At 34.7% G+C, this 69,885-nt stretch overlaps 10 protein-coding genes across 17 annotated transcripts; 5 read left to right on the forward strand and 5 right to left on the reverse strand.

The window, feature by feature from the left end:
• Positions 1–2,686: 2,686 nt before the first annotated feature.
• LOC9299704 (VAN3-binding protein) lies at positions 2,687–6,156 on the forward strand. Its single transcript, XM_002863582.2, has 7 exons — positions 2,687–3,057; positions 3,261–3,356; positions 4,127–4,547; positions 4,889–5,098; positions 5,204–5,253; positions 5,376–5,433; positions 5,798–6,156. The coding sequence occupies exons 1-7, from the start codon at positions 2,737–2,739 to the stop codon at positions 6,004–6,006; spliced, it is 1,365 nt and encodes a 454-aa protein (XP_002863628.1). The 5' UTR covers positions 2,687–2,736; the 3' UTR covers positions 6,007–6,156.
• Positions 6,157–12,577: 6,421 nt separating this feature from the next.
• Positions 12,578–16,553, reverse strand: LOC9299705 (chlorophyllase-2, chloroplastic). Its single transcript, XM_021033381.1, has 2 exons — positions 16,232–16,553; positions 12,578–13,406 (listed from the first exon to the last, which is right to left on the reverse strand). The coding sequence occupies exons 1-2, from the start codon at positions 16,499–16,501 to the stop codon at positions 12,720–12,722; spliced, it is 957 nt and encodes a 318-aa protein (XP_020889040.1). The 5' UTR covers positions 16,502–16,553; the 3' UTR covers positions 12,578–12,719.
• Positions 16,554–19,977: 3,424 nt separating this feature from the next.
• LOC9301472 (1,2-dihydroxy-3-keto-5-methylthiopentene dioxygenase 4) lies at positions 19,978–21,675 on the forward strand. Of its 4 annotated transcripts, none has more exons than XM_021015964.1 (5): positions 19,978–20,249; positions 20,339–20,426; positions 20,839–20,933; positions 21,044–21,283; positions 21,404–21,657. In XM_021015964.1, exons 1-5 carry the CDS (start codon positions 20,238–20,240, stop codon positions 21,530–21,532), a joined length of 564 nt encoding a protein of 187 aa, XP_020871623.1. In that variant the 5' UTR covers positions 19,978–20,237; the 3' UTR covers positions 21,533–21,657. The 4 variants fall into 4 exon arrangements, with proteins under 4 accessions (XP_020871623.1, XP_020871620.1, XP_020871619.1 ...); XM_021015961.1 differs by having other exon boundaries at positions 20,148–20,249; positions 20,821–20,933; positions 21,404–21,675; XM_021015960.1 differs by having other exon boundaries at positions 20,183–20,255; positions 20,821–20,933; positions 21,404–21,675.
• A 613-nt stretch (positions 21,676–22,288) lies between these two features.
• On the forward strand, positions 22,289–23,759 carry LOC9299706 (heat stress transcription factor A-6a). The gene is made up of 2 exons (XM_002863584.2): positions 22,289–23,025; positions 23,105–23,759. Exons 1-2 carry the CDS (start codon positions 22,792–22,794, stop codon positions 23,735–23,737), a joined length of 867 nt encoding a protein of 288 aa, XP_002863630.1. The 5' UTR covers positions 22,289–22,791; the 3' UTR covers positions 23,738–23,759.
• Positions 23,760–27,616: 3,857 nt separating this feature from the next.
• LOC110225898 lies at positions 27,617–28,596 on the forward strand. The gene is made up of 2 exons (XM_021016220.1): positions 27,617–27,798; positions 27,881–28,596. Exon 2 carries the CDS (start codon positions 27,899–27,901, stop codon positions 28,520–28,522), a length of 624 nt encoding a protein of 207 aa, XP_020871879.1. The 5' UTR covers positions 27,617–27,798; positions 27,881–27,898; the 3' UTR covers positions 28,523–28,596.
• Positions 28,597–29,508: 912 nt separating this feature from the next.
• On the forward strand, positions 29,509–31,346 carry LOC9301473 (stem-specific protein TSJT1). The gene is made up of 4 exons (XM_021031860.1): positions 29,509–29,816; positions 30,344–30,584; positions 30,670–30,790; positions 30,900–31,346. The coding sequence occupies exons 1-4, from the start codon at positions 29,614–29,616 to the stop codon at positions 31,088–31,090; spliced, it is 756 nt and encodes a 251-aa protein (XP_020887519.1). The 5' UTR covers positions 29,509–29,613; the 3' UTR covers positions 31,091–31,346.
• Positions 31,347–37,065: 5,719 nt separating this feature from the next.
• On the reverse strand, positions 37,066–38,894 carry LOC9299709. The gene has a single exon (XM_021031870.1). It carries the CDS (start codon positions 37,573–37,575, stop codon positions 37,093–37,095), a length of 483 nt encoding a protein of 160 aa, XP_020887529.1. The 5' UTR covers positions 37,576–38,894; the 3' UTR covers positions 37,066–37,092.
• Positions 38,895–40,231: 1,337 nt separating this feature from the next.
• On the reverse strand, positions 40,232–43,617 carry LOC9301474 (uncharacterized protein At5g43822). Its single transcript, XM_021029537.1, has 7 exons — positions 43,512–43,617; positions 41,433–41,596; positions 41,241–41,359; positions 40,924–41,094; positions 40,790–40,846; positions 40,648–40,712; positions 40,232–40,513 (listed from the first exon to the last, which is right to left on the reverse strand). The coding sequence occupies exons 2-7, from the start codon at positions 41,562–41,564 to the stop codon at positions 40,470–40,472; spliced, it is 588 nt and encodes a 195-aa protein (XP_020885196.1). The 5' UTR covers positions 41,565–41,596; positions 43,512–43,617; the 3' UTR covers positions 40,232–40,469.
• Positions 41,651–43,571, reverse strand: LOC110224157 (putative pentatricopeptide repeat-containing protein At5g43820). 2 transcript variants are annotated; one of them, XM_021029532.1, is made up of 2 exons: positions 43,170–43,250; positions 41,651–43,054 (listed from the first exon to the last, which is right to left on the reverse strand). In XM_021029532.1, exon 2 carries the CDS (start codon positions 43,042–43,044, stop codon positions 41,803–41,805), a length of 1,242 nt encoding a protein of 413 aa, XP_020885191.1. In that variant the 5' UTR covers positions 43,045–43,054; positions 43,170–43,250; the 3' UTR covers positions 41,651–41,802. The 2 variants fall into 2 exon arrangements, with proteins under 2 accessions (XP_020885191.1, XP_020885185.1); XM_021029526.1 differs by having other exon boundaries at positions 41,651–43,571.
• A 367-nt stretch (positions 43,618–43,984) lies between the features above and the next one.
• Positions 43,985–50,007, reverse strand: LOC9301475 (protein argonaute 10). Of its 4 annotated transcripts, none has more exons than XM_002865355.2 (20): positions 49,752–50,007; positions 48,368–48,923; positions 47,960–48,171; positions 47,598–47,881; positions 47,404–47,513; positions 47,211–47,317; positions 46,979–47,117; positions 46,775–46,891; positions 46,585–46,692; positions 46,308–46,502; positions 46,051–46,210; positions 45,834–45,955; positions 45,615–45,752; positions 45,386–45,528; positions 45,245–45,307; positions 45,098–45,161; positions 44,868–45,003; positions 44,716–44,789; positions 44,495–44,621; positions 43,985–44,412 (listed from the first exon to the last, which is right to left on the reverse strand). In XM_002865355.2, the coding sequence occupies exons 2-20, from the start codon at positions 48,833–48,835 to the stop codon at positions 44,228–44,230; spliced, it is 2,952 nt and encodes a 983-aa protein (XP_002865401.1). In that variant the 5' UTR covers positions 48,836–48,923; positions 49,752–50,007; the 3' UTR covers positions 43,985–44,227. The 4 variants fall into 4 exon arrangements, with proteins under 4 accessions (XP_002865401.1, XP_020885172.1, XP_020885177.1 ...); XM_021029513.1 differs by having other exon boundaries at positions 49,387–49,885; XM_021029518.1 differs by lacking the exon at positions 49,752–50,007 and adding an exon at positions 49,214–49,298.
• Positions 50,008–69,885: the final 19,878 nt, after the last annotated feature.

The raw sequence follows: 69,885 nt of genomic DNA on the forward strand, positions 1-69,885 counted from the left end.
AACGTTGAGAATTCAATCTCCATTAAAGTCGTGAGTTGATGCACATTGATTTTGTTGTTACAAAATTCAATCAATTAACAAAGATATTTGTTGACTACATCAAATCATTGGGTTATAAGCCCATTTCTCAAATCTCAAAATCCCAAACCCGGTCCGGCTCGACACGATACAACACGGCTCGGCACACATGCCTGGTTAGGATTTTTCCTTTAACTTCCGAAGTGCGACATTTGATCCTTTAGTCAAATTTCAAGCTATCCAAGCTAACCACTTCGGATCTCCATTTTTCATTCAAACGAACTTCAATTTTGAAAGTTACCCGAAAAAGTAGTCCGGCGCAACTAATCAAAATAAGTTCCAACACCTATTTGTCGATGTTGGAAAATCACTTCCAACAATCTAAGTTGTTTACTTTAGAAATTTTGGTACAAAAATATATCAAAAGCCTGAGATGATTTGATCAAGTTCATATGATTTTATCTCAATATATATTTAAATTGTGATAAATAATTACTTTTATGGTTAATTAAAATGTGATATACACCTATGTGTTGAAACTTGAATGTGAACTCGCGTGCCGAAAAGGCTAAAGAGCTTTAGTTGGGTTTAGTAACCTTCGGCTGCAAACATTCTCATAGTTTGTCCACATTTAATAAACTAATCTTTTTGTCGAGTATGACATATTTTCTTACAATTGTTATATTTATTTCATCTTACTTCAAGGCCAAGACTGTGTTTGCGGTTTAGCTTCTTCAAAGAAATCAAAAGAAAGACATCATGTTATTATTATGTGAAATCCCCAAAATTTGTTGGAGTTTGTCCAATGATACAACAAACTAATTAATTTTAACAGAAAAAAACAATCTAATTAATATACAAAGATTAACTTGATCGAATAACACTAAATCAATGGAGTATAATTTATCAAATATTGAGAAGCCTACACTATGAAAATTAGTCTGAACCGTTTTAAGTGTGCGATCAAATTATGAATTTAGTAGAGTGATATTGTTTCATAAATAAAAACAATCAAAGAAAATAAAGAAGAGACAAAAAGCTGAAAGGAGAAGGTGGTGAAGAGTGGTTCTGACTTGTCACGGACACAACCTTACATACATTAGATTTGTGGTTCCATATGATGACGTGCCCCAGTCACGCCTCCACGTGCGCATTATTCCACTCCCCACTATATTTATACTTACTTTTATCTAAAGTAATTACAACAAGAAAAAAAATACTCGAGTTTTAGGACCATATATGCTCTAAATTTTGACATCGAAAAATTTAAATAAAAGAGCTTCGAAATTTCATCAGACACAATGTTTGAAGATCCAATTCCAACCAATAGCTCAGACCAATAAATCCGTGACCAGTCACTAAACTGATCCATGCATGTATCTAAAGTTCTTTAGTTGTAAAAATAATCAAACTTATAAAAATCCATTAATAACCGGTGATTCGATTTTAGTGTTTTAACTAATTAGAAATTGTTTTACAAGAACAACATTTGGCCAATCAACACTAAACATAAGCATTCATGATTAGCTAATAAACTTATATATCCTGATTTATCCATAGATTCGATTTGCAGTGAAAAATAATCTTGCATGCTTTAGATAAATAATTGATCATCATTGGGTAATTTTATTGCTAACTTAAGAAGACAAGACCTCATTTTATTTTGGATTATGATTCTTGTTAAACTTTATAGTTTAAAAACATTGGTTCATACCAAGATTAGAGATCATCACATTATTACTTTTCCCATATGCAAATACTATTATGAATCCGTACCTCTTAAAGAGTTAAATTAATTATTCGGTCATAATTTTCATATTAATGTGTGCATATATAATGATCAAAGAGAAGTTTTAATATATAAAATCTCGGTATTTGATCAATATGAGTTTTATTTTAGTTTTGTTTCTTTTTATAAATCAAAACCTCATACCTTATCATTTTTCTCAGGATGTGTAATACCACCACCATGTTGGTTGACAGAGTACTTCGATCGTAATTATTCAATATAAGTTGATTTTGCTGGAAAAAAATATCGTATCATTTTTCAATTTAAAATTTTATTTTATGTAAAACAGAGAAATATTTGTTTTATTAGAGTGCATAGTATATTTATTTTTAGGAAATAAGCTTAAACCTTTTTTTTTTTTTGAATATCTGGAAGTTCAAACCCGAAGGTTCTACATCTCCCAGAGAGGGAACCCACACCAGGTTAAATTCATCTCCTCTGAAGAAGAGATCCCTCCCAACGGCGTCGAACCCAATACCTCCACCTATGAGATTTATCACTGGGCCAATACAACGTTCTTAATAAACTTAAACTTATGGATGATTAAAACAAAGAAAGTAAAAGAAGAGAACTTTAGTTGGTAGTCTAGAATTGATTAGCCTGGTAATTCACCACGTACTAGTTAATGAATTTTAATTTCTTTTTTCTTTTTTTTTTCTTTAAGCAGAACTCGAAGTTAATCAAGAACCGCCAGAGAAAGTACAATCACTGTAGTAGTGAAAACTAAAAGAAGTTAAAATCATCCATTAAGATAAAGCCACGTGTTAATCTAAAACACAACAAAACAAATCCAACCGTACGATTAATTAGAGTAAGCTAAAACTGTACCTCAACCGCCGAATCAAAAAATCTCTCTCGTGACCGCTTTTAAATACACGAAAGCTTCACACAACTTCCACATTCTTTCACTAACACTCTCTCTCTACAAAATGGATCACAAAAGTAAAACGTTTGGAGAGCAATGGTGGAGGTCAAATCCAGCGTTTAAACCGCCTGAAACGCCATTAGATTCTATGGAGTTTTTGTCACGTACTTGGAGTACTTCCGCAACTGAAGTTTCGAGAGCCGTTGTCGCGTCTCCTCCGACTTCTCAACCGCCGCAAATGCGTTTCTCGGAGATCCAAAACGGTTCTTGTGACGTCACTTTGGTGCCGGAAGATGAAGAAAACGGCGTCGTTTCTGGAAATACTTTTTCTTTTGCTTCTTCTGAGACTTCATTGATGGTCATGGAACGTATCATGGCTCAATCTGTAAATATTCTCAATATTTTAGTACTTATTTTTCAAATGACAATTTTAGAAATCTTACTAACAAATATTGTCACGTTGAACCATAATTTTTTGTTCATGTTACTATGTTTAAGATAGTGAAAATCATAAACTTATTTTACATATTTTTTCGCCATTATCTTTTAACTTTCGGATTTTAATTTGTGTTTTTGTTTTTATGATAGCCGGAGATTTCATCGCCACGGACCTCAGGGAGACTTTCACACAGCTCATTCACCGACAGTCCTCCGATCTCTCCTTCCGACATCGATGACTTTAAGGTCAGTTAAATTCTTGAACCGGTTTTAGAAAATACTAAACCGGAATCCAAAATCCAGTTGGAAAAAGGATTTTTTTTTTTTGAGTAAAAAATTTATGTTTCTTAATTAGTATTTCATCAGTCCCTTTCTTTATCAGTGGATTATTCTGACTTCTGAACCTATGGTTTGTTAAATATTGGACTAGAGTGTCAAGGGTTAAAATTAGGTGGGTTAAATCTATGAGATGGATTTAAAAGCTGGGTCTATATTGTAAATAGATAAAAACACGTTGACAAAACAAAAAGGCTGGGCTAAGTAAGTGTAGAAGCAGTAGAGTAAGAAAAACAGAGGAACACAAAACTCAGGCTTTCTCTTCTTCCCAAGAATTTTTCTCTGTCAATCACTATAAGTTTAGCAGTATTTGTCTCTTATCCACTTATTTGTAATTTTTGTTTTTGTATTCATGTTATTAATTTCATTAAAGATACGCATTCGATTCGATTTAGTATTTATTTAGGAAAAAGAATATAGTTGTGTTAGCATTTATGGTTTTGGACCCAAATATTGGCTGGCTTATATTCACAATGGTCTATTTCCACAGCCTTTAATTATAAAATTATAAATTTTTATATAAAATATTCAATTTTTCCTAATAATTGTACATTTTATTTTAGTTTTACTCTAAAAATAAATAAGCAAAAAAAATTTAGATTTTCAACAAGAAAATTCTGCCCAATTAGAAAAATAAATTTATTTTTATTTAACCTATAATAATTATAATATTTGTCCAGCAATTCTACCGTGTGAGCCCATCCTTTAATGGGCACATACGTGGTCCATCAGCCATTCCCGGTACTGTCGGAGGGTCTAAAACTGTTGGCCGTTGGCTAAAGGACCGGCGAGAAAAGAAGAGAGAGGAGACGCGTGCACAAAACGCACAGCTCCATGCGGCTGTATCTGTAGCTTGTGTGGCTGCCGCTGTGGCTGCTATTGCTGCAGCCACTGCCTCTCAGTCGAGTTCCGGAACTGACGAGCAAGTGGCCAAAAATGACTCCGCCGTGGCTTCTGCCGCGACTTTGGTGGCCGCACAGTGTGTGGAGGCTGCAGAGATTATGGGAGCTGATCGTGAGCACTTGGCCTCCGTTGTTAGTTCTGCGGTTAATGTTCGTTCTGCCGGAGATATCATGACGTTGACCGCCGCTGCTGCCACAGGTATGTTTCTACCGTTACATGATCATGCCACTAGGGGAATGTTAAAAATTGTTACGTTCATACAAACTTTATAAGTGGTCCTTTATTTACCCAAGAAAGACTAAAAAATTGATCCCTCTATTTTTAAAACTTTCAATAATGAACCATATAAAAGTGTGGTAGTTCTTTCTAGACCTGTGGAATAGTCCCTCAATTTGAATTAACAATGGCCAAACATGATTAAACTCTTTTTTAAAAGATCAAACTTTGGCCTAGACATAAATAATCACTTGACCACCATGAATTAGTTAGAAGTCTTCGATTATGGTTAATCACTTAACCTATTTTCGTTATGTGTGTAGCTTTGAGAGGAGCTGCGACATTGAAGGCGAGAGCATTGAAGGAGGTATGGAACATTGCGGCTGTAATTCCGGTAGATAAGGGTATACCAAAAGGCGGTGGTGGTGGTGGTTATAGAGGAGGCGAATTAGCCCCCGAAGATAATTTTCTCGGGGTTTGCAGTAGAGAATTGCTAGCTAAAGGTTGCGAACTGCTTAAACGCACCCGCAAAGGTTTGTTAATGTCTTTTAATCCAATTTAGTTCATGTTAAATGTTACGTAGTTCTTGAATACACCATTATTCTTCCATTTGTTTATTTTCATTTCATATATTTCAGGTGATCTTCACTGGAAAGTTGTTTCGATCTACATAAATAGAACAAAGCAGGTAAAACAGGAATTCTACTATGTTTTAGTTACATGAATTTAATGTGTGTATCGACCTTTTTTTGTGGAAACTAACTATATATTATATATCGTTTTAATATGCATTTTATCTTTATTGCGCAGGTAATATTGAAGACTAAGAGCAAACATGTTGCTGGGACCATTACAAAGAAGAAAAAGAGTGAGTGAAATAGTTATGCTTTGCTTCTTTCTTACTCTTGCTTTGTTTTTCATTGGGAATCCAATAGATCAAAAGGTCAAAAAGGTACTAACTCTGGAATAGTTTTTGAAGTTTAAGAGACTATTGGATCGTAAAGTTAAAGACAGATCCAAACTTTCATGAAAAGATTAATTAATCAGTTTAGAATATTAGTCTCTTTCTTTTCTTTCAACAAATCACCAAAAATAAATAAAGTAATGGATTAGTCTAATGGTAATTCCATTACACATTTCTTTATCTGTTCACATTAATCTTAAGTTTTTGGTCTATAGGTATATTAGTTTGTTTCTAAGTCGCTGAATTTTTGATGTATTGATCTTTATAGATGTGGTGGTGGAATTGGTCAAGGGATTACCGGCGTGGCCTGGCCGGGATTTGCTCGAGGGCGGAGAGAATTTGAGGTATTTTGGACTAAAGACGCCGGAGAAAAGAGTGATTGAATTCGAGTGCAAAAGCCAAAGGGAATATGATCTTTGGACACAAGGTGTTTCCATGCTTCTTTCCATTGCTTCTGATAGGAAACAGAAATGTTGAATTAAGGTATAGTCTTGGGGTAAAGTCACAATGAAATGGAAACTAATGGGGCAAATTTGTATTATCGATCTTTCTTGGTGTGTCTTTTTCTTTTTCTAGCTAAAAGAGTTAATAGGTCTAAACCGTCTAATATAATATGTTTTTAAGTAAGATTTGTTATAATACATCATATTAGACTTATAACCGGGCCCAATAAGCCCATCAGGGTTATTCATTATGTACTCTAAAACCCTAGGTTTATATGTCTATATATATGTATCATTATTCATGGAATGGGATAAGAGAACAATAAGTTTCACAACACGTTATCAGCACGAGTTTGCTCTTAACAACCCTAACCCTAAAAAATCGAAAACACTGTTCACGCTGACACTGTTCATCGATACTGTTCACCGATACTGTTCACCGATACTGTTCACGCCGACACTGTTCATCGATACTGTTCATCGACACTGTTCGCCGATACTGTTCACGCCGACACTGTTCATCGATACTGTTCATCGGTACTGTTCATCGACAGCGTGAGTTACCGAGGTCTTAAACTCCCGGTTCAATCCGTTCAACCCAATTGGTGAAAGGTAAAAAACAAAACCTTAAAAGCTTAAAGATCAAAAACCTTGTATTACTTAAACCTAACACTCAAAATCGAAAACACTAAGCCATGGCCGAAATCTTAAAACCTAAATCAAATCAAATCCAAAACCGCAATTTTCGTGTATCCCCTAAACCGGAAATCATTCTCGGTTAACTCCTAAACCCGAATATCAATTCGGTTCATCGGTTAAACCGATTATCAAACCGGTTCCAAAAAATAATAACCGGATCTCAATCTGGGTAAACCGGTTCAGACTGGTTATTCTAAACCGGAAATCAATTCGGCCCAAACCGGAATCTAATATTCCGGTCCAACTTTAAACCATTAAACCGAACTTATGTTCCGTATCCTTAAAATTTACGATTCCCGAGAAAGTTTCCTAAAATAGAAACCTTCCTCAAATAACAAATGACCCAAAATAGAAACTTTCCTCATTTAGAAGGTTTCCTAAAATAGAAACTTTCCTCATTTAGAAGGTTTCCTAAAATAGAAACTTTCCTCATTTAGAAGGTTTCCTAAAATAAAAACTTTCCTCAAATAGCAAATGACCCGGAATGAAAACTTTCCTCATTTAGAAGGTTTCCTAAAATAGAAACTTTCCTCAAATAGCAAATGACCCGGAATGAAAATTTCTTCATTTAGAGAGTTTCCCAAATTAGAAACTTTCCTCAAATATAAAGTTTCCTCACATAGAAACTTTCCTCAAATAGCAAATGACCCGGAATGAAAACTTTCCTCATTTAGAAAGTTTTCCAAATTAGAAACTTTCCTCAAATATAAAGTTTCCTCAAATAGAAAATTTAATTATTTTCATATAACTATCCTTTTAACAAACCCCTAATTAAATCAATTTCATGTTTCAGATGTCAAACATTCAGAAAGTCGAGTTCGAGGCCCTCAAGGTCTCCGGTGAAAACTATCTCGAATGGGCCCTGGACACCAGGATTTTCCTCAACTCAAAGGGACTGGGTGAGTGTATCAAAGCGGATAACACCGCATCTGATAAAGACCGGTCCCAGGCGATATTTCATATCCGCCATCATTTGGCCGCAAGCCTCAAACAGCAATATCTCACTCTTGAGAACCCACTCGAACTTTGGGTGGCCCTGAAAAAATGGTATGATCACCAGAAAACGGTGCTCTTGCCACAAGCCAAGTTTGACTGGAAGGAACTCCGGTTCCAAGATTACAAATCTGTGGATGACTACAACTCCGAACTCTTTCGGATAGTTTCAATCATGAAACTATGTGGTGAAGAGGTGTCTGATAATGATCTCCTCGAGAAAACATTATCCACCTTCCATACCCAAAATATTGTGCTTCAGCAACAATATCGTGCAATGAAACATACATTGTACGAAGATTTGTTATCCTGTTTGCTCTTGGCCGAGAAAAACAATGACCTGTTAATGAGGAACAGTGCCCAGAGGCCCCCGGGATCGGCTCCAGTACCAGATTCCCGCAAAGAATCCTACAATGTCCAGCGAGACAGATCCTCAGATCGTGGCCATGGACATGGGAATGGACGTGGGAATGGACGTGGAAAGCGTGGACGCGGAAACGGACGTGGCAACCGACATAACCTCAATTATGGTTCCGGTAAAGGCCGTGGTATCTCTAAACCAAACCGCCCTGCCCACCCAACCAATCAGTCTGCCTGTACCAGATGCGGAATGTTCAATCACTGGACAAAGAACTGTCGTACTCCCAAGTTTCATTGCGATTTGTATCAGAAACATGGGAAAGCACCTGCTGAAGCTAACATGGCCCAGCAAGTTGATGCTAACGACACCACCACCGAGCCGACCGATCTCATGGACTACGAGACCTCAGATCTCCTCGATTGATTCTATCATCTGAACACTTGCTTATTTTGATTTTGTTTCTTTTCATTTTGGGGATCTGTTTTATTTTCATTTGCTATTTATTTTCAGACATTTTGATATTTTATTAATTTATGAATCTTATGATTTACTCATTTTTAAATCATACCTCTTGTTTAAATTGAAGATATGAACACTCAAAAGGATATCATAGTGGTGGATAGTGGATCCAGCCACACTATCCTCAAAGACAAGAGTTATTTCATAAATTTAATCATGCAAACCGCGAATATTAGCACAATAGCGGGTAGCTCGAACTTAATAGAAGGCCACGGCCAGGCCCATGTGTTGTTATCAAACGGCACACATCTGGACATTCCAGATGCATTATACTCACCCAGCTCAAAAAGAAACCTTTTAAGTTTTAAAGATATCAGACTTAATGGTTTCCACATAGAAACCCAGGGTGAAGGGAATAAAGAATCCTTACTGATCACTAAGATCACACTTGGCCATAAACAAGTCCTCGAGACTATACCCGCTTTATCTACTGGCCTTTACTATGCCAAGGTCAGTATGATTGAGGCTAATAATGCTCTCAAAGCCCGGTTCCAAGACTACACTATTTGGCACGACCGGCTTGGTCATCCCGGTACAACCATGATGCAGAAATTAATCCAAAGTTCTCAAGGACACACCCTTCGAGAAAACCGAGTCTTCCCTCAGCACCTCATGTGCACAGCTTGCTCCCAAGGGAAGTTGATCACTCGGCCTTCACCAGTAAAAGTGTCCAAAGAGACATTGCATTTTCTGGAAAGAATCCAAGGAGATATCTGTGGTCCCATTCACCCACCTTCTGGGACATTCCGGTACTTCATCGTACTAATAGATGCTTCGACCCGTTGGTCGTATGTATGCCTGTTGTCTTCTCGGAACCAAGCTTTTGCTAGGTTGTTGGCTCAAATCATCAGATTACGAGCCCACTTTCCAGACTTCCCACTAAAGACTATACGTCTTGATAATGCTGGTGAATTCACTTCCCAAGCGTTTAATGATTACTGTATGGCCATGGGGGTGACCGTTGAACATCCTGTGGCACATGTCCATACTCAGAATGGACTTGCTGAATCATTCATTAAACGAATCCAATGGATTGCTCGACCATTACTCATGAGGTCGAAACTCCCGGTCTCAGCTTGGGGACATGCAGTATTACATGCTGCTGAACTAATACGCATCCGACCATCTAGTGAGCATAGATATTCCCCATCCCAATTATTACAGGGTCATGAGCCAGACATCTCCCATCTCAAAACATTTGGGTGCTCAGTCTATGTACCCATTGCTCCACCACATAGAACCAAAATGGGACCTCAAAGGAGGATGGGAATATATGTTGGTTTTGATTCTCCCACCATCATTAAATATCTCGAGCCGACCACTGGAGACCTATTTAAGGCCAGATATGCGGATTGCCAATTTGATGAATCGGTATATCCAACATTGGGTGGAGAGAAACACAAGCTGGTCAAAGAGCTATCATGGAATCAAACATCCTTAAATTGGCAAGATCCTCGGACTCTAGAATGTGATTCGGAGTTCCAAAAGATTATACACTATCAAAAGCTAGCTAATCAATTGCCAGATTCCTTTGCTGACCCGAACAAAGTAACCAAATCGTACATACCAGCTTGTAATGCACCAGTACGAATCACTGTTCCAACGAGACAAGTTCAAGTTGCTACAGAGTCTGCATCACGAAATAAACGTGGCAGACCTCTAGGTTCCAAAGACAAGAATCCACGGAAATCAAAGAAAGGTGCAATAGTTGAAACCGGGATTCCCAATATAACAGACATAGCGCGCGCTGAGACTCACTCTAATGAACCACCAGAAGAGGTTCGGGACGCCGAATCTCTAGGTTCTGACGAGATCGATAACAATGAGATCTCTATCAATTACAACATGTCTGGAACCCAATGGAACAGAAAAGAAGTCGACTTAAATGCACTCTTTGCATACAAAGTAGCACTTGATATTGCGAACACGCAAGAGGATCTAGAACCCACGTCTATCACATAGTGCACTCATAGAACAGACTGGCTAAAATGGAAAGAAGCCATAAACGTGGAGTTAAAGAGTCTCAAACTCAGGAATGTGTTTGGTCCGATCATCCGGACACCATTCAATGTCAAACCAGTGGGCCATAAATGGGTCTTTGTGCGTAAAAGAAACGAACTCGGTGAAGTCGTTCGTTATAAAGCACGGCTTGTAGCACAAGGATTCTCACAGAGACCCGGAATCGATTATGAGGAGACTTATTCTCCGGTGGTGGATGCAACTACTTTTCGATTCCTCATAAGTCTGGCCATAAGAGAAAATCTAGATTTGCGGTTAATGGATGTTGTCACCGCATATCTCTATGGGCCCCTCGACAATGAAATATACATGAGATTACCAGATGGCATAGAGCTTAAAGATAAGCATGCATCTCGAGATCAATACTGCATCAGGCTGAACAAATCCTTGTATGGACTGAAACAAAGTGGACGTATGTGGTATAACCGGTTAAGCGAATATCTCATTAGAGAAGGCTACAAAAACGATCCCATCAGTCCATGCATTTTCATCAAGAAATACTCAAACAAAGGATTTGTAATCATAGCAGTTTACGTGGATGATCTAAACATCCTCGGAACATCTGGTGAAATCTCCCAAACAGTCGACTGCTTGAAAGCAGAATTCGAAATGAAAGACCTAGGTAAAACTAAATTCTGTTTGGGTTTACAACTTGAGTATGTTAAAGGAGGAATCCTTGTGCATCAAGCGGCTTACATTGAAAAAGTACTCAAGCGATTCAATATGGACCAGGCCCACCCATTGAACAGCCCAATGGTTGTCCGGAGCCTAGGATTGGACAGTGATCCATTTGGTCCCAAGAAGGACGATGAAGAAATTCTCGGTCCAGAAAAGCTATACCTCAGTGCTGTAGGAGCGTTAATGTACTTGGCTAGTCACACTAGACCAGACATTTGTTTTGCCGTGAACCTCCTAGCTCGCTTCAGCTCATGTCCAACTCAGAGGCACTGGAATGGTATCAAACACCTCCTAAGATACCTTCAAGGTACTAAAGACTTAGGACTGTTTTACACTAACCACAACAAGGATGGACTAGTTGGTTTTGCTGATGCAGGATATCAATCAGATCCGCACAATGCCAAGTCTCAAACTGGTTATGTGTTCACGCATGGAGGAACAGCTATCTCTTGGAGATCGATAAAGCAGACAATCACTACCACTTCATCAAACCATGCAGAACTTTTGGCCATTCACGAAGCCAGCAGAGAATGTGTTTGGCTACGATCCATGACTCAGCACATCCGATCAGATTGTGGTATGAAAGAAGATAAGGAGCCCACAGTTATGTTTGAAGACAACGCGGCTTGCATTGCTCAACTCAAGGAAGGTTATATCAAAGGAGATCGGACGAAGCACATCCTACCGAAATTCTTCTCAACCTCGGATTGGCAGAAGGATGGTACGATCAGCGTTCAACAGGTCCGATCATGCGATAACTCCGCCGACCTTTTCACCAAATCATTGCCCGCTTCAACACTCCGGAAGCTCATCCAACAAATAGGAATGCGTAGACTTAGAGATCTACGGTGATGCTCTAATCAGGGGGAGTAATGCGTGTTGTACTCTTTTTCCTTCACCATGGTTTTTCCCACTGGGTTTTCCTGGTAAGGTTTTAATGAGGCAACATTCCCCAGCGTATTATCGAGATCCCGATTGACCATCAGGTCCGGTTACTCCGTCCAAGGGGGAGTGTTATAATACATCATATTGGACTTATAACCGGGCCCAATAAGCCCATCAGGGTTATTCATTATGTACTCTAAAACCCTAGGTTTATATGCCTATATATATGTATCATTATTCATGGAATGGGATAAGAGAACAATAAGTTTCACAACAAGATCTTTGTATTAGAAGAATATGTAAATTACATGACATTCTCGTTTTGTAAGAAACGGTGACGGAAAAATCGGCCGAAATTGATGATTTTGTTTCTTCCGGGGTGATTGTAGTATACAAAGAATACTTTGTGGACTTCTTATAAAGTTTTTGAAAGTTTACTCTTCTAGTCTTGTGAATGTAAATAGGGTTAATTTCATAAGCAAAGGAGGTCACTCAAGTAAAGAAGTTGTACATTATAAGTTTGTAACAACATAAGCAACAAAAGCTGATAATATTGAAAATAAGAAAACCAGCCCCTAAAGAAAATCTTATGTTTACATGATAACCTCAAACTCTTGAATTTCAACGGGAACACCTTCGTGACACCCATCTTTGATCTTAACTAATTCACGATCATCTCCTTCCAAATAAGCCTTCAAAAACGACACAACAATTCCACCAACAAATCTCCTCATTGGTCTTCTCTCTTCACCATTCTTACACAAACAATAAGAACTCTTCCCTCTAATCCCTCTTGTATCATCATCAAGCATGTCTAAATGCCCGTAATCCTTCGCGACGAAATGCCAAGCTGGACCTTGACATTCCCGGAAGAACTCTCGGTGGTTCACCCCGGGAGGTGCACACGGCGGGAACAACGGGTTCCGAGCGGTTTCACCAAGCCCCGAACCAATCACAAGCATGGGAATTTTGTCTAGGTCAAATGAGTTTGGTTCATAAGTCAGGACCGGAGGAGGGGTTTGTTTCCCTTTCCCTGTTCCATCGACTGGATCTATACCGATCAATGTGGAGATCTTTAGATCCGATGAGTATCCAAATTTCTTTAAGGCGACCGCGAATGCTGTTTTGCCACCGCGGCTATGGCCGGAGAGTACAAATTTTGAAAGGTTTGGTGTTACTTGCGGTGGAAGAAAGTGGTTAAGTCCGACTGATAACCAATCCATAATCTCCGCCGTTGATTTAATCTCGTCCATTGTGTCCGGTCCGGCGATACTATATAGCTGTTACATCACATATCCAAGAAATTTTATTTACAACTATGAATTATTAGAAAATTCGAGAGATTCTAGTGAATTCTACCAAATGATTAGAGACAAAAACAGGATAAACACATCAAGTGGACCCATCGATTTGCATCTTTTTTTCTTACTTTTCTTCTTGTCTAAGGTTCTTATAAGAGCCAAACAATAATAAAAGAAAAGTTTCAGAACAAAAAAAAAACTAAGTTAAACGTGGCATCATGTGTTCCATCCAGCTGAGTTATAGATACATCTTGTTTAAATCCTAAATCCTAAGTCCTAAAAATTCAATGTATGTATTTATTATGATTTTGGATTCAATTAGAATCTCTCAATACATGGACCAAGTAGTTCACATGCATCTATATTATTAATTGGGAAGCATTGGATAATAGATAACCTTATAAAGGGTAAAGAATTACAAAAAATGCCATTGGTTTTTAGTGTTTTTAAATAACTTCATTAAGGGTACAATAGTAATCACAAAATTAATATATTTAAATAAAAAATAGTTTAATTCTTTTAAATACTTATTAATTTCCAAAAAAATAAACTAATTTTCTCTCTATTATTAATTATAAACGAAAATTTGAAATTAATTTTTTAAAAATTGTTAACCAATAGGAATTGAAAAACTAAGATTTGATATCCAACTAAGATTTTTTCTAAACCAATCCTAATAGACTATTCTATATCAAAAATAAAAATAAAAATAATATTATTTTAATTCAAAATTAAAAAAAACTATCATTTAAAAAGATTTATCAATGGAGGATTTTAAGATTGAATTTGAAATTTGGTAAAAAAATTAAATGCAAATATTTTAATATTCAGTTTTGTTATAATATTTTTATTACAAATTTTGAAATATAAAACGAAATTTTATTTCATAATTTCTAAAAAACCATATTAAATATTAACAAATATTTATTTTTACTATGAAATAAACTCAAATAATAATAAATTTTAAGTAATTATCATAATGGTTTTCGTTTAGAGCAATTTTCGAAAAAATCTAAACAATAGAATGTACATATTAATTTTGAAATATTTTGTGTTTTATTTTTTTCTTTTCAACTCAAATCTTCCTTAAATAATAACTAGATGCAAATATTATTTAAGGAAGATTTTAAGATTGAATTTGAAATTTGGTAAAAAAATTAAATGCAAATATTTTAATATTCAGTTTTGTTATAATATTTTTATTACAAATTTTGAAATATAAAACGAAATTTTATTTCATAATTTCTAAAAAACCATATTAAATATTAACAAATATTTATTTTTACTATGAAATAAACTCAAATAATAATAAATTTTAAGTAATTATCATAATGGTTTTCGTTTAGAGCAATTTTTGAAAAAATCTAAACAATAGAATGTACATATTAATTTTGAAATATTTTGTGTTTTATTTTTTTCTTTTCAACTCAGATCTTCCTTAAATAAATCCATAATATATTGCACACAGTTTTTGAAATTATCTAAACTAATTATATATTTTGCATTCAACACAAATTATGCAGCAATAGCATATCCCTTTTATAGATGTATCTAAAACTTTTATTTTTAGTCCAAATATTGAACTAATTATGATTAAACAATGAAAAGAAGAATATGCAAAATTTAGCTAAGGAAAGAAACATTAATAAATTTGTTAAAATATTTGTAACTTTAACATCATACATATTAATCCGCAAAACTCACAGTATGTATTTTATGGTATTTTAAAGTAAGCAAACAATAATTTGGAACATGGTTTTAATGGAATGAAATGAGAATAAGAATTACGAGACGGGATGGCAGGGGAACATAAATTAAAAATCAAACTTAATACTCAACTGGTATGAGTTTGTGTTATGAGCACTATATAAAATAAATTTGTTTACACACATAACCTTATACGTACGTTTTTAGTTACAATTTATGACAGATACGGGACCGTAATATTTTTATTTCACGTATACGAGACGGGTTATGGGACGAAAAATTTATGACATATACAAGACGGGATAGGTTTCCTGTTCCAAAATAGTTACGCCTAGCTAATATACATGAAATAATCCAAACTAAACCGAATATGTATCCTATTTAACACATGTATTCAAACTGTTAGAAATGTTTTGAATAGTTTAGAAAATAAAAACGTAACATCACTTAACTTTTGCAACTAAATAATATCTTAATTTTATATTAAATACAATTTCACACGTACGTGTAGGTCCGAATCTTAAAATATAACTATGCACTAACGCAACTAAATTTCGTTCATTACTCTAACTTTATAATATCTATATTATTACAAAGTTCACTAACACAACAAAATATTTTATATTTTTAAAATCTATATAACAATTTCTAAAAAAAATATCTCTGCACGTACATGTGGATCTAGATCTAATACACTAAAATATACATCATAAAAACAATAAAATAATCTATATTGTATGAAAATTTGTAAGAAATGTTTTTGAAATATGAAACCCCGCACGTACGTGCGGGTCAGGATCTAGTTGTTTGCATAAAATGGAAGCGAACGAGATTGTAGCGAATTTATATTTTTCTAACTATACACTAATACTAAATCCTTATAAACTATACACAAGATTTAACTATTCTGCTGGTATCATTTGCATAAAACTAAATTATAACATTTTACTAATTAAACAAAAACTATACACTAGTTTTGACCCCAAAAAAGAAAAAAAAAAACTATATACTACAAAACTATACACTGGGATCAAAAACTAAACAAAAATTTTAATTATTCCTGAATTAATGTGAATGATTTAAAATTAAAATTAAACCTGAGGAGCGATGAGGATGAAGCCATGAGAAGAGACATGCAACATAAGCTGAGAATAAAAGGAGTTGTAGAGAAGGTAACCATGGAGGAGCATCACCACCGGATATTCTCCTTCCTCCACCGGCGTAGCCACCAACAGCTGCTTCGGCGGAGACGGTGAAGCTCGAGAAGACGGTGTTATTTTGCGGCAACGAGATGATGAGTCCAAGGTTAAGAGATTTGTTTTGTATTTGCCATCCTCAAAGGCGTTTCTTGATGAAGAAGAGGACATTTTTTCTTTTGTTTTTTACCCTTTTTTTTTTTGTGGGTTCATGAGAAAGAGATGAGTTGGAGATATTATTATAGGCAGAGAAAAAATGGTTCATAGATTTTTTCTTTTCTTTTGAGGTTAAAAAAGATTTAAAGTAAAGAAACTAAGTGGATATTTCTTTTTTGTATGTAAGAATCTCTCAATGTCTAATTCTGATATTTTTTTTTTCTTGATATTAAAATTTATATCTTAAACTAGATATGAATGGGTTAAGTAGAAATTAGCCATAGAAATGAAAAAAAATTAAATAACTAACCATGAACAACAATGATTTGTCAGAAAAGTGGAAAAATGGGTAGAAAAATCCTCACCTTTTTAAATAACATATAAAAAACCCTCACATTTTTTTGTGGGTTTTAAACCCTCATGTAATCTTAAATGGTAAAATAAACCCTATTATTCATAAACTCAATTTAAACTCAAACAAATTGTTATATTAAACATAATAAATAGAAACATTTTGATTTAGGATTTTTCTTCAAAAATTCTAGTTTACAATCTTTTTTCTAAATTGAAAATTTTTAAGTCATAATGTAAAAAAGTTAATTGTATTCGGCTGTGTTAAAAAAATTCATTAATGTCAAACCAAACAGATTTTGTTACGAATAATATACAAATTTTTATATTGAACCGAATATGAGTTTATGTTAATAAAAGTTTATTCGGTTCGATCACATAAATTTGCTAACATAAACCAAACCAAATTTTATAATACTACGAAAAGTACATGAATTTTCACATCAAAATATTTTCATCGGACAAACTAACTAAGATTTACTACTAGTTAATATTTCTATATACATATTAGGATATATTAAAAAATAATATAAATTACATATAGTTAATAATTATTTAACTATATTTTTATCCAAAATCTGAAAACTCGAAAAAAAAAATCAAGTGCTATCCTATAAATTTTTGAAGTTTATATAACATAACTTCTAATGGTAACAAAAATGATTTGCCTAATCTCAACTAAATTGTGAATGATTTTTTTTAGCGCAAAAACCTTAACTTTAGAAAGAAAAATTGCAAACTCGAATTTGAAAAAAATCATAAATTAAATTATTTTTGTTTCTTATTGTTTTAATATAATGATTTTAAGAAATAAATTGAGTTTATTAATATTAGGGTTTATTTTACCACTTATGAAAAAGTGAGGGTTTAAAAACCCACAAAAAAGTTGAAGATTTTTTACATGTTTATAGGAAAGTTGAGGGTTTTTCTACCCATTTTTCCCATAAAATTAGATGAAATGGCCTAAAAACTTTTTTTTTTCTATTTGATTTCTCTCTTCTTCTCTACCTCCAACAAATTTTATGTCGCCAATCTTTCTGTCTCTGGATAAATCTAGGCTACCAAACTCTCTCCATATCGATGGATTCTCTGTTTCTCAATTTATAAACGATCTCTCTCTTTATTTCGTCGAATTTCAATCTTTTTTGGAATCTTTGTCGTCATGCTTTTTAAGTACTCGTCATTTTCTTTTCTAACACGCTACTTCAAAATTGGTAATTGTGACAGACAAGTGACAATTTATAAGTCATTAAATGTGACGTTTTGAGACTTGTATATGATCTATTTGATCTTATTCAGCAGCCATGGAAGATATTTGAGACTATATTGAATATGATGGTCGTGTTAAAAATAACATCTAGTAAGGTCATGCATGGCACATTAAAAGTAAGGCTTTTGACTCAAACATTCAATTATAAAAAATTAGTTTGATTGTTAGATCAAAACTCGAGCATAATCTATTCTAATATCATGATAGATTGATGAGAGTTTAAGATGTACATTTTGGATGATCATGGTTTCACTAACTTCATATGGAAAACGAAAACGGTAAGACTTCACTTCTTGAGTTTATAACCTTTTCCAGCTTTTACGGATTTTTTAAATGTTTTTTTCCTTTGGCATCTAATTTCTTGAAGATTATATCTTCTTTTCTGGCGGGAAAAAATTATGGAACAGAAGTTGGGTTATATAAGAGATCATGAAAACCATGTTATATGCTGGGTTTATGGTCCATGTAATGCGGTTAACGCTCAAAGAGTGATAAACAAGTTGGATATTGAGTTTATTCCATTAGATACTTTTTTTTTTTTTCCATTAGATACTTACTATCTTTTTAAAAGAACTAGTCTAAAAAATATGTTGAAAAGGATAGATGATATTGAAAATGAGCATTGGTGCTACATTTATAACCAGCATGATGCATAGAGATACATCGCTACATTTATAACCAGCATGATGCATAGAGATACATCGCAGTCCCAAAGAAGAAAAAGCTCATTTGTCTCTCTTAAATTTATATAATATCTTATTTATAAATGCGTGTTTAAAAACATGTGGTTTTTACGAAAATGTCACACATATTATCTCCAAAATTACGTTATTCTAACAAAGAAACCTTAACTTTATTGAAAAAAGAAACCCCAAAATGTATTCCGCCCAATACATATGAATTTTTAATTTTTTCTGTTTCATCTAAATTTTATATTCGAATCGTATATCAAATAAATAGCACAATAAAAAAATAACTAATAGTTATTAGAAGAGCAAATTGAACTGGACAAAGATTTCGAATAATAATTATGATGAAAAATTAGTGTTTGTAAATTAATCAGTTTTGTTTCTTCTAGCTATATTTTTAACACGCTAGTGGTATATAGCGGAATTACTTCTCAAAATATGAAACCGTGAAAACTTGATGAATAAGTAAAAAATAGCGAAAAAGGTGAACAAGTAGTATACACGTGTGAGTTGAGTCATCATCCGTAACAGTTGACTAACATCTGTAAACGACGATTCTGAATTATGCACAAAATTGATGATTAGGGTACGATTTTTAAAATATTTGGGTAAAAATTAAACGTTGTACGGACCGAAAAAAATACTTTTTTCATTCATCTCTAATTTTCTTTTCTGTTTTTTTCAATTTCTATTTATTACTCCGTTAAAACGAAGTCACACCCTATATGTGAGATTGTTTTGGAGTTTTTAAAAATATTTAAATGCAAAAAAAACAACTGATCGGAGAGTTTAATTTTGTTTGTAAGAAAGTAATTGTGTGTTTCAGTAAGAAGTATTGGATATTTTCAGTTCAAAATTTAAAATTAGAGAGAAAAAAAATTGCAGGTCCAAAGACTGGGCTTTGTAGCTTTTTTACTGGACTTTTTCACTCTTGTTTAATTTAAAAAAAAAATGACCTGATGATATATAACATTCGAGACTTTAGTTTTCTATTGCACGTCCCAAATTAAAGACCTATGCCAATAAAGAATACAAGATTTTGGATATTTTTCCCTACCATTTTCAAAATTTTTAAATTTGAAATTTATACCTGAATATAGATTATTCTTCTATTCTAGTTCAAGTCAGATGGAAAAATATGATCCTCAGAAAATATAAAATCATAAAAACGAAGCAATGTTTGATCTTATTGTGGCTCAAAAACGGTTGTTTTATCCCCTACGAGAGATAAAAGGAAAGATTTTTTAAATATTAGAATTCAGGAACCAGAATTAATAAAAATCTAGGAGAAAACCAAAAAAACAAAAAAGAATTAGAACCAACCGTACACGTGGCTATCGTCGACGGACGAAATAAGGTCTTAGCCCTTTATATGATTGATCTTCATCACTCACTCTGATGAGTCTGAAATCGAAAAGCATTCACACAACGAAGATCACTAATGGCTCTCGAGGTCGAGGACTTAATTTGATTTTGATTCTGATTCATAGATTCTTGATTTCGATTCTGATTTTTCTGAGGCTTAAGTGATGATTGATGCAGGCATGGTTTATGGATGATAGCAATGAAGACCAGAGACTTCCTCATCATCTTAACCCGAAAGAGCTCGTCTCGTTGGATTACTTGGCAGGTTTTTTTACCAAATCTCTACCTTGAATCACTCTTACTTTGCAACCATGAAAACATCAATCTGAAATCATTCTTTATTGTATTGAGTTGAATGATTCTACAAGATACACTTATGAGGAATCTAAATCTAAATCTTCTTACACTACAGGAAATGATCAAATTTACACAAGAAAAGATTTAATAGAATCATAAACTATGCAAATTTCACTAGTAATAGTTGTGTTGTAACCAAGCGTCGTTAGCTCAACCGGTAAAGTCGTAAAGATCCTAGGCGAAGCTTAGAGGTCGCCGGTTCGAGTGACGCTTGAGACAAAACTATTACATGTTGTGGTTTTGGATCTGGTGGCTTACGGGTTTTGGCCTAGAACCATTAAAAAAAAAAAAAAAAAAAAAAGTTGTGTTTTGTTTTGTAGAGTTGGGAGTGTTGTACTGGAAGTTGAACCCTGAGAACTACGAGAATGATCCTGAACTAAGCAAGATTAGAGAAGAACGGGGTTACGATTACATGGTACGCCGATTATATCACTTTTTTTTGTATGGTGTTTAGTATTGTAACTTCATGAGCTAGAGATTAATTCTCACAAGCAAGACGTTTTCTTTAATTAATCTTCATTTTAGGATTTGCTGGATCTGTGTCCCGAGAAAGTCAGCAACTACGAAGAGAAGTTGAAGAACTTTTTCACAGAACACATTCACAAGGACGAGGAGATTCGGTACTGTCTAGCGGGAAGTGGCTACTTTGATGTTAGGGACAAGGATGACCGTTGGATCCGTATCTGGATGCAACCGGGTGATCTTATCATCCTTCCCGCCGGAATCTACCACCGGTTCACACTTGACACCAGCAACTACATCAAGGTACCAAAAGCTACTCTCAATCTCTTTCTAATTTACACAAATACACGCAAGTAAAATATTACATCTTATGTTAAAAGATTTGATTGTTGGATTGTGATGAATGGTGGTTTGGTTTTGCAGCTAATGAGGCTGTTCGTGGGAGAACCGGTTTGGACACCATATAACCGGCCACAGGAAGAACATCCGGTTAGGCAAAAGTATATAAACGGCTTAACCCACAAGTTTGGAGAAACCATTAAAGCACATTAACAAGTTGTGTATGTATATGTATTGTATACTCCTAAACAGTAAAAACAGAGCCCCCCTTCTGAATAGTTTGTTCTTGTAACATACTTTTGAGATACATCATACATATGCCTTTTTTTTATATAACATAGATTATATTGCTTAAACCTTGAGGCAACGCTGACTTTGCAAGATGATCCGCAACTTGGTTCTATTATCTTCCTGTCAAATGATGTTCGAGATCTTCAGATCTTGTTCCCCAATACTGAATTTCCCTGATCCAATTATGGATTCCAAATTTCAGAAATGTACCCTTTAGTAAACTATGTAGTTCTTGACAATCTACTTCAAATATCACTTTTTGTGGCCTTGGGTCCCACATTGTTCCATAGCCTGAACTAGTGCTTGGCAATCACTCTCCCACGCTGAGTTAACTTTTGATCCTTTGGCTTGTCCTGATCTTATAAAAAATCCTTATTTGTCACGATAGACCCATCTTGCTTGGGGCTCTGTTTCTTGATTGCCATAAAAAGCATCATAGTTGCAATTAATCCAATTTTATTTTGGTCTTGTCCAGCATTGAGTTTGCAGCTGTCCTCTCTGTGGCTTGTTGACATGCATCTAGTAGTTGCTCATGTATTCCTCTACATTCATCCATTCACTAGCATCATTCTTTGCCAAACGCACTGTTTGACTCCATGGTTGGTATTTGTGTTGGAAGACTAGAGTATTTTAACTCTTCCATAATCTCCACAGTATCCATATTGGCAGTTTTCGGATGTGCGCCAAGGGTATATCAGTCAAACTTTCAAAGGATTCTGTTTTTTCTACACAAATCTTTCAAAGGGTTCCACCAAAAATCCCATCATTCTGACTTTAAAATAAACCAACAAACCACGAAACGTATCTACTACATTCACCACAACGTGTCAGGTGCCAAAGCGAAGCTTATAAACGTTGGAGCATAGTCACGAAATTTGTAATGATAGATTTTTTTATATTCATGAAAACTTATTTGGATTGAAGACAAAAACACAAAAGTAGCATCTTCCAATGAATATATGCCACTATGATCTCTCATTTCCATTTATAGCAAATCATCTTTGTCCACATCAAAGTTAACTAATAAATAGACTTATCCAAAACACTCAAAAGCAAAAAAACATTTCTATCCAAAAGACCTAAAACCTCAGAAATATAAACACCATAAAAGCATCCTCTTGCTTCAGCTATTCACCACAACTGTTCTCTCCTCTCTCTTTTTTTTTTTTTTGGTTTGTAAAATGGAATATAACCTTCCACTTCCATTAGAGGGTCTCAAAGAAACAGGACCAGCTGCTTTCTTGACGAAAACCTACAACATAGTTGAGGATTCATGCACAAACAACATAGTTTCATGGAGCAGAGACAACAACAGCTTCATTGTCTGGGAACCAGAGACTTTTGCCCTAATTTTTCTTCCTAGATGCTTTAAGCACAACAATTTCTCCAGCTTTGTTAGACAACTCAATACTTATGTATGTAACTTCTTCGAATTTTTGTCTTCGTTCTTTGGATCTTCATTAAAATTAAATCTTTGTTTAATGATATATGTAGGGGTTTAAGAAGATTGATACAGAGAGATGGGAGTTTGCAAATGAGTATTTTCTAAAGGGAGAAAGACATCTTCTCAAGAACATCAAGAGAAGAAAGACATCATCTCAAACGCAAACGCAGTCGCTAGAAGGCGGTAGATTTCGACTGGAAGGAGAGATCCATGAGCTGAGAAGAGACAGACTGGCTTTAGAAGTAGAACTAGTGAGACTGAGACGAAAACAAGAAAGCGTGAAGACATATCTACATTTGATGGAAGAGAAACTGAAAGTCACAGAAGTGAAGCAAGAAATGATGATAAATTTCTTGCTAAAGAAGATTAAGAAACCTAGTTTTTTGCAGAGCTTAAGGAAACGTAAGCTGCAAGGAATCAAGAATCGAGAGCAAAGACAAGAGGTGATCTCAAGCCATGGTGTTGAGGATCATGAAACGTTTGCTAAAGCTGAGCCGGAAGAGTGTGGTGATGACATCGGTGATCAATTTGGAGGTGTTTTTAGTTATGGCGATGAGCTTCACATAGCTTCAATGGAGGATCAAGGACAAGAAGGAGATGAAATGGAAATGGATAGTGAAGGAATTTGGAAGGGTTTCGTGTTGAGTGAGGAGATGTGTGATTTAGGGAAACATTTTATATAATAAACTAAAGTATATTATGGGAGTTTTTTTCTTTCAATTTGTCATCTACCATTTTCACGGTAAATTACCAAATTTGAACTTAGTGACAACATCAAACTATTTCGAAATAAATTTTGGTCGGCTACAACTCACATATGCATATTTTCAAATTTTAATATGAGTTATGACGCGATGATAAGATGCATATTCTAATATAAAAAATTTTGGTTGTTTGCCACTTACATATGCATATTTACAAATTTTAATTTAAAACTAACTTTTGGGGTTGAAATTTGTATGGTTGGATATATAAAACTAACATTGAACGTCAAATGCTGTTTCAGGCCATTGTAGTCAAAATCTAGCGGATATATTCTGCATTTTTGTATATCATCAATTCAGTCACAGCACATACTTAAAAATACATATTTTAAAGAATTAACTCAAAAGTATGTTAAAGTAAAATTGTATAATATTCAAAATTCAGTTTTTAGATAATTGTATAATTCTGCACTAGATAAAACCCACACCTAAGTTGTAGTAGTTATGGACTGTTGTAGTTATAATTGAGAATTTCCAAGTATAGTAGCTACGAACTATTGTTATGAATCAAATTTATTTGATCTTACTCAGCAGCCATGGAAGATATTGGAGAGTATATTGAATATGATGATCGTGTTAAAAATAACATCTAATAGGGTTGTGTTTGACATGTTAAATATAAGGTTTTTGCCTCAAACCCTCAATTATTAAAAAAATTAGTTTGATCATCAGATCAAAACTCGAGCATAATCTGTTCTAATATCATGATAGATTGATGAGAGTTTAAGATATGAATGATGGTATTTACTCTCATAAAAATTGAGGCACAAGAAATGAATGTCATTAAACCTAATTTTTTTGAACTAATGCAGTCATAATAAAATATTTACAAATCACTAAGATTTATTATAGAATATTTAAGATATCTGCAATTCTTCTAATTATTTTGTATTCGAAAGAGAATCTTTGCAGTCCACACATTTAGCACCATATTATATGTATATATTTTCAAAAAAATATTAAAAAAGTTTGTACTTTGTAAACTCGTTCTCTTTGAACGGAACCTAAGCACGGCTCCGACCTCTAGATTATTCACCCACAAATATACTAATATTGATAAATTGAGTTTTGAAACAAAATAAAATTTCATGACTAATCATAGTTTCAAAATATTATGTTCATTTTTAGTTTTTTTTTTTTGTGACTTGTTGTTATCCACAATATATCAAAAGATCATTAAAAAACATCATATCATTTGATTAAGTCTTTTTCACATATCAAGAATATTTAGTTAGAGATAATGTCATAGAGATAATGCCATAACATTTTGAACATCTGAAGTATGGTACCCCTATGAAGATTAATGATTCCCGTAAAACCTGTAACTTTGTTACAGCTAGAGAGGATGCTATACTAGCATTTCAAATCGCTTATTTGACAACATATTCTTTACCAATCGTCTCTTAAACCACATCAAAAGAAATTTCTAGACCATTTAACGCAATGGATTCTTCAGCCTTAAATGCTATCAGTCTAACAACTTTCAATTTTCTTATTGCTTTTTACAGTAGAACCCATAGTACCAAATAAACAAGTTCTTGCAAATTCCAGATTTGGTCATGTCCATCTATATCTCTTCCGAAATTACTAACATAAATACCAACAACATAACAATTTTTTGCTTTTTAAGAAGCATATTACTATAGAAATTTCTAGTAATACCATTAGTTAGAGTCAACCGACTACCAACTTTGGAATCTATAGCGAACAAAGTTGAGAATCAATCCTATGATCCTAAATATTACTCCCGCATCCACATAGTTTCGCAAAATCAAAACCGTGGAACCGAAAGAAACTTTTCACTTTGGAATTATTTTAGGAGATGTCAAAGTCAAATAATTTGGGCCAAACTAAAAGCCCAACAAAATATAGGGCCTAGACAATTATTAACAAAATGAGTAACTCGGCCACATTTCACTCCATTGATTTGTTCAAAGACGTTATCAACAATTTTTTTATTTTCTTCTAAGTTCTAACCTTAAAGTATTTACATTTGTTGACCACATTTTTTTTCTTCTCAGATTTTCTCATTTGTCTTGAAAACTAATATTGTTACAAATACATAGCTATGCTGTCAAATTTAAAAACAAGTAAAATACCATAAAATATAATTAAATTTAGTCGGTTATACGTTTCGATCGAATCCAACCGTTGGATTGACTTTATATTTACGAGATGTTGCCTTTTCTGATCTCCCATGTGACTTTCCTCGATTTAATTTATTTTAAAAAAAATAATTAAAGAATAATCGAGTGCACGTACTCGCCACGTCATTTTCATGACTTTATTTTATAAATCTTATCATCATTTGTACCATTTGATTCTTCCCCCAAATAAAGCCTTTTTAGACGTTACTACTAAGACCATCTCCAATCGTTGGCTCTATTTCTTGCTCTAAATTTAGAGTACTCTAAAAATAGAGTAGATGTTTGCTCTAATAGTTGGCTCTATTTTTTGCTCTAAAATAAATAATGTATTTTAATATTTTGCTTTAATTTTTTATATGGTCCTATATTTTCAAAGTTTGCAAACTTTATCCACTTAGTTTATTTTGACATAAATATCTAATAAAACCATATTATTAAAAATTAAATTTTATTACAACACATAAATAGAAAATTGAAAGATTAATATATTTTTATTTAAGCATCATCATTAGTGTACTTCTCCCACAAATGATCGACTAATGCATTTCTAAGTGAAAAATGAGCTTCTTTGTCTTTGATTTGTTGATATCGAGCAAGAAATTCTTGAAATCGAGTACTTTCATCCTCCGCTAGTTCGACCTCTGGAGGTGGATCTTCTCTTCCAACTTCAATTGGTGCATTTAGATCACGCTCATCTTCGATTATAAACCGGAGTCTCTGAGAGATAATCATTGAACAAACTAGCATGAGCAGTTTCTCGATCCCGGTGGACGAAAGAACGACCTTGAACTGAGCTACCATGGATCGCATTGTTGTTTTGTTGGTTGAAGAGGTATTGGATGATCGAATTGTTATTAGCGATAGCAAGATGTATAGCTTGTTCTTCTTGTTCGAGATTATTGATCATTTCCATATTTTCATTGTCATCTGAAGAGGACGATGAGTCATGAAAATCTGATGGAAAATTGGGTGGAGTATCAAAGTTAAAATTCATTTGGAGAGATATTTTTTCAAGACGAGTAAAGAAATATGTGTTGAAATTGTATATGATTTAACATAGAGTTATAGTGGTATTTATAAAAAAATATAAGAAGTCATGGAATCAACTAGTCATAGTATTGTTAAATCTTGTCAAAATGAAAAGCATTGGGAATCTTATTATCTTTTTGACATTGTATTGTTTAGTCTTATAGTGAATTGTTAAATCTTGTCGTAGTTGATTGAGAAGTATGGGAATCTTGTTATCTTTTTATATTGTATTGTCTCATCTCATTGTGAATTGTTAAATCTTGTCATAATATATTAAAAATTATAGAAGTGATTTCTTATCTTTTTGACATTGTATTGTCTCATCTCATAGTGAATTGTAAAATGTGAGAATCTTTGAAGCACTTTATCATTGTATTGTCAAATCTTGTCATAGTGAATTAAAAAATGTGAGAATCATTCTATAAATAACATAATTGATATTCAGATCCATTCACAACATCCAACCATTCCACTATTTTCTAATACATATATTCACATTCTCTTATTTTCTTAAGTAAAATGTCTCATTCTACTGGATATTCTAAAGAAGAAGATAAGGTTTTATGTCAAGTTTATATGGAAATTTCTCAAGATCCAATCACCGTTGTTTACCAATCATCCGACCATTTTTGGGATCGTGTGGCGGAATCTTTCGAAAATGGAAAAAATCCAACTTGGAGTGAACGTTCAAAAAAATCTCTCCGGTGTCGATTACAAACTATTGAGAAAGCTATAAGAAAACTACATGCATGCATCAAACAATGTGAAAATCGACGTTCAAGTGGTGCATCAAGTGATGATATAGTAAGTATTCTATATATTTTTGTGATTTAGTTATCATTGTTTTAATATTTATTTATTTATTTATATTTTTAATTCTATGTAGTTCAATCAAGCCAAAGAAATGCTAATGCAAGATCAAAATTTTAAATCTGGTTGGAAATTCGATCATGTATGGAACATTATTAAAAACTTTGAAAAGTTTAAAGATGTTGCCACTCCGGCTAGAAAAGTCTCAAATCTATGCGGCTTCGGGTACACATCTTCTGAGTCCGAAAATCCTACCCCCGATTCAGTTTCACAAGCGTCTCCAGGTTTGTCTTCATTTTCTCTTAACTTAGATGACGAAGATGACATTATTGGCGGATCTCCATCTCAACGACCAAGAGGAGTGAAAAAATCTAAATTGAAAAGAAAAAATGACGATCAAACATCGGATGTTATCAAGACTTTGGAAGAAGGGAATAAACAATTCGTGGAGCAACTAAAGAAGACAAGTGCACAAAGACAACAATATTTGGAGATGCAAAGTAAGAGTTTAGCATTGAAAGAACTAAGAGAAGAAAACAAAGTTTTATATCGAGACTTAAATTCCATTGAAGATCCAAATCTCCGTGCATATCTTCAATCTGAACAAGCAAAAATCTTAAAGAAAAGACTTGATCAACAAGCTCCGTCGGCATCTACTTCCTTTGGACAATATTTCGATGATCTTAGTGGATCTGGAAACGACCTACCGGATTATTAAATCACTAGTTTATGGTGTGTTAATTTTTTTTTTAACGGCAAGTTTAATTTTGTTTATGTACTTTTAGTTTATCATTTGTGTTGGTATTTGTGTTTGTATTGTTTTTCTAATTTAATATATGATTGTTATATTTTTAAATTTCAATTAATTTAGTAACTATGATATTAATATAAAATTATGTATGTATATAATTTAGTTATATAATTTTGTTTAGGTAAAAAATGATACTATATGAAAATTGAGGGTGTCCTTTGTAAATAAAAAAGTTGTGCTCTAAAAATAGAGATATGAATAGTGTTGCTCCAAATTTGGAGCAACACTATTGATATCTCTATTTTTAGAGCAAGATATAGAGCACCATTGGAGTGATTTTGCTCCAAATATAGAGTTTAGAGCAAGATATAGAGCACCATTGGAGATGCTCTAAATAAATTAATTCCTCCATCTTAGGAGAATTTTCTGTAATTAAGCGACAACTTTGTAATAATATGCACCTAATATTTACACAAACGTCAAGAAATAAAAGTTTGAATATTTTTTCAGATATGTTTTTAAAATCGTTGGTCTATTTGATATTATCACTACCAAAAATATCCGGCATGCACAATGAATGTAATTACGTAATTAAGTCATATATAACACGTTTACTGTTTTTAATGACTAAATTTAAAAAAATTCTTATCATAAAAGTAGTTATTACATTCCAAAATTACTAGTAACATTGCTATAAATTGCGTTACTATTTATCCAAACAATTACTATTTTTACTATTGCATTATCAAAGTTTTAAAAACTTGAAATCAGATAATTTTGATTCCGTTTAAAGATATCATTATCCATCTAATTAACTCCATTGTCTATTTTTATTAACCTCATTGATCACAAAATGAGAAAGAAAATATCCAAAACTATCTTATCCTCTTGAATCACGACACGTGTCCATAACGCAAGGGTAAAATCGTAATCACACATACCCTACAAAGATTCCTTTATAGCCTTCCCGGTCTTTCTCACTTTTTCCTCATCATTTTCTCATTTTTTCTTCTTTCTGCAAATTTTTATTTTCCCGGAAAATCATCACTGAGAAAAAAATGCTCGCTGTGTTTGAGAAGACGGTGGCGAATAGCCCTGAAGCTCTACAGAGTCCACACTCGTCTGAGTCTGCTTTCGCTTTGAAAGATGGATCTCTCGCGACTCATTTCGCTTCCGTGAATCCTAACTCCGTCACGCTTAACTTCGGATCTTCTGGATTTGTTGCTTATTCTCTTGATAATCATGATCCTCGTGTTCCTAGGTTTATTTCAAGTCTTCTTCTCTTTGATTCTGTTCTTGATCTAGTCAATCTTTGATGTTTCTTTGATTTCGAAGTGAAAGATTTTGAATCTCCATTGTTTCGGTTTTGATTTCGTTAGTATCGATTTGATATGCGATAATGTTGGATTTATTCGCTATTTCGCTGCAGATTTACTTGGATTGACTTTTTTTTGGCTTGCGATCTAGGATTTATGGTTTTTGGTTTGCTTGTGTTAATGATGATGAACAGTAACTGGAGATTTTGCACGCTACATTAGTTGATGATGATGATAACAGTAGCTAGTGATTTTTGGTAGAATCTGGGACTAGAGATTCTACAAGTTCCATTAGATGATGATTTTATTGTTCTTGAGCTATTATTGTTCTTGAGCTATTGGAAGAATCCGGAACTAAAGAGTCTTTAAACGCTCTTTGTTGTCGATTTAAGATGATTGAAAAGATCTACACTGGATTTGAGTAATTTGTGGTTCTTGATTTTGTAATTTGGTTTCTTTTGAATTTTGACAGATTATTTGCGGTGGTGGATGACATTTTCTGTCTCTTCCAAGGACACATTGAGAACCTACCGTTTCTGAAGCAGCAGTATGGGCTGAACAAAATCACAAACGAGGCCATCATTGTGATTGAGGCATACAGGACATTACGTGATCGAGGTCCTTACCCTGTGGACAAAGTTGTCAGAGATTTCCATGGAAAGTTTGCGTTTATCCTCTTTGATAGCGTCAAGAAAACTGTCTTTGCTGCTGCTGTAAGTCCAGAAGCTTCGATGTCCATTTTTAGCCCGTATATATACATTCTTCACGAAACTGGATATGATTGTTTTCGATGTGCAGGACGCAGATGGGAGTGTGCCGTTCTTCTGGGGAACCGATGCTGAAGGGCACCTTGTTCTTTCTGATAACACAGAGATGGTGAAGAAAGGTTGCGCCAAATCTTATGGTCCTTTCCCAAAAGGTACCAACTTTACTCTTTTGATAATCTGGTCCAGGACTTTGGTTGGTTTGTGTGATTGTTGTAGAGCAAATCACTAAATGATTTACATGGTTATTTTTGGTGTTTGAAGGTTGCTTCTTTACATCATCGGGAGGATTGAGGAGCTTCGAGCACCCAAAGAACGAGTTGAAGCCAGTGCCGAGAGTGGACAGCTCGGGAGACGTGTGTGGTGCAACTTTCAAGGTTGACGCTGAGACTAAGAGAGAGGGTACCAAAATGCCTAGAGTCGATAGCTCCCAAAATTGGGCCGGTCATATCTAAACCGGAATCATACAAAAAATCACAAGCTCAGCATCTTCCTCTTGTCTTGATCCCTCTTTCGTTACATGTTTTGAGTTACATTGAGACAATATTCACACCACAATGTTCTCTCTCTCTATTACGTTTATGTACATGTTTGGGGTGGGATTTGGAAAGGATGTCAGAGTTTTGTGAAACTTTGGAACCATGAGACTAGACTTTTGTTTCTCTGTTTGCGTTTCTTAAATAATTAAATAAATAAGTTTTTGTTTCATGATTTGTTATGATTTTATGAGCAACCGAAATCAAATTTTTATTTATTAATCAAGGAAAACGTAAATCAATTCTGTGATCTTTTATTTTATTTTTTTTCATTTCCTACCGAAAAAAGAATTCAGTATCTTTTATTTTTATCTTGGTCACATCGTTTAACCAAATAGAAAAATTGAGGAAAACAGGAGGAATTTAGTCATATAAGTTAAGATAATTTACATAAATGGCCCCAAAAAGTGTTTTCTTCTAAAAATAACCCCATATTTCATAATTTCAGAAATAGCACATAAAATTTTTAATTAAACATTAACTAAAACAGAAAATAGAAAATTTGAGAGACTAACCCTAAACGCCTCCGTCAGTCTCGTCTTCTCTCATCTTAGACCAACGATCTCGTCGCCTCCGCCGATAAGTTTCTAATTCGATCTTGTTCCCCGACGATTACGAGTTTGTTCCCAGACGATTGTCACCCACTTGTGTCAATCAGGTTTGCCCTTTCTCTACTTCTTCGTCTTTGTTCATCTCTGAGTTCAGTATCACAAAAAGCTGCGATTTTGATGATCCTGAAGAGCTTCAAAGTAATGGGTTTCTGCGAATTGTTACTCTTGTTAACTCGATTTAGCTGTGTCTTGTTAAATTTGGAATCTTTATCTCGTTTATGAATGATTTGATTTTGGGTTAGCTTTGAATGTAGTGCTCTTTTTTTTGAATGAATCTAATGTCAGCAGAATGTTTGAGTTTTTGACGCATGTGTTGTTTATAGATTTTGTTTCATTCAAGATGATTCTTAGATTTAAATTTCTAAGTTTGAAATTTGGTTGTGTGTGATTCAAAATTTGAAAGCGTTTCTTTGTGTGTATAATGGAGGAGTAAACATAACAGTGTGTATAATTCAACGCTCAAGTAGTCAAATGGAATAATTGAGTTTCTTCTTCCTTAGAAGAAATAAGTGGAACTTTGTAGCTGTCGTAGTTAGATTCAACAGAGGGAGGGATCATTAACAACTCTGTTTTTTTAGTGGGGAGATCATTTTTTAGTTTACCATATTTACCACTTGTTCTGATATGTTTTTAGTATAAATTTTGCTGCAGTTCTAGTCTTAATTTCTTCTTGTTGAGGTCTTTTGCTTCTTCTTTTGTATTTGCAAGCAAGAGCGAGGCTTGTTTATTTTTGTCTTTTTAAATTCTTTAAGATTATTGAGCATAAGAGAAGTATTATCATCATCATTTGCATCTCTGGATTCTTTTAATTCTTTAAGAATTTTTTTTCTTGTGAAGATTTTTGTGATCTATTGGAATGATACATATACAAGCTAAGACAGTTTAAGACTAAGACTGTTATGTTTAAGACTAAGACAGTTTAAGACTAAGACCGTTTAAAACTAAGACAGTTTAAGATTAGTTTATCACTTTAGGTGAGTTTAATTTTTGTCACAATTTGAGAGATATATCGTCACATAGTTATAGATTCAAGTTTGTGATATGAAGATATGAATATACATTCTTTACTTGTTTTTGTAGTGTTATTGTCTGTTCTCATTGCTTGTTAGAGTTGTTTTAGTTTGCATTCTAGAATGGTCTTCCTGATTCGGGAAGGATTTATAGTAATTCGGGAAGGTCTTCCTGATTCGGGAAGGACTTATAGTAATTCGGGAAGGTCTTCCTGAATAAATCTGTTTACTGATTTCCCTTAATTTTGATTGCAGGAAAATGGGAGATTCGTTTCCAACAGATGTCACACTGCCAAAGCTTCTGTACAATATTGGACAGGAGCCAAATTCAGATGTTAAGATAAATCAATGTGCAAGATATGAGTATATCGAAGAAGTACAATGCATCCTCTCTCCTACAGAGTTTCAGAGAATCGGAGAATCGTTTTTAGGACCCGCTCTGAAGGCTACATCAAGGGGATTAAATCTGTCAGGCAAGTTGATCCATTGTTTCTTGGCGAGAAGCTTAACGACAGTGAAGAAGAATGAGTTGTAGTTTCTATTAGAGAATTTCATATGGTTACTGGCTTGAAATGTTCTCCCCAAGAAACTAATGAAAATGTGGAGGAGAATCACTATGGTTGGGCAAATACCAGTCAGCGACACACATCTGAGGAGCTGTTAGACATATTGAGAGAGACTAATAGAGATTCAGGAGACGAGAGATTCCTTCTTGCGATGCTCCTGTTGACGGAGTGTATCTTTCTCAACATGTTTAAAGGCAACAGATTCCCTGCAGCTCACCTTAAGAGAGCTCAAGATGTGCATCAATTCCTCAACTATCCATGGGGGATAGATGCTTTCAAGGTGTTGTTGTCCTCGAACAAGTCTAATGTGCCATGTAAATTGTTGAAGGGTAAGTATGATATCCATGGGTATCTGTTGGCTCTCCATCTCTGGATTCAAGAGTCCATTCCAGTGTTGCAATCAAGCTTAAGCAGAGTGAGTTTTCTCGAGCCTCGGACTACATTCATTTATGAGAGGTACACGAGTACAACAACTCCACAAATTCCGCAAATAGAAAACTTGGAAGCTTTAAACAATGTGAGTTCATTCTCTGCTTTTAAATTAATGGAAGAACTTAGAGAAATTCAGGAAGTATTTATAGTAATTCGGGATGGTGTTCCTAAATATGTTGTTGATGATATAACTATTTTAAATTCATGAAGACTGATGTCCGAGGCTATATTTTAAATATGATATACAGTGTTTAGGAACATATTTCCTGAACTTGTTATATTTGTTGCATAGAGATAATGTTGACAATAGAGTGAATGAAAATGATAGAGCTGATGAACAAGAAGACAATGCTCAGCATGAGGTGAGTTGTGGTTTATAGTAATTCGGAAAGGATTTAAACTGATTCGGGAAAGTCTTACTAAGTTGTGTACAAATTATTAAGTCCTCATTAATTGAAGTCTCTACTGAATTTTGTAGGATCCAAGTTTGCAATGAGATAGAGTGAATGAAAATGATATATCTGATGAACAAGAAGACAATGCTCAGCATGAGGTGAGTTGTGGTTTATAGTAATTCGGGAAGGATTTATACTAATTCGGGAAAGTCTTCCTAAGTTGGTTATAGAGTATTAAGTCCTCATTAATTGAAGTCTCTTCTGAATTTTGTAGGATCCAAGTTTGCAAAGAGATACTGAAGATGGTGGTGTGAATGCTGAGAATCGTGAAGACTCGAGACCAACACCCGCTCAAGACTATAGTGGCGGCTTAATATTGATGGAAGAGGTTGAGGTTTTTTACAAGAACGAATGGAATAAGGGAGAAGTCCGAGCAATTATGACAGACTCCATCCATGTCCGTATCGACGAGTTGGACCAAGATTATGTGTTCACCCTAGAGAACGTAAGCTAACGGAAGCTACTCGTAGAGATGGGAACAAGAACATATCTTGAAAGATAAGGAGAAGGGTGAACAGATCCTGAAAGAGAGGGAGTAGGGTGAACAGAGCCTGAAAGAGAAGGAGAAGGGTGAACAGAGCCCGAAAGAGAAGGAGAAGGGCGAAAAAAAAAACTTAAAAGTATCAAGACACCTTCGTTTGATCTGAAGATTGTTACTCCACCGGATGAGAAAGCTGACGAGAAAGGCAACAAAAGGCAAGATGATAACACCTTGGCTAATAATCACCTAAAAAGGATGAAGAAAAGGAAACTCGAATCATGTGGTAAAGATCCAGCAGATTCCAAGGTATATCAATCGTGTCGCTACTCCATCACAACATCCATCACAACCTCTTGTCACTCCTTATAAGCTGTTGTTATCTGATGTTGTGATGGAGTAGCGACTCGATTGCTACGCCTTGGAATCTGCTGGTCATTATCACGTGATTCGAGTTTCCTTTTCTTCATCCTTTTTAGGTGATTATCAGCCAAGGTGTTATTAGCTTGCCTTTTGTTGCCTTTCTCGTGAGCTTTCTCCTCCGGTGGTGTAACAATCTTCAGATCAAACGAAAGTGTCTTGATACTTTTAAGTTTTTTTTACCCTTCTCCTTCTCTTTCGGGCTCTGTTCACCCTTCTCCTTCTCTTTCAGGCTCTGTTCACCCTTCTCCCTCTCTTTCAGGATCTGTTCACCCTTCTCCTTATCTTTCAGGATATGTTCTTGTTCCCATCTCCACGAGTACCTTACGTTCTCTAGGGTGAACACATAATCTTGGTCCAACTCGTCGATACGGACATGGATGGAGTCTGTCATAATTGCTTGGACTTCTCCCTTATTCCATTCGTTCTTGTAAAAACCTCAACCTCTTCCATCAATATTAAGCCGCCACTATAGTCTTGAGCGAGTGTTGGTCTCGAGTCTTCAGGATTCTCAGCATTCACACCACCATCTTCAGTATCTCTTTGCAAACTTGGTTCCTACAAAATTCAGAAGAGACTTCAATTAATGAGGACTTAATACTCTATAACCAACTTAGGAAGACTTTCCCGAATTAGTATAAATCCTTCCCGAATTACTATAAACCACAACTCATCTCATGCTGAGCATTGTCTTCTTGTTCATCAGCTATATCTCTTTCACTCTATTGTCAACATTATCTCTTTGCAACAAATATAACAAGTTCAGGAAATATGTTCCTAAACACTGTAAAACCAAGAAAACTCACCTCATCATGTTGATCATTATCTTGTTGTTCATCAACTCCATCCATTTGATTCATTCTATTGCCAACATTATCTTCATTCTTTTTTTCTGAAGAATTGATATCCTGGGTTACCTCCTGTGTTTGGTTCTCAGCATTTATCTCATCTTTGCTCATCTTCAAATCCAAGACAGTAATTATTTTAGTTAGCTTTTTTACAAAGTTTAAGATTTAAGAAAGCTGTAGAAATCTTTATTTTACCTCATTTGTAGAACTAATCTTCTGGGTTATCTCCTCTGTTTGGGTCGTCTTCTGAGTTTGGGAAGTTTGAGTAAGAGGGACAGTATGTTGCTCAGTTGTTTGATCAGGTGTTTGCTTATCTGCTTTCTCAGCTGGTTGTTCAGTAGCCTTAGGAGATGGGGGATTGTTGAAAAATAAATCATTTTCTCTCTACAAGAAAAAATCAAACCGTTCATGTAAATTCATTGCATTATCTATAACATCAGTGAAGTTTTTTAAGAAGCTTCTGTTACCTGATCTTTTCTTTTTCTTGCACTAAGTATTTTCAGCTTCTTCTCCATCTTTGATAAGCGTTGATTTGTTGATTTGAACTCATCTTCAACTAGCTTGTATAGCTTGTCAAGCTTCTCCATAAGTGACTCGCCTGATGAAGATGGTTTCACTACCTCCTTGTTATAGAACATATAAGATTTCGTAGCAACCTCTTCCATCACAACTCCAACGTCAAGTGATCCTCTTCGCCAATCTTTAGCTTTCATTTTGTAGCCTTTGGACAGAAGGTCGACCAGCAAACTCAATTCAGGATCTTCTTCGTCTTCCAATGAGACTGTATCTTCAAGATCATCAGGTATTGCAGGTAAGACGCAAATCACATTCAACTACACAGAAACAGAATGTTCAGGCATCAGGACATTAGTCTTCATGAATTTAACATAGTTATATCACCAACAACATATTTAGGAACACCATCCTAAATTACTATAAATCCTTCCTGAATCCGGAAAACCATCCCGAATTACTATAAATACTTCCCGAATTTCTCTAAGTTCTTCCATTAAGTTAAAAGCAGAGAATGAACTCACATTGTTTAAAGCTTCCAAGTTTTCTATTTGCGAAATTTGTGGAGTTGTTGTGCTCGTGTACCTCTCACAAATGAATGCAATCCGAGGCTTGAGCAAACTCACTCTGCTTAAGCTTGATTGGAATGGACTCCAGAATCCAGAGATGGAGAGCCAACGGATACCCATGGATGTCATACTTATCCTTCAACAAGTTAGATGGAACATTAAACTTGATCGAGGACAACAGCACCTTGAAAGCATCTATCCCCCATGGATAGTTGAGGAATTGATGCACATCTTGAGCTCTCTTAAGGTGAGCTGCAGGGAATTTGTTGCCTTTATACATGTTCAGGAAGATAGACTCCGTCAACAGGAGCATCGCAAGGCAAAATCTCTCGTCCCCTGAATCTCTATCAGTCTTTCTCAATATGTCTAACAGCTCATCAGATGTGTGTCGCTGCATGGTGTTTGCCCAACCATAGCGATTATCCTCCACATTTTCATCAGCTTCCTGTGGAGAATACTTCAATCCAGTAACCATATGAAATTCTCTATTAGAGAATTTCATAGGTTGGCCCCCAAAATGAAACCACAACTCATTCTTCTTCACTGTCGTTAAGCTTCAAATGGATCAACTTGCCTGACAAATTTAATCCCCTTGCTGTAGCCTTCAGAACGGGTCCCAAAAACGATTCTCCGGTTCTCTGAAACTCTGTAGCAGAGATGATGCATTGTACTTTATCGATATACTCATATCTTGCACATTGGTTTATCCTAACTTCTGAATTTGGCTCATGTCCTATATTGTACAGAAGCTTTGGCAGTGTGGAATCAGTTGGAAACGAATCTCCCATTTTCCTGCAATTTAAATCAAAGGAAATCAGTACACAAATATATTCAAGGAAGACCTTCCCGAATTACTATAAGTCCTTCCCGAATTACTATAAATCCTTCCCGAATTACTATAAGTCCTTCCCGAATTACTATAAATCCTTCCCAAATTATTATAAATCTTTAGTGAGCAATGAAACCAGAATCACATTGTGAGAATCAATAATAAAAAAATTAATACACAACACCAAAGTCAAACAGATAAACAACAATTTCAATTGAACATAGACATGATACTCCTTTAAGAAGAGATCGAAGCAAAAAGATTCCAAATTTCATCAAGAAACTAACTAAGAACAAAAGTCAAAAGGCTAGGAGATAACACAGATCACAGAGAGATCATTACGTACCACACCAAGTACCCACAAAACCAAATCGTTGGAGACAAAATAAGAATTTGAGAAGTCATGCAACACAGTGAACAAACAAAACCTGAAAAATCTATCCATGAGCTAAATCTCACCCATCAAAAATCTTAAGCTATCAAATGTTAGATTCAGTTCAATCAACAAGCCTAACAAGAACTAGAAACTAAACAGGACACTACACTATGAACTTAGGCAAGCATAATTTGGAAAAATCTGATTTTTAAGGCCTAAAAACTCAAACTTTCTAAGAATTAATACTTTAAGAGCATGGGATAAGACAAGCAAAAGAATTTGAGAAATCATGCAACCCAGTGAACATACAAAAGTAATTGTTTCCTGACAATTTTTTGAGAATGAGACATCTTAAGCTATCAATTGCTAGACTAGTTCAATTAATGAGCCTGAGCCTGAGCTCATGGATTACTTAACATAATCCATGAACTAATCTCACCCACAAGAATCTTAAGCTATCAAATGTTAGATTGAGTTCAATCAACAAGCTTAAACTAGAAACGAAAACAGGACACTACACTTTAAACTTAGGCAGGCATGAGGCAAGCAAAAAAAAATTGAGAAGTAATGCAACACAGTGAACATACAAAACCTGAAAAATCTATTCATGAGCCAAATCTCAACCATCAAGAACGAAACATATTAAGCTATCAAATGTTAGATTCAGTTCAATCAACAAGCCTAACAAGAACTAGAAACTAAAACAGGACACTACACTATAAACTTAGGCAAGCATAACTCTAAAAATCTGATCTTTAAGACCTAAAAACTCAAATGTTCAAATGTAAACTTAGGCAAGCATAACTCAGAAGTAACTTACCATGCAGCTTAATGGCCAAATGTTCGAGGCAGAAGAGACTACACCAACAAAAAAAAAAGTAAAAATTTCTCAGTTTCCTTCACGGTGCATAAAGAAGAAGACGATTGTAAAATTGGTGCATACCTTGATTTATTCCGTTAAGAATTGGCGAAACAGAGAAGAAATCGTGAAGGAATTCCGGTGGAGGCGTTCGAGATACCGGCAGAGGAGATTGGGTTGAGGAAGGGGAAACGTGATTGGGTTGAGTCGACTAGATTAGGTCGACTGGGTTGAGTCGAGGAATCGTGGAGGCAGTGGTTCAAGATACCGGAGGAGATCGAATTTTCCGACGATCGGAGGCAACTATGGAGAATCGGAGGCAAATAAGAATCGTCGGGTGAAAGAGATGAGAATTATGTTTTCTCTATTTTCTATTTTTCAATTAATGGTTAATTAAAAAGTATTGGGTGCTATTTCTGGAAATTATGAAATATAGGGTTATTTTTGGAAGAAAAAACTTTTTTGGGACCATTTGTGTAAATTGCCCTTATTATTATTATATTTACAATTTATACCTTAAAAACTAATTAATTTGATATACAATATAAGATCACTCATACTTTGAGGCAATTTTGTTAGATAGAGCTGGTGAAAGTGAGAATGAAAAAAAAAAAGAAAAAGAGAAAGAAAGTGAGAATGAAAATGATGGTCTAAATCTTTGAATTTAAGCGAAATCTTTACTTTTTAGTTAAAATGTTTAATATTTAAGATTTGGATGTGTGTTATTTCAAACATTCATTTATTTAATATGATTTTGATGTAAAACCCTCAAATTTATGAAAATGTGAGAGTTTAAAAACCCACAAAAAAAAGTTGAGAGGTTTTTATATGTTTTAAGGAAAAGTGAAGATTTTTCTACCCATTTTTCGTTTATTTTATATACGTAAAACAAATTCGTTTCCGGCATATCCGTTTCTGTTTCCATGTAACATTATTATTTATTTATTTTGCATCAAAATCTTAATGACTTGTTTTGCTGATGAAGTAATTATACAGTGCATATATATAATATATTTTATGTAAAAATTATAATATTTCAAATATTGAGATTTAAATTCATATTCAACCTTTAGAAAACATTAGAAACAAAGAAGAGATGCTTAAAATGTTAGGGAGTTATATTATTTTAGAGTATTCTGATAAAAAAAAATTAGAAAACTACAATTTTTTTTTGTCGCTTACGCTCTAATACATGCTTAAAATATCACAAATATCATTTATGATAATTCTCTTAAGCTAGTCGTCACACTTTTATTGCGTTTCCGAAAGAGTAGTTGCTTTGTACGAAGAACTATCTTTTTGCAACTCAAACAAAAACAATTCCTTTTTACATCATTTGATCTCTTCCGCGAATATGACATCGAAAATGTGTTGCACTGCACAGCAGACATCATAGAGAAGCTAAAATCAGACTCAGACCTTTAGAAAGATTTACATTTAAGAAATGTACAAACATTTTCATTTATTCATAACAATCGAAGAAGAATGTGAGTTTTTGTCAATGTGATACCTTCGTCTTTTGGGATATTAGGCTGATCAACCACGAGGTATTGTAGCGCGTTTAGATCACCAGGACTATACAACAGTAGACAAGAACATAAGAGTAATTTTATAAACTTGCCAAAGTTTGAACAAGGCAATATTCTCAGTACCTTGGTTTCAGGATAATACATGAAAGTGCCGAAAGAATTGAAGATTTGAGATGGTATCTGCGAGATTTTTAAAGCACAAAAAAGGTTAAAAATGATGATTATAACTAAATAACAAGCAGATTATGTTTGCTTACTCTGATTGATGCATGTCATAAACAATAGAAAGTCCCTCCAAGCAATCAGCAATGCAAGGTTTTACTCCAATTCGTTCCTCTACTCGCCTCTTGCTCGATTCAACTTCGAGTAACTGCAAACCATCTCGATGTAGCTTCTCAAATGTCAAAACACAGCCCCAGAATTCCTCCCTGACATCATCACCCATATATTATACATTTAAACAATCTTTACTTCCTACTGGAACATGAAACTCTCATGCAGCAACATTCTAAAGTAACACCTTTCTTTCCTGCATATACTTGCAGAACGTCTTTGCACAAAAAAAAAAACTTACAGAACGTTTTTCATGGAACGCAATAGAGACTCCAGTTGACCCATCTGTTGTTGCACAACCGCGTCTTCAATCCCTTTCAGGCATCTCAAAGCTCCATAGCTCCCATGATTTTGCATATCCTATTCTCAAACCAAAAAATCACACATACAGTTTTGAAATTTCGGACAGCAAAAACACAAATATTCAAGCTACCTGTAATCTCTGAGTAATAGAAGAAGCGTTCCTGAAGAGGAAAACCCATCGAACTTGAAGTGCCTCCCACTTTTCCATCTCCTCCTTGGCTTTTCTGAACTTCTGCTGCCATTTCCTAATTACTGCCTCCATTCAAAACACTCAACGAATTTCGCTATTGCAACCTAGAAAGAGACAAGTATACCTTTGGGTGTAAGCCACCCACCAAAAGTAATTAAGATAAGAATGCAAACCCGATCGCTATTGAATATATATTCTCTATTACAATTTCATAGACTAAAGATGTGATTAATGTACATCAAGTTTTCACAACTACAAAGACTAGGATCATATTCTAGTTTCCTTGTGAACATACAACAAAACATAAAGATCAAAAGTGCCATCCATTTGATCGCCAGAATCTGCGAGCATTTTCTGTAGCACGAGCCTTTTTGATCTTCAGAAACAGCTTATAAGCCAATTCTGTTTTGTTTGAAGTCATTAATTTACTGCTAAGCCTACTATAAACAAAGCGGTTTGGGCAAAATCCTTTACGCATGGCTTCTTCCATCACAAGCACAGCATTCTCTAGATGCCCAATGATACAGAGCCCATCGACAATATACTCGTACACTTCCACGTCAGAAGGATATCCACACTCTTGCATTTCATCCCACACGTTCAACAGCATCCCACATTTTCCAAATCTTGATAGCCGCTTAAGCAACAGCTTATATGCGCTTTCTGATATCCTACACCCGGCTTTTCTTGATTTCTGATAGATAACCATTGCAGCGTGTGGTGGACCGTAGCTGCAAAGCGGCTTGAGGAAAGAGGTAACGAGTCCTGTGGTGGGAAGAATCCCTCTTGACAACATCTCTTCGAATATCTCAAGCGCATCAGAAACCTTACGGCCTTTAATGAGCCCAGAAACAAGCTTGGAATAGGTTTCCAAGTTAGGTTCACATTCCTCATCCAGCATCCTTCGGTAGTACCTCATAGATTCATCAAAATCTCGAGCAGATATGAAATTACAGATCATAGCGTTGTAAACATTTGCGTCTAGAACACTACCCTTGTGTTTCATATTATCAAAGATCTCAACAGAATCATTGATACGACCAGCTCTTCCCAACCCTTCAATAAGGTGGCTGTAAGACAAACAGTCGGGAACGAATCCACCCTCCACCATCTCCTTCAAAACCTTTTCCATTCCTTCAATCTCACCGAGCTTCGACCACCCACTAATCATAATGTTATAACTACAACTGTCAAAAGGTATTTTTCCTTTCTTTGCATTAAACACCGAGTTAGCAGCACTCACATGTGAACGCTCACACAGACACCGCAACAATGCATTGAAAGACTCAGTGCTACATTTCACCCCATAACTTTCACTTTCCTCAAACAACTCGATCGCTCTACGCACATAATGAGCCCTAACAAAGCTATCCATAGCAATGGTTAAGCACCGCAGATCAGGATTAACCCCTTCACACACCATTCCCCGTAAAACATCCATCATAAAAGAGAAAAACTTCCTCCTTCCTAACGCTCTTAGAATCACACAATAGCTATCAACATCTTTACTCACACCCGGCTCACGAATCGCCCAATTAAAAAACGTAACCATCGCTTCACCGCTTAAATTCCCTCGATTCAAAACATCGGACACAATGTCAATACTCAAATCAATACCAAGACTAGACAAACAATTCTGTATCGCAGATTTCCCTTTCAATTTCTGAAGAAACACACCTCTAAGTTTCTCCGCCGGCGACAAAAACGAATCAATAGATACTTGATTCCTTGAGCTATAATTGTCTTCCTTCACCAATGAGGATGAAATTGGAAGCAATGAAGATAGTTCAGCCAGAACATAACTCTCATCAAGATACAATGATTCTGAAGCTGTGCAAACAGTGCGATTGAGTAACGCACCCGAAATTAGGGTTTCTACATCACTACGAAGAACGCGACGCAGTGATTCCTTAACTATGTTCCATCTCTTAAGCATAACTATCTCTCGATTCCAAAGCTAAGAATAAAATCACTGGAAATATAGAGAGAAATGTAAATGAGTGATTAAAGAGAACTTACGAGGAAGATTGAAGAAGCTTTGCTTGGGATTGAATCAATGGAGAAGAAGAAGAAGAAGAAGAAGAATCGTAATAGAAGAAAGTTACGACCCGGTTTAGTTAGGGTTTAATGTCAAACTTGTATAATTACTTCGGTTTACGGTTTATGTTCGGTTCAATAGATAACCAGGGGAAAATTTCCTATACCACTGATTGGGTTTAGAACTTACTTTAGAATGAGAACAAAGTACAAAACAAAACAAGCATGTGCAAGAACCTAAAAATCTGTTGTTAGATAAGGAGACAGATCAAAATTTTCCAAAACCATTTTTACCTAGAAAGATTCAAATTTTTGGATTTTTATTCCACTTTCCCACTTTAAAAAGTATATTCTTTTTCCAAATATGGCTTAGCATAAATAATATTTTTATTTTATTTTACAAATTTTAGGGCTAATTTTTTCATTTGCAATTTTGCCATGAAACTCTAAGAGAATTCTCTTTTACACTAAGCCAGTCTTAAGGTTCAAAGAGACACTGTAGAAGAGGAGGTTTTAACAAAGCCATTTGCATCAACGTTATCATAAGCTAAAGTACAACTTTAGAAAAACCCTAATGATACCCTAATTCCTAATACCAAACCAACAAAATTTACAGAACAAGAAAAAACATTGGCAAATCTAAAAGCCGAACTACGAACAACGAAACGATGAAAACTACTTATTAAATTTTTCTTCTTTTAGCAGTAGAACATTACTCTCTTAACATTCTCCTTCAAAGCCGGTAAAGGCTTCACACCTGAGTCTCCCACAGTTGTAGTTTTCGTGTTCTTTTTTCCGGGTGATCCGTTGTCTTGCATTATCTCCGGTTCCATGTAGAAACGTGCTCGAAATGCTGCAAGATGCGCATAATACGCTGGAGGAACTGTACAAGAGCAAAAGATGAGTATGCAGATTTTCGTTTGATTCGGGTTTAATGAAGAAGAAGAAGAAATGTCGTTATTTACCTATCGAGACTGATCGAGTGCATCGTGCATAGGTATAACAGAGATTATTAGTCAAAGATTGAATACCATCAGCTGTGAAATTGTTCTCGTCCCAAAGAACATGGTAATGTGCAGGCCTGCTTGTTCCCTAAATCAGACAATAAACACGAAAACTTTCATTTTTTTCTGTGTAGTTAGAGAAAAAGGTCGTATTTTTGGACGTTTCAGTAGTTGTTTCGTACCTGAATACCCGCATGGCTACAAAGGTAGAAGTCGAATTCAGTTGGATGACATATTTTGGTGTCAACTACAGTACCTGAAATAAAAGGTGGCAAAGAAGCAGTTAGTTAGGTATTTCTGTATGATCTTCTTTCAACTGTTTTCAAGAACTAACCAGGTAAGATATTTCCGCTTCGGTCAGTACTGCTTTTGTCTCGGTGATTATTAGCAAACAAACGAGTGTGGTGACGCTTCTGTACAACAATGAATGTCACCGGTGGCTGATAATTCGGTTCAAGCGACGCACAAGCCTAAACAAACACAAACCCGTTTCCGAATAAATTATGTAAATGTTTTGCTAACATTTTAGAGGATTCAAATCAAGCTACTCACAGAAGTTATTACCTTTCGAATTGCATCCAACTCATAGAGTAAAACTTGATAGAATTGCCCTTCGCTTACTCCATCACTGTGCAAGTAAAACACCCATGAGAACAAATTATGGTTTTCACATACGAAGTCTTTTACTGAAATGAGCAAAGACAAACCTACCGGTAAAAGATAATTCGAAGCGGTTTCTGCCCTGTTGCTTTCCTAAATGAGATCAGAAGGTCCCTGTAGAAAGCAAACAAAAAACCTTGAGATACACCGATAAAATGAAACTACAGAAACCGAAATATTACGGTTTATTACCTGATCATACCGCCACTAACAGTACCGCGTACAGGATCTTGCCATGTTTTATACAAATCTTGTATAAGTTCTTGCCTGTGAGCTTGAGCACAAACTAAACCCGCATATTTTGTGACTTCAGGCCAGTCTTGAGAAGCAACAACCTAACACAAACAAAACCGAGTCAAATGAATTTCAGTGTACCACTACTTGATAAAAGTGTATGATTGAGTTTTTGTATAATCCTTACAGCAGCGATTGAAGGGCTTGACTCTTCCCCGTTCTCTGGGTGAGTCACGTCTGCGCCAAATATAATTGTCGGTATATCGCTAACCAGTGGAATTCTACAGCTTATGGCGTCTAAAAGAACTGTGTTCCTTCCTCCCATCTGAAAACAACATAGAAAGGTCCGAGATTCATAATACTAGAACAATCGAAAATATTTGATACAGCAGTAAAAAGTATTCACCTTGACATTGATTTTAAGGGATACATTTGCCAGATACTGTTTGCTAATCTTGAACACATGTTTTGTGAGACAACATTGAGATATCAAACCAAGCTCGGTTTCGCAGATTCTCTTAAGATCACCTGAGATTACAAGAACCATTTCGTTTTCATCATAACCATACTCAAAAGACAAAAAGAGTTAAGATGTATGGATGTCGAAATAATAGTAATAATACCATAAAGTGAACCGTTGTTATCAGGTAAAATTGCCAACAGAAGCTCTAACTCTCTGCCTTTGGTTTTGTTCATTGCAGTGTGATAAACATGCTTTAGAGCTTTCTCGACTTGATCGGGCCTCGCATTATATATTGGGATCACGGGTTCTGGATTGAACTCCTACAATAGTAAATAAAGAAAAGCTTTCTGATAAGAATCACTTCCAGTTAAAGAGATTTCAAACAATGCAGCAAGAAAAAAGGACGAATATTATTACCATGCCCGAGACTTCACACATCTGACCAAGTTCATTACAAAATGCACGAGCAACGTTTTCTTGAACGCTGCGTGAGAAGTTAACACAGGCCCATCTGCTCACCGTCATCCCATTGATCATTTTCTTGTTCATCATATTCCACTGACCGACTTGCGGGAGACAATCTTTTTCTTTCCCGTTCTCGTGATACTTAAGCTGAAGCAAGCCAAGAGAGACGAATTAGCATAACAGTATTATCTTAGTTTGAGACAATTCAGAGATTTGTTTAGTGTTTTACCCATGGAGCTGGAAGAATCCGAGCTTCAACAGAAGCTAACTTTTCGCTTATGTTCATGCCAAACTCCTTCGCATATGGATCTTGATCATATGCGTTGTGTTGGACCGTCTTTAAAACATTTTTTACACCAAGATTAGTCCTCACTTCTAACTGACAAAGAACCATAAAAGATACATGAGTATAAAATTACCCGCAAAATATCGTTTTCTCTGTCCCTTGGCCTTTGACATGTAACTTTCAAGAGAGCAGTAATCTGCTTCTCATTCAACCTTTTCGTGTATCGTTGTCCCTCAACAATTTTGCAGGCCTACATTCAAAATTGAATCAGCGAAAATAGCCAAGAATTGAAATGTGAAGTCTTGAAACAAACAAAAAACAACAGTTTACAGTTTACCTCCATTGGCAAATAGCTTGCTTTCTTTTGGTTTCCAACTTGGAGACACGGCAAATGCGTGTGCTGGATCGTGAATCCATACATCTCTTGGAAGTACTCAATAACCGACTTCATCGTACAGTTCTCATCAACTGGAAACCTAAGAATATAAACCAGAAAACTTGATTAATCTCAATAACACCAGCCTTGCCCTAGTGATCAGAGAGTAATTAAGAAGAAGAAAAATGATCACATTAGCTCTCTTGTAGGTTGAGTTGTTAAACCCGCAACACGGTATTTCCTCCTTACATTCGCTCTGTGAGTAACCTCTACTTTCACTCCTCTGAGACCCTTCTTAATCTGTTACAAATTCCCAAGAAAAAAACATTGTTGAGAGAACATTCAAGGACTCAAGACAATAGATAATACGATGAAGAAACTTATACCTTAACCCGATCAGAATCAGACAATGGCTTCGACAAGACATCCTTTCCAAGAAGCTGTGCTACAAACTCTATTACCGGAAGAGGCTCGATGAACGCAGCTGAAGCCATATCTACAAAGCAAGGAGAATAACATTAAGATTGGGCTGACATAAATAAGACCAAAACTGTAACAATCTCTCAAGTCAAATCTTTACCGATATTTAGTGATAAACCCATTTGAGTTGGTCTAATACTCTGGTAAAACCCACACCATGACTCTAACCCTTCACCGAGTCGCTGCGGTGTTCTAATATCAGGCGAAAAGAAAGATCTTCCAACCGGACAAAACCTCTTAACCGACAATTCCCTGAGTACAATGTCAAGAATCTGCACCGCCTCTTGCGGACAATCTGCCCGTTTACCAGCTAGAAACTCGCCTAAGTGATGCATATTTGCCCGTGCAACAAACTTAATAGCCACCTTATATGATCTCTCCCTTCTACAAAGCAAAATGTGTCAAATTCAAATAAAAAACACACAAAAACAAAAACCACCCCATTAGTTAAAAAACACTTACTTAGGTCCATTGATGATACCGTCATCTTCATCAACAATCTTAACAGTGAACTCCTTCCAAGTAAAAGGAAGTTCTCCGGCAGTGTAAAGACTTTTCCGGCCATCGTAAGCCGGAAGTCTCTTCCCGAGATCAGACTCTTTGTAAAGTCTAACTAACTCAGCAATTATAGCTCTGTTTACACTCTTTGATGACACTTCAGGAGTTATTGTAACCTGCAAAATAATTAACCAAATGTCAATGGACCCAAATAAGCAATAAGAACAACATTAAAACCTAACTCTCTCTCTCTCTCTCTCCTTCATTAAATTTTAAAGCTTTTTTCAGGAAATCGTCTAAAGTTTGAAGCTTTATTTCTCATTACAGCAAAAACTAAAAAAAAAAGCTTTACTTTTTCTAATGAAAACTCACATCATATTGATTCAAATCCTTGGTAGGCAAATCAGCGAGGAAATGATTAGCTTTAACGATGCATTTAGTTCCAAGTGTTCCAAATCCAGGTCTTGGCGCAAAGTTTGAGTTTTTACGAACACCCATCTGCATCTGATGACTCACGGCAACAATCTCACCGGCGGTGGAGGCTGAGACGACGGCGGAAGTGGTTTGACACGGCGGTGGTGGTTTACGAGGACGAGAGCTAGGTCTCATACAAACATCTCCTTGATCAGATTTTCTCCCACCACGATTTCTCCTCCGGCTACGATTCTTTGACGGTGGTGAAGGTGAAGAAGCTTGACTCTGAGTCACCGTCGCCGGAGTAGTCACCGGAGAAGGAGGGATTTTGCCGTTTTGGACGGTTTTAGGATTATGGTTCTTTAAAGGTTGGGTTTTGATGACTAAATGAGTCTCAGAGCTATCTTTCATTTGCCTAATCGGCATTTTTGTTTTGGATATTGAAAACTCTTTTTCTTCACTACAAAAAGAATGAAACAAAACTAAAACTGATCCCTTCTTGGCCTTATTCTACCTGCAAGCAAAATCATGAGGATGAAAGAAAATAAGTACAAAAAACAATTAAAAATAATTGTCAGATTTGCATTAAATGGAGAAAATCCAGAAAAACAAAACCATGATGATGGTGTTTTGGGTTAAAAAGAAATAAAAATCAAAACTTTGAAACAGTGAAGTAAAAAAAAATCCAACATTTTTTTACATGTGTTTGGTTCTTGTTTCTTCTATTACAAAGTTTCAGACAAACAGAGAAGTAAAAGAAAAAAAAAAACAGAGATTAAAACAGAGTCTGAGGACTATACATACATAGATAGATATAGTACAGACAAGAATCCATGAAATTAGAAGAAAACACTGTAAAGACCAAGAAATAAAGGAACCAATCAAGAAACAAAAACTCTTTGATATTTTGTTTTTCAGTAGACAAAACAAGAAACAGAGATTAAAGGTTTAAGTGAAATAGGGGAAATTGAGAATACCCAGAAGACAAAACCGGAGAAAGCTTTAATCTTTTGTCTCTATTTGAAACCGGAAAATGAGATCCCGGAGAAAACCCAAACAGATAATTACAAAGATGTTATCGAAAAATCGAAGCTTTTTTATTTTATTTTTTGATGTGAATTTGAAGAGAGAGAGAGAAAGATAAATAAAACTAAGAGCAAGTGAACAAAGTGAAGGAATAAACATCGAAAAGAGCAGTGGAAATATCAATATCTCCAAGAGAATGAAATTTTTATTTTTATACTAATATAATGTGAATTTATTGCCACGGAGAGAAAATGACCCGTCCGCTATATTATTATTAAACAAACATAAAAAAAAACAGTAAAAAATAAACACTCACCGACCAATGAAGAAGAAGAGTGACGCTAAAGAAGATAGCTTTCCTCTCAATGTGGAGAAAAAATCTCATAAGGAAGAGAGAGTGTATGATGATGAAGAAGATGATGATGAAGAAGAAGAAGAGAGAAAAAGATTTTGATTTGTGATGTAGAAATTTTAGAGAAATATTTATGTCTTTTAAGGACGCATGCAAAAGAGGTTTGCTTTTGGGGTTTTGGTCTCTTTTTAAATCACGTGTAAAGAGGCTTTCTTTCTCTCTCTCCACCCGCAGCCTCAGGCCTCTCTGATCAGTCTCTCTTTTTTCTTTACTCTTCTTCACTTTTACTAATAAAAACTTTTTTGTTTTTTTGAGAAATAAAGTTTGTTTTTCTTTGGTTTTTACACTTTGCTAATAATGAATGTTTCATTAAGTACAAATTTCTTCTTTTTGATAAGCACAATGTGTTTGATTTATGGCAGCAATTATTTAATTATGGTTGTTAATGATCATTAATCTTATTATTAAATTTTATCTTATGATTGAGAAACAGCAATTTTTAAAAAAATTCCTACACACGCAGAAATACGATAAACGATATGACATACGGTTTTACTAGTTCCAAAAGATCAACTCTAGGCGGTTTTATATGTACAATCATTATATGGAACATCTTGTTTTAAACATACGGGAACAAGACAAATGGATTATATACAATGATGTAAACACCAAACACATAATGCTTACTGATTTGGATAAGTGGCCGAAGAGCATTCTCTATTTGTTGAAAGGGATATGATGGAATGAGGATGGATGGATGATGGATTGAAACCCTATAACAACTTGAAACATGGCATCTCATTAAAACCTAATTAGGAAACAAAATAATCTTTTGTTTTGGATAAACTAGCGGTTATTTTAATGAGTATAACCCAATTTAATGTCGTTTTTTCTTTCTTATTTGGTTTTTGGGGTTCTTTGTTTTTTCTTGGGAAATCGAACAAAGAGTCGATCGTTGACATCAATGAATGCGGCGTTTTCTAGAAAAATCGATCGACATATGTGGCTATTATACAAGTTTAAAGCTTTATTAGATCCGTCGAGATTCAAAAAAGAGGTAACAAATTAAAATACTAAGATTATGATTTAGGTGTCATGATTTAAAAGTTATATATGAACAAAAAAATTACAAATTCAAATGAGAAAAATGAAAATTGTCTCTTAAAAGTATACACGAAAAGCTTCACTTTGTAAAAAAATGGCTCCATCTTCTGCATTTGAGTCGTCAAATATTATTGGTTCATAACAAAAGGTTTGATAGAAGCTAATCGATGCATTGCCGTTCACAAACTTGTCTAATCAAATATCAACGATAGTTGTGTATATCAACCATCGCCGTTGTCATCTTCTCCGTTTGGCTCAACCTAGTTGTAGAGTTAAATCCAATCTTAATTGTACGTTTACGCCATCTATTTAAAAGAAAAAAAAATGGACTTTTGATTTTAGAAACTAGCCTATGCTTATCACATCAAAGACTTTTCTAAGTTAGGTTCCGCCGATGAAATATGGTTTGTCTCGTTTCATCACTAAAAGTGAATCAAAACGTTAGTTACTTAGTAGTTTATAAGAAAAAGAAAAAAAAGTGTTACAACTGCAAATTAACATTATCATTTAAAAGTACTACTTTCCCAATTGCTCCTAATTGTATCCTTCAAAATTGGGCTTAATTAATAGAGAAAACGACTTGACCACGACTTTGCATGATTACATCCTTTACTATTTTTGTGACCATTTGTACATAATTTATTGAATTAGATTTTATTAGATATGTATAGACAGATTTCTTTATGTGTCAGCTTATTGCAGCTGCTTAAGCTTGATGGCCACTTTCTTTGTGGTCCGTTTAGTACCACTAAGGCAGTGTATGTATTTATACATACATTTATATAAATTTACATATATAAATTTTTACATGTAAGAAAATAAATACTAGTAAATGTGTATATTTTGAAAATAATAAAAGCAAATGATAACACACACGGAAGAAGGAATAATTCTAACTTGCAGTCTTTTCTTTTCTTTCTGCAGACCCCATTTCGTGACTCTACTACAACCTCATTAATTTTGTTTTCTTCCACTATTTTTTTTCGTATTATTGTTTTTTATCAATATGTGAAACTACATGAAACGTCCGATCATAAGAAAAAAAAAACCTACATGAAACAGAATTCATACTATGAGCTATTTTTAACAATCATAATCGTTATGACGTCAAAAAAACAAACAAACAAACGTGATTTTTATTGTTGATAATTCTGTAAGTGAGTGATAACTAGTTTGTCTAATTATCTAGATGCGGTTATACGAGCACTGATTAATTATAAATCATACTGAAATTTTGTAGTAGCGCAGTAATGTTCTTAAATTCGAATATGTCATTTTGGCCGTAACAAATTTTTAGTAATGTCATATAACTATTAAATAATTTTTGGTAATTTCACTAAATATTGATTGGGTTAGTGATCCTAAAGAGAGGAACAAACCACAGTTAATTTTTTTTGGGAAAATGATTAAAAACACAGTCCTATTCCGGTCGTCCGAAAGATTACGAACTTCGCTCTAAAAACCTTTGACATATCATTAAGAAAACTATTTGGTAATTTATCTGTAAAATTCCACTTATTTTTAGGTTAGAAAAATATTTAGTTCAGAATTTTATTAAGATTCCACGAATTTCAAAAATAATAGTAGTCGTACACTAAATTTAACTATTATTTTTCGGAATGGTAAAAAGATATGAAAATAGTTTATATGATCAATTCAAATTTGGATATAATAATATCTCTATAAGCTACAACGTTCTCTGGTACGAGGAAATTAATAATTAGACATGCAAACCACCGGCCTATAATTATATGGTTTAAGTTAATCTACTATGGAGTGTATTTTTTTGTAGTAAACTTGTTCGACTGATTCGAGTGTGATATGGTAACGGTTTTTTTTTTTTTTGTCAACAGCTTTATTGGATTGGCTCAAATTAACCAATGTGTAGGAATATTGTTTACATAAGTAGAAAGATGCGGTAGGGTACGAACATTTCGTGCCAGTTTATCCGCTTTCACATTCAAATTTCGGGAAATTAGCGATAAAGAAAAAAAATCAAACTCTTCTTTGTCGCTCTGAATCGCCTCCAAGTAAGTCGTGAATGCTGGCCACTCTTGCGGGGAAGACACCATCTTCACCAGGTCGGAGCAGTCTGTAAGGAAAGCTACTTCTCTTTTGTCTTGGCCGATCATACATCTCATCGCCCAGATTAATGCTTCAACCTCTGTGTGGAGTGAGGTCAAGCTTCTTCGAGTATTTGCAGCTCCCATGTCGTGCGCTTCTTCATTTGGATAAGATATGGTAACGGTTGGTAGAGGGTTTTTTGGCAGCAAATGGGAAAATGTGTAACTTTTTTAGAATGGAAAAAAACAAACAGGATTTGATTTTTCTTGCTAATTATAAGAGGTTTTTTTTTTAATATATAATTACTAGATGAATATCCCCTTTTGATTTTTGTATTTTTGGGTCTTAGTGTGTGTATAATTTTATTTTATTTTATGTATAGTCATTTTTTACTTCAAAACAATAGATATTTTTTCCATTTAAGATATTTATGGTTTTAACCATAATTTATATCGGGAAAAATATCATTGAAATCATCATTTTACTATTTTTGTTGGTTTAAATCATGAATTCTAGACCTGGTGATTTAAATAATTAATTTTATGTTGATTTTCATTTTAATCATGAGTTCTCATTAACAAAACCAATCGAGGCAAATCGCTAATTGGCTAAACGGATCAATAAGACGAAGTCATCGCATAATTGGCACTTCGAAGCCATCACATAATTTTTCTTCTACACCAACATGGTTTCCATCTTTCTCTTCGTTCGATTGCTCCGTTTAGCCAGTTATCAATGTGTCTCAATTGGCTTAGTCAACGAGAATTCGTGATTAAATTAAAAGTCAACATACAATTTAGGATTTAAATCATCAAATCTACATAAAATGAGGATTTAAATCACTAACTCCAAAATTCATGTTTTAAACCAACGAAAATGGCAAACTAATGATTTAAATGACATTTTTCCCAATTTATATCGCACTGAAAAGATTCAAACCATGGCCTTTTAGCTTAGAGCACCTCTTTAAAACTACTTCATTCTTGAAATATACAACACTTCATATTTGAAGTACATATGAGGGTATTCCTCTCCAATGATAATTTTTTTTCTAAATTGTATTTGGCATTATAGTCCTTATATTTATCATAATCAAATAAGATCATAACACTTTTATAAGTAACTAGAACATACAATAAAAACTATTACAAATGATATTCAAATCACCACTTTACCATTTTTGTTGGTTTAAATCATGAATTCTAGACCTACTGATTTAAATCCTTAATTTTATGTTGATTTTCATTTTAATCATGAATTCTCATTAACAAAGCCAATTGAGGCACATCGCTAACTGGCTAAACGGATCAATAAGACGAACACTACAAGAAAATTGTGATATTGCAACATAGAAAATTATTGCAATAAATCAATATATCGTTGCGAATAATAGAATTGCAACAAAATTACGACCAACTGTATCTCGTTGCTGATTGAGCGTTGCAAATTCATGTTCGTCGCACATACGTTACAAAATTTGCAATGAATTAATTTCTCGCTAAGTATGTTGTATTAATGCAAAGACATTTTGGTAAGAAATTGGTCGCATAATTACAACGTATGTTTGCAACTTTGAATTGTCGTAAATCATTGCCATGCAAAACGTATAGCAAATAACCGTAGCAAATTTGTGATAACTAATTTGCTAGATACCTTCGTTGCATAAATTTTGTTACGATGACCAAAACAAAATTCATCGTAAGTATTGTCACATACAACTACTATTTTGCATTGTTATGACAATGTATGGCCACAGTTCTTTTGTGAATCACTTGGTCGACATATATTTTCATTATAATAATTTTGTTATATTTTCTATCTCGCACATGAATTATTACGAATTTATAATAATAAATCAATATAAAATTTCTGTAATTGAAAAAGTATAATAACACAAGTTTGAGTAGTAAAATAAAATAAATAAATGAGCAGCAACATATTCAACAGATTATAAATATTAAAATACTTAAAAACTCAAAAGACAAATAAAACCAAAATAAAATAATAAAAGAAATATATAGTTAAAAGAAAACTAATGATCTCCATCATATTCTCCAATACTTCAAGTTTTGTGACCGTTCCTTACTTCCTTGATTTCTGCAATATTTTGAAAGATCTCCTTCAACCAATGGATCGTTAAATGTCATATGATTCATCTGGATTTTTTTATTAAAAAAAAAAAGAGTTAACACTAAACTAAAGGTAACTCATACAACATTATAAATAAACACACCCAAAATCTAAATCAAATGATCCACTTATACTAAATCAAATAAAAATACAATATAAACAATTTCAAAAGTATGTATTGTTTTTGTCACCTTATGGAGAGAGAGGGTACACAATTATGGTGAACTAAGAAATGCATCTGATCAATCTCCAATGTCCAATATGCTTCACTTTTCCACTTCCATTAGTCAAATTCTCTCCCGATGCCATATAAACAATGAAACGACCAAACAATTAAAAGATAAATCGCCAACATCCAATACACAACAAACTTTATAAGCTTTTAATAAGAATCATTATCAATATTATGACAATGAAAACTACCGAAAAATGAGAAAGGGTGTTGGATAAAGTGGTTCAAAAAGCAAATCGGTTTTGACATCGATCGGAGAATACGCCGTTCTTGATTATGTTGCCGCCGTTCACGGTGGTGTCTTATACCTAACAGTAACTATTTCTTATTCTAATTAAGAAGTCTAATCTACGGAAGCTTAAATTTTTGTTGGGCTTGCTAGCTAGTGTAGGAAACTCAAGCTTTTATCTTAGCTTCGATGAATTTGGTGGCTTAGAAAGTTGTTAAGATACCATTACCTAATCATAAGATTTTAAGATCTTATGTTCTAAGTAAAATGGAAAAGGGAATATACATATATATAGTAATTAATAAAACGATAAAATATCTAACTGTTAAGAGAATCATATCCCAAAATCTGGAGTTATACAAAGATTTGACGTCAATGAAAAACAATATGCCAATTATCACATCTTTGAGCTCATTAACCCCAAAAATTAACTGAATCACCTATAGTTTAATTATGTTTTGCTATTAAGTGAGCTACAAAGATTCGATAATGTAATTTCAAAGTTTGTGTAGAAAGTAAATGTTGCAAAAATGTTACTTAAATTATTGCAAATATAGTTACAAATGTGTCACATACTTGTACTATAATTTTCTTGCAAAAAAGCAATGAATCACTACCGTTAGATGTTTCTCGTAAAATTTGCAAGAAAGTTTATACACGTTGTAAAAAAATTATAAATTAGTAACGAAAATTTCCTACAAAAATATGTGTCGTAAATTTACAATGAATTTACAATAAAATTGTGATATGTATTTATCATTGCAAAAATATTGCAAAATTTATTGCAGAATTTTAACGAAAAAGAACGTTACAAAAAATATGTTGCAAAATCACTATTTTCTTGTAGTGGAAGTCATCACATAACTGGCACTTCGAAGCCATCACATAATTTTTCTTCTACACCATCATGGTTTCCATCTTTCTCTTCGTTCGATTGCTCCGTTTAGCCAGTTTACAATGTGTCTCAATTGGCTTATTCAACGAGAATTCGTGATTAAATTGAAAGTCAACATAAAATTTAGGATTTAAATCATCAGATCTACATAAAATGAGGATTTAAATCACTGGCTCCAAAGTTCATGTTTTAAACCAACGAAAAATGGCAAACTGATGATTTAAATGACATTTTTCTCAATTTTATCGCACTGAAAAGATTCAAACCATGTCCTTTTAGCTTAGAACACCTCTTTAAAACTACTTCATTCTTGAAATATACAACACTTCATATTTGAAGTACATATGAGGGTGTTCCTCTCCAATGATAGTTTTTTTTTTCTAAATTGTATTTGGCATTATAGTCCTTATATTTATCATAATCAAATAAGATCATAACGCTTTTATAAGTAACTAGAACATACAATAATAACTATTACAAACGATATTCAAAAAAATTTGTTATAGACTTCTTTATAGTTTAAGAAATACTACTGAGAATAATGTGTTGATGTAACTTTATTTTTTGTGTTACTTTTTGTATTGAATTTGCTTAATGTAATATTGTTGTTGTGTAGTTTTTTTTTTAATATTATGTAATATTTCTGTATATTACTATTTATTTTATTTTAAAAGTGTTTATTTAACTTTACATGTAAAAATTAAATTTATAAGAATATATGTGAGATACCTTTGATATATAAAATTGTAGGGACTAAAATGAAAAAAAAAATAGTAAGATTATTTGTATGATATATAATTGCCTGGAATCAAATGCAAAATAATAAATATGACACTTCAAATTTGAAGTTGCTCTTGGATCCTGGAGTATATAAATATTTCATATTTGAAGGTATAGAGAGTATCTCTTGGATATGCTCTTATTGAATTAATTAGTTTTACTAGCAACTCATTACAATTTAATTTCAAAATAATTAAATAGTGTATTTTTTACCATAATTTTATAATGAAAAATCTTCCAATTATGTTATTCCTATTATTCTTTACAAATATATGACAACTAATCTCTTTAATAAATATTAAGTTATTAAATAATCTATAACATCTTAAAATATTATAATTCCAAAAATAGTTTACAGGAGGTTTTAGTGTAAAATGAAAATTTATAAGTAATGAATTTAAATGATTGTAATTTGTGAAAAGTGGTGTGTATAATCAGGTAGAAGAACCTCCACGTGAATAAAAAATACACCTCATGGCCCCTACTTCATTGGCCCTACAAGGAAAATATCCGCCGTGAGATCGATCATAATCATGACGAAACCTCCTTTTATTTATTTTATATTTTTATTTTCCATTGTGAGACTAAAACATTATTTTTTATCAATAAGTTTCAAAGTACTTGTTGGCACCAACACAAAAAAGTTTCAAAGTATTCCGAAAAATGTTACGATGAATGATGATGACATTGTTGGACTAATGGGGAAAGCTGAGAGCACTGTTTTGAAATTTGTTTTTCTATTGATAAAAATGAAAGTACACAGTTTACAAATGTATAAAATAGCCAATATTCAAATTAATATATGGAACTCTTAATAAAACAGTCTACATTCTATAGAAAATTTTAATAGATCTATTTTTTTTGAATTAATAAAATACTAAACATCAAATACTAACTCGAAACCCTCAAAGCAATATCATAAACCCATAAAACTAAATCATAAACCAAAATATTAAATCCTAAATCTAAATTACAAAATCTAAAAAGGAAACTAAAAAAATGAAAATCTTCTTAATTTCAAAGATGTTTTTTACTTTCGTCCTTTTTTATCATCCCTTAACATATTAACAAATGGTTAGTATTCCCTCCGTTTAATATTAATTCAGTATCGTTTTAACATTAAATTTTATTTCAAAATAAGTGTCGTCTTGTATTGAAATTTTCAATGCAAATATCAAAAAATTTCGCAAGACCGACCATTTTGTCGAATTGCTTCATGGTGTTTCCGACGAGATTAATTCACATTTTGTGGTCGTATTGGTAACTGGAAATTCATTCCAATAACAACAAATTTTACATGTGAATGGAACTTGGAACATTGTTGGGGTTCTACTAGAGATACAATGCTTCTTAAATATCTATTAATGATAATATGTTAGTAATTATCATTTGTAATGCATAATCATCCATTATAGTCAATACTCATTTTTTAACTAGTAAATTCAATATTGTCAATAGACGATTAAAGTGTACTATCAATTATTTTTTAGTTAGGACCAGAATTTTCAAAGCTTATCAATTTTTAGGTTTATATATCTTGTGATAGCTATATAACAACGTACTCTCATTTTCAGATAGTATCATTTTGATATATTTCACACAAATTAAGAAAACTAAGTAAATTTTTATAATACCTTTTATAAATATACTAAAAAATTCTTTTCTGATTAATAAGCTGAATAAAAAGGATAAAGAAAAAAAATTAGTCTTAAAAACTGCATTGAAATACAAAACAATAGAGGTGTCAAGCGGGCCGATAGCCCGCGGGCTTTGTCCAAGTAGCCCACAGCGGGGCGGGCTTGGACATCATTTTTCATGCCCATAAAATAGCGGGCCTCGCGGACAAGCCCATGCGAATTGCGGGTTTTTGCGGGTTTTGTCCGCGGATTTGCAGGCCGGCCCGCGGACTACAAATATTTAATAAAAATAAATAATTAATATAAATAAATAAATATTTTTACATAATTCTGAAAATATATATGTGAAATATATGAACATATAACGAAATTTAATGTATAAAATTATAAGATTTACAAAAAAATTAATTCTAAGAGTTTTTTTTAATTGAAAAATTGTTAATTTCAAATTTTAAAAATTGATTTTATTTTTTTAATTATTTTTAAAATATTTAAAACTAAGCCCGCGGGCCGGCCCGCTATTTTTAATTAGCGGGGCGGGTCTAGACATATTATTTTTGCCCGCGGTCCTAGCGGGCCGGCCCGTCGCGGTCTCATAAATTTAAATGCCCATCGCGGGCCGGCCCGTTTGACACCTCCACAAAACAATATTTTTGTGAAACAAAAAGAAAACCTTAAAACAACATTTTTCGTGAAGGAAGAAGTATGAGATAAGTCATAAACAAAATTTTAGAACATAATAAATTCAATTTATTGCCGAACACACAAAAGCACATGAAAATGCTGGATTCGGCAATCGATTGTATTTGTTTGAAAATGCATAATTTTGCAGATCATACACACAAAAATTGCATATTGTCTTCTACAATTTAAATCGTTAAATACGGTACTGTTTTTTGCCTTTCAACTTTCAAGGAAACACTGATTCTCTACTAACTATTTTGTACCTTATCATGATGATTTCAAATTCGAGTTCTAATGTAACTATTGAGTAGGACACATCACCTTAATTCATAAAATTATAACATGCAAACTTCTAGTTAGGAAAAATATATGAAAGTTTTGTACATCTTTTCCTTTTCCCTTACGCCAGTCCTTTTGTTTTTTTCGTCTGAATGATTCATATGATATATAACTTAACCAAGTTCACAAAATTACACAAAAGGGAACGAGGACAATCAACTACAGAAAAATCATTACACTAGGTAATGCATCTATCATCTTCAAAGAGTTTATGTAGCCAAAAAGAGTAGCCTTATGCTACATATGATTGTGATCGTTCCTCTCGTGTGACACTACTAGCGATTAGGAAGGCTCCACGATTAGCTTTTCTTTCTTCAACCATCACTCTCCAATCAGGTAAAAGGGAAAGAGCAAGTTTCAGCTCCTTAGATTGCGACTTAAAATTTGGCCAAGCATCAGGTCTCAAGATAGCCCCTACCAGATATTTGGATTCAATTGCGAAAATGACTCTCAAAACATGGAGGCTCTTCATACTCTCCATAGCCCATAAACAACTAGCAAGATCAGCCTCCTCTTTTGAATTAATGAACCCAAAGGATTTCTTGCTGTGGAGTAGAACAGTACCATGTGCATTTCTCAAAACCCAGGCAGCCCCACTAGTCAATTTAACTTTGTCCCAAGTGGCAGCCACATTACACTTTTGCCACGGTCTAACAGGTGGACACCAAGAAGAGGAAGGTGACTGCATCCTTTGGGATTTATCTTCGAGCTCCTCCTCCACTTCTTGAGCTTGGAACCATTCTGTTGCATCAACTCTTATCTTAGTCATTAGATCAGAAATCAGAAAAACACGCCCCTCAAAGACAAGGTTGTTTCTATTTTTCCATAATAACCAGAGGACCCAAGGGATAGTTCTTCTCAGCTCAAAAGGCAGCTTTACACAACAAGACAATGAGAGAATCTGATGTACATTCTGATAGATTGACCTCTGGTCAAAACCCTCTTCCGGCCAAGGAAACCCCGATAAAGCCCATACTTGTCTAGCCAAAGTACAAGCAAATAGAATGTGGTTTATTGACTCTCCTTCAACACCACAAACTTGACATCTCTCGTCAAAGTTCATACCCCTAGCATTTAAAGATTCAGCAACCGGGACAGCCCCACTTACCACCTTACGCCAGTCCTATAAGTGTTTTTTTCAGCTGCCTTGTTTTTCATAAATGTAAGTGTCATGAAATATTCGATCAATAGCCAAAAAAATCATATAATTTGCTGATATATTTTTCTAATTATGATTCTAGCAACGCACACATATACATACTGCATACACATGCATGTGATATGCCTACCAATCTATAAATGTATATGCGTGTGTAGACGTAATATGATATGTGTTAGTTTGGTCACGGTTGTAGCTATAGGGTTATGGGCATGGTTTGTTTTAGAGTGACGCATGTTTTGTTTTATTTCTTCTTTGTTTAGTTTGTTTTCAAATTCAGAAAAGACGACAAAATTGTGATTTATAAACTCAAGAGATAACGTTTTTAAATCATAAATCGTATGTTTTGCATGTGTTTCGCATACACCATTAAGATCGAATTTAGAAAAATTCAATATTGGGTCAAACATTTCTTATGATTTTTTTACTCATTCTATTTTATCAATTAAATAATCAAATAAGCTCAACCAATTTTTTATATATTTTTTTAATTATTCCTTCATAGATCTTGTTCAAAACTTTTTGGAAAACAAAAAATAATATCTTATCAAATCCGAGTAAACATAAAAAAAAATTCATAAATCCAAATAATTTTAATATTAACCATAATGATATAAATCCAGATAAAATTGTAAGATCGATAATCTATCAAATATTCAAATGTATTTTTTTTTTCTTTTCCAACAAAACTCTATTTATTAAGTTATCGGAAAAAGAACAAATCAAAAACCGACTGACTTACATGGAAAAAACAAAATCTACGTACTCTTGCACATTTCGCAAATCGATCAACACAGATATTATCTTCACGAAGGATTTTATTAATACTAAAATATATAAAAAGATTTCTGTAGTACACAAAGGAGGGTTCCAAGCTCAACATGCAGAGGGGATATGCATCTACGTACTCTTGCAAATCAAAAACCGACTGACTTGCATGGAAAAAACAAAATCTACGTACTCTTGCACATTTCGCAAATCGATCAACACAGATACTATCTTCATGAAGGATATAACTAATACTAAAATATATAAAAAGATTTATGTAGTACACAAAGGAGGGTTTCAAGCTCAACATGCAGAGGGGATATGCATCGGCGTGAACCTTTCAGTCCTAGATGCAAGATTTTGTCGCCTATAGAAACAATCCAGCCATGTTCGCTATGGACCTCTGAAGCATGCCATGATCCATCAATGAAACACACAAAGGAATCTTATGGAACTGAAGGCTTAACTAAACTCAAAACTACCTCCTTAGGTCAGGCTGCTCTATTATTAGCTCGTCGCCATACTTCTTCTTTGTGAATTGCTCTTTCTAAGGTGTCTTGAGGAGATTCATAGATATTTTCAAAGATTTTTTTATTTCTTGCCTTCCAAATATACCACATGATCCAAGGAAAGATGCGTAAACTCTCATCAGTCGCTCCAACGTCCCTGTCTTTTCCATATAGGTAATCAAAGTTACTATATAGGGAGGACGAGGGAATACTAAAGGAGAAAGAGGAATTGTCGAGAGAGCCCATACTTGTCTAGTTGGAGGACATTCGAAGAACAAATGGTTAATAGTCTCCTCCTCTGCCACACATCTAGGTCACTCCTTATCTCTACCAATATGGTGATAATGAAGTCATTGACAGGTTGCCAAACAACCGGCCACATATTACCACACGAAAATGTTTTAATTGTCGTGTAGTTTTTAGTTTCCATGATTGCGTCTTTAATAGCGTGACACTAGATCTCTGAAGAGGGTGGCCGCAAGCACGACGAGAGATGGCTCTCGCTGCTATATATCCATATTTTTTGTCTCAAAATCTGTCAATGAATACCTTAATACATGCAAGAGACTCTCTAGGAAATGACACACCATCCATTTTCTCATGCCATGCTAACCTCTCACAAAATGCCACTTGTATAAAAACATATCTTAATTAAGTGATATTTTTAACATATTTTATATATTTTGTCGAGAACATATAATTTTTGATGCTTTTTAGTATGTATAGATTTCTAGATCTGCGGGAGTAAAAGAAAATGTTTTGGAAGAGAAATAAAATAAAATGCATAAAGTGGAGAAAATGAAGAGTTTCTGGATGGATGATTGTAGATGTATAGCTAGAGAGAAGTATTGGAAGTTTAACTTCGACAGAAGACTTCCCATCGTTAGATCTTTGCTCATTTTTAGACAAAAAATAGATAAAGATGTTAGATTTCATTTTCAAGTGGAATCGAGAAAACTCAACGGTGCAATCTGAAGTTATGGCTAATATACCGATCAGTTACATAGCAGAACCGATCGGTTATAAGGTGTCTTCAATATCGATCGGTAATATGAGATATTGAAGACACCTTATAACCGATCGGTTGGCTACATAATCGATCGGTTATGACTTTAATTTGTAAACTTTCCAGTTTTCTCTTCTAAGACACCGTATTTCTTCTATATAAATACTATATGTATTCTAGCCGCAAAGACATGTAAATATTTCTCTTCTTCTAATTCTATAAAGTTTTTAGTTTTGTTCGGTACAATGAAATCTTGAGTTATATCTAAAACAATACTAAAGTAAAATCATATTTTCCAGCGTACAAAAATTAATATAGACAAATTTAGATAAATATTTGGATTTGTAATATGAGAAAATTTAGACCTAAAGAGCAAATTGTTGTTAAACTGATTATACAAAGTACAAACTGTTCTACAATTTTTTCAAGCTTGGTGAAACTTGTATATAAAAATACACACTGATATATTCGAAGTTCTATAATGTTAACGATTTGACCTTTTGGGCATTATATATCGGGCTTGATTTTCTTAAGTTTTTAATTTAGTTGGCAGAACAAAATATATTTTTGCAGAAGAGTTCGATGGGGTTCCTATGATGCTCAATGCACGCGTGTGGCTTTTTAATCATTGTAAATTTTATATTTGTCAACAAACACTGTTTAGTTTAATCAGTTAAACAGAAAAAAAAATATTCTAGGATTTAATTGTTTATTTTACATAAAGCTTTCATTTAACAATACCTAAGCCTATGTACATTCTTAGCATTATTAAATTACAATCTAGCATTTTTAAGAATTGCACATGTGTGTGTTTGATTGGTTAGGAGACCTTTCAAAAAGAAAAGAAAAATAGCTAGGAGAGCAACTATATATAAATTAAGCAAGTTATATGATCATAAGACGAAATATATTCATATAGTTTATGTTTTTAATTTGCTTATTAAATTTTGAACAACGACAAAATAGACATTTAAATCTATGATTAAGGCAAACTTTGGGGGAAATTCCATATCTTTTATGGGTGCCCTAATTTCTTATTGCTTCTTGGAAAGTTCACACTTGACAAGCACGATAAATCTTGCACGTTGGAGTAGAAACAATCCTTTATGTATTTTTAATTCACCAAACTAAACTTTAATTAAAAATCTGAATCCTTGAGTTATACACTAGCATAGTAGTATTTTTTATTTTTATTTTTATTTTTATTTTTTTAGAGAGAGGTTTTAGAGAGAGGTTTCTCCCAGGCACGAGTCCCTAGGATATCAAAAGCGGATTGAGACTTCCTTTTATCCGGATCTCACCTACCATTTCAGGCTAAATATAGTAATATCTAACGGTCCATAGCCAAAAATGGAAAAGCTTGAAGACTTGGTGACTTTTCCGGCGAACATCCTCCTCTAAACCCACCAGCAACCGCCCCTCATTGAAGGTTTGGTCCCCTTGAGCCAACCTCTCATCATGGTATCTCTCACTATCTCTTTGCAAACTCTTTTGAACTCTGCTGAGTACCACTGCTTTTATATTGCTTGCTGTGAACGCTTCTGTGCAATATAGATCAGTGTGTTGCTGGCTAACCATCTCACCTTGTGTGAAGAACTTTTTTGTCTTAACCTTCTCGAACTGTCAATCCTCTGGGATAAGAACCATCTCACCTTTGTGTGAAGAACTGTTTCGTCGTTTTCAAAGTTTAAGGATTCCAAGAGCTTTCTACAACTTCTCTGCTTATCCCTGCGCTTTATAAATCATGGAGAGAAGAATTCCTCAGTACCTGAAAGGAAAATGGGTAGCAGATGAGTACTCACCACCGCCTAGAAAGAGAATCAGAGCCCCTGAACTTGACACCTCTGACCTTATAAGAGAAAATGGGCTAACACTCATGGGAAGACTCACTAATCCAAGGGTTCAACGACTTTGGTCTCTCATTCCTTTTATCTCAAACAAATGGAACCTCAAAGGGAAAGCTATAGGATCTGACCTTGGGAATGGCTGCTTCCAGTTCAGATTTGACTATGAAGAAGACCTGCAAAAAGTTCTTGATAACAGGCCGTATCACTTTGACCAATGGATGGTCATTCTGCAAAGGTGAGAGCCCATCATCTCCTCCTCATTCCCCTCAAAAATCCCCTTTTGGATTGATATCCAAGGACTACCTAAACATTATTGGAAGCCAAAGATGATCACTGACATAGCAGAAGAAATTGGTGAGCTAATGGACCATGAAATAACACCAATTCATGCAAAGATAAAGGTACTACTGGATGGGCTCAGACCTTTACTCAAAGAAACAATAGTGGAGTTTGCTGAAGGAGGAGAGGTTCTAGTAACACTAGACTATAAGAATCTTAAAAATCACTGTCTCCACTGCCTCAGATTAACCCATGAGAAGAAAGACTGCCCAGGTCTTATCACCTCGAAGGCATCACAGCAGCGATCTCCTCCCCGATCCTCAAAGGTTTCTGCCCTGCAGAACTACAATACAAAATCGCAGAAACAGATTAGAAATGATAGCCAAGCTGCAGATGAACACTACTCTAGACACCAGAACTCCAAGCTTCATCAAAGTTATCAACCTCCTCACAAAAGACACCAAACTGAAAGTGGGTACAAAAGCAGAAGCTACCCAGAACCAAGATACTCTGAGGTGAGATCGGGTAGTACTAGAAGATCACCTACCAGAGCAACAACACCCTACAGACAAGGATCAAGCAGAGATCAGGGCTATCAAAATTTGAGTAGAGGGTGGCAGAGTAGAGATCTCCATTCCCAAACTTACCAATGGAGAGAAAAACAGAACTCTCACCAAAATCCTCATCCTGGATACTCTGAATCTTCCAAAACTAGAAGACCTCCTCTGGAACGTAATGTTGAACAGCCTCCCTCTCCCCCTGCTCAAGTTAACCCTTATCCAACTATACCTACAACAAAAGAAGCAATGGGAGAACTTAGGGATGTTACTGTCCAATATATTACCTGCGCTGACCCAACTGAGAGTGCAGCCAGGAAACAAAGGGTCTTGCAAGGGGAAGCAAGAGGCCTGATGGCAGAGACAGCTGCCAACATTATTGCTGCAGCTACTTCCTTTCAGACCCAACAAATCAGCCCACCAACTGAACCATTTCCTGAAGTTGTTGAGCGCCTAGCTATCTCTCAAGCAACATATAGTCAAGCAGATCTCCCTTCCTTGGTCCCTGCAAAAAAGAAAAGAGGTCGCCCACCAATCAATAGAGCACTCAATAAAAGCCCAATGAAGCTTACTGGAGCCAAGTCACAAAAGAGACACATTGTCAAAGCTCAAGGATCCCCTAAGAGAAAACCATCAAGAGAAAAGAATAATACAAACAGGAAAGACAATCCTGACATCTCCAATAGAGCAGGAACCTCAAAAAGAATAGTCCCTCAAGCTGAGGAGAACAGGGTTACAGAAAGCCGCACCAATCCTAAGATAACACTAATACCGGCTTAAAAAAAAGGAATGGTGGATTTTCAGAATCCACCAAAGCCTATTCCTTAAAGATTGTGAGCTAGAACTGTTGTGGGTTGGGGAATCCCATGACAGTTCACCGCCTCAGAGATATACACCAGAAGATATCTCCTGACTTCCTATTCCTCATGGAGACAAAAAACAACTCAGATATTGTGCTCCAAAAACTACAATGGATGAATTACCCCTCAAAGATGATTGTACCACCTCTTTCTCTAGGGGCTGGAGGCCTTGCTTTATTATGGAAACAGGGCATTGAAGTGGAAATACTAAGTTCTTGTCAGAATTACATTGACACCAAGATCTTAGTAAAGGGTAAAACTTCTTATACTACATTCCTCTATGGTGAACCGGATAGAGGCAAGAGAATCCAAATCTGGAACAAGCTGCGAGATCTTGTAGAAGGAAGATCTGATCCCTGGCTTCTCACTGGAGATTTTAATGATATAATCAACAATTCAGAGAAAAGAGGAGGCCCACTCCGATCTGAGGGATCTTTTGTGGATCTCAGGACCTTTATGTCAGAATGTGATCTCTATGACCTAAACTATTCTGGTAACTTCTTGTCTTGGAGGGGCAAAGTACACTCACCTTGTCAAGTGTCGTCTAGACAGAGCTATGGCTAACAGCTCTTGGATAGAAGCTTACCCCTCTGGCCACAGTGAATATTTACGCTTTGAAGGCTCTGATCATAGGCCAATTGTGGTCTCCTTTGACCCTATAAAGAGTAGACAAAAAGGCCTGTTTAGGTATGACAGATGGCTCAAAGAAAACCCAGAAGTTAGAGAAATTGTAAGGACAGCTTGGAACCTGCCAAATTCTGATTCAGTGGATCACAGAATCAGCAACTGCAGATTGGCAATAATCAAATGGAACAAAGAACAACACCGTAATAGCCAGCAGAAGATTAATGAGCTAAGAGTGAAACTTGAAGAAAACATGTCAAGCGACTCCCTTAATGCAGAAGCTATTGACACAATCAACAAGGAGTTAACACTGGCTTACCAAGCGGAGGAAGAGTTCTAGAAACAAAGGAGTAGACAACTTTGGCTAGCTCTTGGTGAATGAAATACAGGGTACTTCTATGCTGCTACTAAAGAAAGGAAAGCAATTAACAACATATCAATAATAGAAGAGGAGGAAGGACGACCTGTGTATGAAGAAGAGGAAATAGTAAAAGAAATAACTAGTTATTATCAAACTCTCTTCATCTCCCAAGAGGGCAGCAGACCAAGCATTGTCCAAGAAGCTCTAACGCCTTGCATAAGCCCAGAAGTCAATGATTCACTAATCATCCTTCCATCACCAAAAGAGATAAAACAAGCTTGCTTCTCAATTCATGCAGATAAGGCTCCTGGCCCGGATGGCTTCTCTGCAAGCTTTTTCCAATCTAATTGGGACACTGTTGGAGATAAAATCATTGAGGAGATTCAGTCTTTCTTCTCCTCTGGAATCCTGCCAGCAAAGATTAATCAAACCCATGTCAGATTGATCCCAAAAATCACAAGTCCAAAGAAAGTGGCTGACTATCGACCTATTGCACTATGTTCAGTCTACTACAAGATCATTGCTAAGATCCTTTCAAAGAGACTACAACTAATTCTGCAGAATATCATTTCTGAGAACCAATCAGCCTTTGTACCACAACGAGCAATAAATGATAATGTCTTAATAACCCATGAAGTTCTCCACTACTTGAAGACATCTGGGCTAAGAAGAAGTGCTATATAGCTGTTAAAACTGATATGAGCAAGGCGTATGACCGCCTTGAATGGGATTTTATTCAACAAGTCATGGAAAAGATGGGTTTTCATGATGTTTGGATTCAATGGATCATGTAGTGTATAGTAACTGTTTCCTACTCCTATCTTCTTAATGGAATTGCTAAAGGAATGGTACTACCAGAGAGAGGAATCAGGCAAGGAGACCCTCTCTCTCCCTATATTTTCATACTCTGCAGTGAGGTGCTTTCTGGTTTATGCAACAAGGCTCAAGATTCTGGAAAGCTTGAAGGTGTAAGAGTAGCACTTAACTGTCCCAGAGTGAACCATTTACTGTTTGCAGATGACACCATGTTTTTCTGCCGGTCTGATCCACAAAGCTGCAAAGAACTCCTCTTGATCCTTCAGAAGTATGAGCAAGCATCAGGCCAGAGAATTAATCTCCCAAAGTCTGCTATTACTTTCTCCTCAAAAACTCAGATGAAAACAAAGATCAGAGTGAAAGCTGAACTCAAAATTCAAAATGAAGGAGGATAAGGTAAATACCTTGGATTACCAGAACTCTTTGGCCGAAAAAAGAAAGATCTCTTCACGAGTATCATTGATAGAATTAAGCAAAAGGCTCTGAGCTGGTCATCCCGATTCCTTTCATCCGCTGGCAAGCTTGTCATGTTGAAGTCTGTATTATCAGCGATGCCTACATACACAATGACTTGCTTCAAGATTCCCACCTCTCTCTGTAAAAGGATCCAGTCAGCCCTCACAAGGTTTTGGTGGGATGCAAACACAGAGAAGAAAAAGATGTGCTGGATCTCCTGGAAGAAAATGACAAAATCTTTAAAAACAGGGGGATTGGGATTTAGGGATATACAGACTTTCAATGACGCCCTTCTTGCTAAACTAAGCTGGAGACTACTTAGATAGCCTTTTGGGAAGGATCCTCCTAGGAAAATACTGCCAATCTGCGCACTTTCTACACTGCAAACCGCCTAACTCTGCATCACATGGCTGGAGAAGTATTTGTATTGGTAGAGACCTTCTTAAACCACATGTGGGAAAGTTGGTAGGCAATGGACAGAGTATTTCAATATGGAACGAACCTTGGTTATCAACTGAGAAGGCCATTGCCCCTACGGGACCAGCTACTGAAGATTCCCAAGACCTGAAAGTCTCACACCTGCTACATCCAGAGACATTTGAATGGCTCGAAGAGAAAATTCAGAAACTCCTCCCTGAATACACTAAAGACATCCTTACCTTGCGCCCAAGCAAACGAGGAGGTCAAGATCGCTGGGCTTGGCTCCCATCTGATTCTGGAATCTATTCAACAAGATCTGGGTACTTCGAAGTCCTGAATTTG

The sequence above is a fragment of the Arabidopsis lyrata genome (assembly GCF_000004255.2).
Source record: "Arabidopsis lyrata subsp. lyrata unplaced genomic scaffold ARALYscaffold_8, whole genome shotgun sequence".
Lineage (NCBI taxonomy): Eukaryota > Viridiplantae > Streptophyta > Magnoliopsida > Brassicales > Brassicaceae > Arabidopsis > Arabidopsis lyrata.

Excerpts from the sequence above, each read along its gene's own strand:
- LOC9299704 (XM_002863582.2), top strand. The coding sequence starts at position 2,737 with ATGGATCACAAAAGTAAAACGTTTGGAGAGCAATGGTGGAGGTCAAAT. Across the intron at positions 3,058-3,260 it reads AACGTATCATGGCTCAATCT|CCGGAGATTTCATCGCCACG; the intron begins GTAAATATTCTC and ends TTTTTATGATAG. Across the intron at positions 5,254-5,375 it reads ACATAAATAGAACAAAGCAG|GTAATATTGAAGACTAAGAG; the intron begins GTAAAACAGGAA and ends TTTATTGCGCAG.
- LOC9299705 (XM_021033381.1), bottom strand. The coding sequence starts at position 16,501 with ATGTCCTCTTCTTCATCAAGAAACGCCTTTGAGGATGGCAAATACAAA. Across the intron at positions 13,407-16,231 it reads TCATCCTCATCGCTCCTCAG|CTATATAGTATCGCCGGACC; the intron begins GTTTAATTTTAA and ends GTGATGTAACAG.
- LOC9301472 (XM_021015960.1), top strand. Across the intron at positions 20,427-20,820 it reads CTCGTTGGATTACTTGGCAG|TTGTGTTTTGTTTTGTAGAG; the intron begins GTTTTTTTACCA and ends AAAAAAAAAAAG. Across the intron at positions 21,284-21,403 it reads ACACCAGCAACTACATCAAG|CTAATGAGGCTGTTCGTGGG; the intron begins GTACCAAAAGCT and ends TTGGTTTTGCAG.
- LOC9299706 (XM_002863584.2), top strand. The coding sequence starts at position 22,792 with ATGGAATATAACCTTCCACTTCCATTAGAGGGTCTCAAAGAAACAGGA. Across the intron at positions 23,026-23,104 it reads TTAGACAACTCAATACTTAT|GGGTTTAAGAAGATTGATAC; the intron begins GTATGTAACTTC and ends TGATATATGTAG.
- LOC110225898 (XM_021016220.1), top strand. The coding sequence starts at position 27,899 with ATGCTAATGCAAGATCAAAATTTTAAATCTGGTTGGAAATTCGATCAT.
- LOC9301473 (XM_021031860.1), top strand. The coding sequence starts at position 29,614 with ATGCTCGCTGTGTTTGAGAAGACGGTGGCGAATAGCCCTGAAGCTCTA. Across the intron at positions 30,585-30,669 it reads AAACTGTCTTTGCTGCTGCT|GACGCAGATGGGAGTGTGCC; the intron begins GTAAGTCCAGAA and ends TTCGATGTGCAG. Across the intron at positions 30,791-30,899 it reads TTATGGTCCTTTCCCAAAAG|GTTGCTTCTTTACATCATCG; the intron begins GTACCAACTTTA and ends TGGTGTTTGAAG.
- LOC9299709 (XM_021031870.1), bottom strand. The coding sequence starts at position 37,575 with ATGAAATTCTCTAATAGAGAATTTCATATGGTTACTGGATTGAAGTAT.
- LOC9301474 (XM_021029537.1), bottom strand. The coding sequence starts at position 41,564 with ATGGAGGCAGTAATTAGGAAATGGCAGCAGAAGTTCAGAAAAGCCAAG. Across the intron at positions 41,360-41,432 it reads CTATTACTCAGAGATTACAG|GATATGCAAAATCATGGGAG; the intron begins GTAGCTTGAATA and ends GTTTGAGAATAG. Across the intron at positions 40,847-40,923 it reads TATGACATGCATCAATCAGA|ATACCATCTCAAATCTTCAA; the intron begins GTAAGCAAACAT and ends AAAATCTCGCAG.
- LOC110224157 (XM_021029526.1), bottom strand. The coding sequence starts at position 43,428 with ATGCTTAAGAGATGGAACATAGTTAAGGAATCACTGCGTCGCGTTCTT.
- LOC9301475 (XM_002865355.2), bottom strand. The coding sequence starts at position 48,835 with ATGCCGATTAGGCAAATGAAAGATAGCTCTGAGACTCATTTAGTCATC. Across the intron at positions 45,529-45,614 it reads CAAGCCCTTCAATCGCTGCT|GTTGTTGCTTCTCAAGACTG; the intron begins GTAAGGATTATA and ends TGTTTGTGTTAG. Across the intron at positions 45,004-45,097 it reads AGTTGGATGCAATTCGAAAG|GCTTGTGCGTCGCTTGAACC; the intron begins GTAATAACTTCT and ends GTGTTTGTTTAG.